The sequence below is a fragment of the Hypanus sabinus genome, chromosome 10, assembly GCF_030144855.1.
Source record: "Hypanus sabinus isolate sHypSab1 chromosome 10, sHypSab1.hap1, whole genome shotgun sequence".
Lineage (NCBI taxonomy): Eukaryota > Metazoa > Chordata > Chondrichthyes > Myliobatiformes > Dasyatidae > Hypanus > Hypanus sabinus.
In genome coordinates this window covers 140,932,835-141,004,923 of record NC_082715.1, presented here as the reverse complement: position 1 = coordinate 141,004,923, position 72,089 = coordinate 140,932,835, and the positions used below count along the sequence as shown (strand labels likewise).

Genomic DNA, 72,089 nt, shown 5'->3' with positions numbered 1-72,089 from the left:
AGGGAGAGGGTAGCTAGGAATGTCTGATTGAAGCCAGCTGATTCAATGAGCGAACAGGGACTGCAGATGAGAACTGGGGTTAGACAGTTGATAAATCTGGACTAAGTGGCAGGTGACTGCCATTAGCTGGGGGAGACTGGGAAATACCTGAGGGAGCCCCTGCCAAGGCTGACTCCCATCGACCCAAGACCATTCGGATGGATCGGTGGAAGTTATCGATGAACGATGGATCCAAGATGGAACCCAAGACCCCTCCTCCAGGCCGTACGCTTCACTGTTGACCAGGTACTGCACGGCGATATGAATCCACCAACCGGTGAACCATGTGCACTGGATTACCTTCCACTATCCTAGGGTCCAGAGCCGCAGGCTCAGGTGGGTAGGGTGGTCCACGGACACTGGGCAGGACACGTGGAAGGTCGGTGTGATCCAGGGGGATGGTGGGAACTGGAGGAGGTACGTGTCTGGGTTTGTGCGATCGGTAATCGTGAAGGAACCAATGAACCAGTAGTCAGTATGCAGGGGCAGATCTCGGGTGGACAGCCAGACATGATCCCCAGGCTGCAGTAGTCTGGTTGGCCTGGCAGAAGTAGGCTCAAATGGCCCTCTTCCTAGCATTCCAGCAGTGGCAAACTAAGGCCCTGGCAGACAGGGCCTACATCATTGGCTCCTCTGTGGGAAATAAAGGTTGTTAGTAGCCATGAAACAAATAAAAGGGTGACATAACTGTGGCAGAGGTCCATTGATTGGGTAATAATCAATGATAAGCAGGGAGGAGTATTGTGTATTTAATATTTGAGTAATATTGTAAATATATTGTTTGATTAAGCATTCTTTAACAAGGTGCCACCCATGAAGTTCTTAACAAACTAGGAGCCCGTGGTATTACGGGAGAGATCCTATCATGGATATATCTGCAGCAGATTGGCAGGAGGCAAAGAGTGGGAATAAAAGGAGTGTTTTCTGACTGGCTGCTGGTGACTAGTGGTGTTCCACAGGGGTCTATGTCGGGACTGATTCTTTTTAGGTCAAATGTCAATGATCTGGATGACAGAATTGATGGCTTTGTTACAAAGAGTGCAAATGATATGAAGATAGGCGGAGGGGCAGGTAGTTTTGAGGAAGTAGAGAGGCTACAGAAGGATTTAGAAAGATTAGGAGAATGGGCAAAGAAGATGCAGAAGATGGACTACAGTGTCAGGAAGTGTGTGGTCATGGACTTTGGCAGAAGAAATGAAAGGGCTGACGATTTTCTAAACGGAGAGAAAGTACAAAAAACGGAGACACAAAGGGACTGGGGAGTCCATGTGCAGAATTCCCGAAGGGTTAGTTTGCAGGTTGAGTCTGAGGTAAGGAAGGCAAATGCAACAGAAGCATTCACTCAGTGACTCGAACCAGGAGCCCCTCTGAGGGAAGCGACTCAAACCAGAGGCCATTCCAAGGAGAGTGACGAGAACCATCGGCCTCTTCGAGGGCAGTGACTTGAACCATCAGCCTTTTCGAGGGCAGTGACTCGAACTATCGACCTCTTCAAGGTCAGCGACTCAAACCCATCTGCCCTCCGAGGCCTTCAATAAGGTGCCACACTAAGAGGTCATTAAACAAGATTGGAGCACATGAAATTAGTGGTTATAGGCAGTGAGGATTGGGAATTGCTTGGAGGACATGGAGTAGTCAGCTGATGGGATGGTCCAGGCATCAATGCAGGGTCCCAGCACCCACAATCTGATGAACCAAATGTGTCAACCAAAGCTGACTGTCGGTGAGGGATCTGAAAAGAATACAAAGGTACCTCAAGATTCGGGTTTATTTATCACATGCATTTTGAAATGTACAGTGAAATTCATCATTAGTGTTAACAACCAACACAACCTAAGGTTGTGATAGGGGAAGTCCTCAAGCGTCACCACATGTTACCATGCAAAAGTAGCATGTCTACAATGGAGTCTAAGTAATGAAGGTTTGAAGAAACATTTTCATGGTGATAAGGGAAGTGAAGAGGTGAATGAAGATGAAAATACTCGATGAGCTCCATAAATATACATTATATAGCATTCCAAAGGAATGAAAGGGATTGTCAAGTCCTCAGCCCAAATCAAAGTTTTGAAAACAGTTATAATTAACATAAAATTACAGTTAGGGTTAGAGTCCTGCTGAATGGCCTTGCCCCGGGACACATCGACTCCTTATTCCCCTCCATAGATGCTACCTGACCTGCAGAGTTCCTCCAGCATTTTGTGTGTGTGTGTTGCTCTGGATTTCCAGCATCTGCAGAATCTCTTGTTTCAGCAGAAGCAGAAACTCTTAAAATTTTTTCAGAGCCTCTATGACATTGTCTTCCTGCATAGGAGATGATATTTACCTGTGGTGAACTACATATACCTGTCTGGACACGTCCCCTGCTGACTGCTCCTGTGGCTCCTCCCACAGACCCCGGTATAAAGGTGATTGAGGCCTGAGCCCGGCCCTCAGTCTCCAGGATGTAGTATGGTGGTCAACTACTGCTTGTTCTTTCTTCCAGTCAAGAAAAGCCGATATCTCGCCTTCACATCTCAGAGAGTTATTGATGGTGCATCAATTTTATTGACTGGAAGTTTTAAAACATGGAAAGCGTTTTACTTCCTGAAAAATTGGATTTGGACCCCCAAGCCCCTGAAGCAGCTCTTGCCTTTGAACTCTGGCTTGCATGCTTCCAATCATACTTGGAGGAGGTTAGTGCAACGGAACCTGCTGTTATGCACCAAATTCTCCTCTTGAGGGTCACCCTGAAAGTTTACTCACTTATCAGGGGCCTGTTGCCTTCGTTACGGGGATCAGATCAGTGTACGTGCGCCAGCGGCTGCTGGGAAATGCCGATCTTACCTTTCGCTCGGCGATCAAGATGGCCGACATGCTGGAGGCTGCTCTGCACAACGCTGATGCTGTCCAGCCGCGCGATCCCCCGCTGGTTCCATGGACACATCAGACCCCGCCGCCTCCAGTTCCCATGAGTGAATTCGCCAACGCCACAGCCAGTCGCGATTCTACAAACTCCCTGAACCCGACCACAGCTGCTGCCAGTCGCAAGCCCGCGCAGTGTTACTTCTGCGGACTTGAAAAGCACCCCCGAAAACGCTGCCCGGCCTGAGAAGCCACCTGCTCCAGCTGCGGGAAGAAGAGCCATTTTGCCAAGGTCTGTAAGTCTAACCCACGAGCGGGGTCAGGCAGCGCTGCGTGTGAGGCATGGGGGCCCCCATCTTGTCTGCCCATCTCGTGCGAGACATGGGGGCCACCATCTTGCATGCCCAGACGGGGGCGGCCATCTTTGTCAGCGCCAAATGCCCTGCCCCCTACCCACCTGTGCTTACCGGGCACCAAGACAGCAGTTCAAATCTGGCCTCCGTCACCCTCGACCAAAGCGCGAAATCGGAGGCATCACTCTCTACTTGGAAGGGAATGGTCTCGTCCACCGCATGCATCGTAGCTTTGGCAATGTCCCCTCTAATGCGGCTGATGGCCGCGCAAGCCTCGGCAGAGAGGGGAAATGTGGTAGACTTGACCAGGGGGCGGGCCTTGTCTGCGTGCAGAGTTCCTCCAGCATTTTGTGTGTGTGTTGCTCTGGATTTCCAGCATCTGCAGAATATCTTGTTTCAGCAGAAGCAGAAACTCTTAATGCAAAAATTTTTCAGAGCCTCTATGACATTGTTTTCCTGCATAGGAGATGACATTTACCACTGTGGGTTTATAACTAACTTCTGCAGAGACTAAATTTTATACTGATCGCTCTCCCATGTAGCAGGTTATACCTGAGTACATTAATGCATTATGTAAAATCCTCTTGATTTGTGCCACTCATTGTTGAAGAGGGTTAAAAATTATTGAGCTGCTTTGAAGATCTATTTATGGACATGATATGCTGAAATTAGTGCTTTGTATCTGAGGTAGGATCTAACACATTTTAAAAATAAGTGCACTATCTGAAAACCTTTTAATGTCATCTTTGAACGGCTGTATTTTGTCTCACCATCATAGTGGATTTTCTGATGAAGGAACCACAACTGAATTGTCAACTCATTTTTCCCTCCTTATAGCTGGACTTGCTCTTTATTTTTATGTTTATTTTCTATTCTTTTATTTAAAACAAATTTATAGATCCCTCCCAGAGTGCTACTAGTCGTTGAGAATAATTTTTTTTTAGAATCAGGATCAGGTTTAAGATTACTGGCATATGTCCTTAAATTGTACAGCAGTACAATATGTAATAATAAAAGCCATAAATTACAATAAAAACATATTTTAAAGAAATAGATTAAAATTAAGTAGTACACAAACAGAGCAAAAAATATTGAGAATAGTGTTCATTGACTTGTTGTCCATTCAGAACAATCATGGCAGAGGGGAAGAAGCTGTTCCTGAAATGCAGAGTGTGCATCTTCTGGCTCCTCCTACCTCCCACTTGACGGTAGCAATGAGAAGAAGGCATGTCCTGGATGATAGGGGTCCTTAATGACATTTGTTGAAGTATTTTGCTTGGAAAGGTGATTAAAGTGGAAGTTGCGCGGACACAGGAGATTCTGCAGGTGCAGGAAATCCGGAGCAGCAACACGCGAAATACTGGAGGGAAATTTGGCTCTCTTGTTGTTAAAGGAAGACTCACAATTTATATCACCTCTCAGAAGGATTTCAAAGCACACCACGTAAAATGAATTGCTCTGGAGTGTACAAAGCAACACTCACACAATGCTGGAGGAACTCAGCAGGTTGGCAGTATCTACGGAAATGAATGAACAGTCAACATTTCAGGCTGAGGTCCTTTATCAGGACTAAGTTACACTGAAGTGAAATCGGCCAGTGAGGTAAGTTCAAATACAGTCACCCCGTTGTATTATATTGATCTTAATATAAAGCATTACAGTTACAGCGAAAGTGCACAGCAGGTAGACGATAAGCTATTGATATCCCAATAATCCCATTGAGGTAGATTGTGAGGTCAAGTCCACCAGGCCACAAGATATAGGAGCAGAATTTGGCCGTTAGGCCTATCGAGTCTTCTATCTTCTATTGAGTCTTCTCGATAGTCTTCTATCGAGCCATTAAATCCTGGTTCGTCCGATTTTCCTCTCAGCCCAATCTCCTGCCTTCTCCCCGTATCCCTTCATGCCCTGACCAGTCAAGAATCAACCCCTGCCTTAAATATTCATAAAGACTTGGCCCCCACAGCCGCCTGGGGCGAATCATTCCACAGATTCACCACCCTCTGGTGAAAGAAATACCTCTTCACCTCTTCTAAATGAGCATCCCTGTATTCTGAGGCTGTGTCCTCTGGTCTCAGACTCTCCCATCATAGGCGACATCCTCTCCACATCCAATCTTTTACCATTTGATAGGTTTTAATGAGGTCATCCCTCATTCTTCTGAATTCCAGCGAGTAGAGGACCAGAGACATCAGACACTCTTCATATGACGAACCATTCAATCCTGCAATTGTTTTTGTGACCCCCCCCCCTTTGAACCCTGAACAGTTTCAGGGCACCCTAAGGTAAGCGGCCCTAAACTGTTCACAATACTCCAAGTGAGGCCTCACCAGGGCTCTATAAAGCCTCAACATTACATCCTTGCTTTTATACCCTAGTCCTCTTGAAATGGGTGCTAGCGTCAGATTTGCCTTCCTTGTCACAGAGTCAACCTGAAAATTAACCTTCGGGGAATCCTCCACCTTACTGGACTCAGGAAATATTGAATAGAATAAGGAAGATTAGCTTCATTTGTCACACGTACATTGAAACGTACAGTAAAGTGCGTTGTTTGCCTCAAATCAAGTGCTGCACAGGGGTGGGGAGCAGCCAGCAGAGCTCCAGTGCCGACGTAGCATGCCCGCAAGTCACTAAACCCATCTTTGAAATGTAGGACAAAACCATAGCACTTGGAGGACCCCCTCCCCCCAGTATGGTCACTGGGAGAACGTACAAGCTCCTTACAGACAGTGGCAGGAATTGAATCCCGATCGAACAGCTGCGACTGTAAAGCGTGGCGCTAACCACTGGGACCCAAGAGAAATGAGGAAAAGTATGATATTTCTTCCAAATGAGTTTATGTCAGATTTTATTTAAGAATCTCTATTTGTCATGTCTTACTGGCAACAATTGCATTCATAGTTGTGTGATTTTTGATATTCATTTTCATGGAATGTTTTTTTAAAATGTTTTCCTTGATTTCAGCGTTGGTGATGTGCTAGGTCAAGTTAACCTGTCCTCATTCATCTGTACACGGTACTGTATGCGGCATTATCTCCCTCCTGATGGTAGGGGTCCGAGAGATTGTAGGACAGAAGGGGGCATTTCTTGACAGTGCTCAGGCCCCTGTGTATGCAGGGTTCCTGGTAGATAGCAGAGAGACCCTGATGACCCTCTCAGTAGCCCTCACAAATCTTTTGAAGGGTGATGCAAACAGTACTGTTACCATGTTATAGCTGCTGCAGCCAAATTCAGGCCTCCAAGGTTCGCGAGGAAGATTTATCTGTCTAAATGATCCAGTACTTCATGTTGTATTATGCTGTGCTTAATAGACAGGGCAGAAACATCTGAAGTCAGTAACCTTATCACCCTTAAGCAGGGATAGTCCTGCACCAATCAGCATCCAACGAATGCTTCATGATTTTCACTGAATTCCATGTTGAAAAGGTTGAATATTAAAATTCGTTAAACATTTATGATTTGACGTTATTCATAACTTTTTAAAAACCACTTTTGGTGAGCAGGAATCGAGAGTCTTTGTGAATAAAGGGATCAAGTGTCAGAATGCGTTCCGACACTTGCGGGCTGCCTCAGCATATCCTTGAGTGAGTTGGTTATTAACACATTTCACTGTATGTTTCGATGTACATGTGATAAATGTGATAAAACTTGTTTTTGCTGGGGGGGGAAGGGGGACCATTGCTTGCTGCCACGTACACATGGGAGGGGAAGCTGGGGGGGTCTTTGGGGTACTCATGTTTAACTGTCATTCATTCTTTGGGGCGCTTCTCTGTTTTTGTGGATGTGTGCGAAAAAAACACATTTCAGGATGTATATTGTATATATTTTTTTGACGTTAAATTGGACCTTTGACCTTTGAACCTTTAAATAAGTCTGAATCTGAATCAGAATCTCTTTGCAATTCACCCCTCCAAATTAACTTTGATTCATGCTGCTTCACCACGAGTGCAATCTAACATTTTTATAAAAGAAAGGGGATGTAACAGAGCCTGGCAGTGAAGTGAGTGAAGATCCCACTATTCCTTTGGCAAATCTCACTGTGTCAGTCGGTCCACTTGCCAACTTGAAGTTAGAGCGCCCTCTACTGGCTCAACCACAGAATTCATCCTGGGCTGATTAGTGCATCGTCATGGTGACGCCACAATCTTAAAAAACTCCAGTTTCCAAGTTGTCAGTGGGGTGCTGAACTCCTCGAGAACTTCAGCTGATCTCCTTGCTGCTTCACAGCTCTGATCTTCTTTTGTATAATGTACATTTTTTGAGTTGGCCAAAGCGATCAGTTTTGAGCAATCTTCAGTCATGGGGTTCACATGTCCCAGCTCTAGTACTGTCAGCATGGACAGTGGATCTCTTCAGTGCCTCATTGCTGGTTATTCATTGGCTCCATATAGCAAAGAACTTTTCTATGACAGCAAAGTTAGATACAGCTTGAAGACCCATCTTATTTTAGTACTCATGGTTTACAGATATTGAGCAGGATTCTGAGGAAAAACCTTTGTTTCAAATGAACAGTCAATGCTTCAGGCCATCTTGGTAAAGGGTCTTGGTCCAGAACATCAGCTGTTCATTTCCTTCTATAGATGCAGCCTGGCCTGCTGGGTTCCCCTAGAGTGTTGCTTAGGATTTCCAGCATCCACAGAGCCTCTTGTGTCTTCAAGTGAAGTGGAAATTCCATTTCCCTCACCACAAATGCTGCCTGACCAGTTAATGCTGATCTTTCCAGTTTTTCCATTTCCCACACCTGCAGGTTCCTGCTCTTTGGAGTCCACAAACCTGTTAGACAGAGATCTTTCTGTTCATGGTTATCAGATTCATGACACTAAAGCACATAACAGGCCCTTCAGCCCATGATGTTGTGCCAACTTTTCAACCCATGCTAAGACCAATCTAACCCCCTTCCCACCACATTGTCCTCCATTTTTCTGTCACCTATATGCCTGTCTAAGAATCTGTTAAATATCGCTAATGTATCTGCCTCTACCAGCAGCCATGGTGAGGACAGCAGATCGCTTCACCCGCACACCCACCACTCTTTGTAAAAGAGCAGGGAGGTTCTACTGCAGTTGTACAAGGCCTTGGTGAGACCGCACCTAGAGTATTGTGTGCAGTTTGGTCCCCTAATCTGAGGAAAAAGATTCTTGCCATAGAGGGAGTACAGAGAAGGTTCACCAGATTGATTCCTGGGATGGCAGGAATTTCATATGAAGAAAGACTGGATCGACTAGGCTTATACTCACTGGAATTTAGATGATTGAGGGGGGATCTTATTGAAACGTATAAAATTCTAAAGGGATTGGACAGGCTAGATGCAGGAAGATAGTTTCTGATGTTGGGGAAGTTCAGAACGAGGGGTCACAGTTTAAGGATAAAGGGGAAGCCTTTTAGGGCCGAGATGAGGAAGAACTTCTTCACACAGAGAGTGGTGAATCTGTGGAATTCTCTGCCACAGAAAACAGTTGAGGCTGGTTCATTGGCTATATTTAAGAGGAAGTTAGATATGGCCCTTGTGGCTAAAGGGATCAGGGGTTTGGAGAGAAAGCAGGTACAGGGTTCTGAGTTGGATGATTAGCCGTGATCATACTGAACAGCAGTGCAGGCTCAAAGGGCTGAATGGCCTACTCCTGCACCTATTTTCTATGTTTCTATGTTTAACCTACCTCTGCCATTGCTCCCCATACTTCCTCCAATCTCCTTAAAATTATGCCCCCTCATTTTAGCCATTTCTGTCCTGGGAAAAGTCTCTGGCTGTCCACTCTAGCTATGCCTCTTATCACCTTGTACACCTTTATCAAGTCACCTCTTATCCCCCTTCGCTCCAAAGGGAAAAGATGTAGCTTACTCAACCTATCCTCACAAGACATGCTCCTTAATCCAGGCAGCATCCTGGGAAATCTCCTCTGTACCCTCTCTGAAGCTTCCACATCCTTCCTAAAATGAAATTACCAGAACTATTCCAAGTGTGGTCCAACCAGGATTTTATTGAGTTGCAACATTACCTCGTGGCTCTTGAACTCAGTCCCCTGATTACTGAAGGCCAACGCACCATACGGCTTCCGAACAACCTGATCAACTTGTGTGGGCACTTTGTGAGGAGAAGTTTGCCAAATGTGACAGAGGCTTTGTTAATCTTTACATTCAATTGTCTGTTAGGACTACGTGAATCGGAGCTTCATTTTTGATTGATAGGCTTATTCTCTGTCTAACCGCCCCCCAGCAACCCACCTACTTGCGGAGCAGGTTTGATGGGCGGAATAACCTAAATCTCATCCAATTCTTATGGTCTTTAACACTAGCCTAGTCACAGGACAATTTACAACAGCCAATTAAGCTACTAACTGATAGACTGTGGGAGGAAACCCACACAGTTCAGAGAGAGAACAAGCAAATTCCTTACGGATAGCACCGGAATTGAACTCTGAACTCTGGAATGCAGGTTTTTCATGGAATTCTTGTACCTTGTGACATGACAACAGGTTGCTACGCTTGATACAGATGGGCTTGGTGATCTCAGTACATGCATCAGAGGCACTGCTCATCAGAAAGGCATTTCATTAGCAGAGTTAGAAATGCAACAGCATCTAAGTACAACTGAAACTGAATAATGAGCTGGGTAGAATTGCGTTTGCTGTGAAATCACGTAATTTTCAACATGTTGCTGTGCATCCTCAATTCAACTAGCTTGCCAGTAGCATTCTTCATTCTGATTGGTTGAGGGAGATGGCAGGTTGCCCTATTTCTATTGGGCCCAGAGATGCCATTCTCTCCCTGCATTGCCACCAACTCACAGATTCAGTTGCAATCTGTCTTGAAACTTAACCGGTTAGACAAAAATGCAAATGATACAGGGGCACTTGGACTGTCCTCCTTACATTGGAATCTGTCTTCTTTCAATTTAGTAAGTTAATTACATCAGATGCTCCTTATTTGATGTGGACTTAGTTCAGACCCATGAGTCAGGATGTGTATTTTTTAGGGTATTATCTGGTTAAGATCAAGGAGATAATTATTGACTTCAGCATGAGGAAACCAGAGGTCCATGAGCCATTTCTCATTGCAGTATCAGAGACGGAGAGGGTCAGCAACTTTAAATTACTCAGGTGGTAGTAGTCAAAGTCACGGAAGCTGTCAGCCAGCTATCCAGTGGCAAAGCCCCAGGGGCAGACGCCATACCTGCAGAGATCTACAAAGCCAGTGGTCCTGTACTTATAGAGATGCTCACCAAGCTGATCCAGTCTTTTTGGAAGAAAGGATCCATTCCTCAGGAACTTAAAGATGCATCCATCGTACACCTCTAGAAGAGGAAGGGTAATCGACAAGCATGCGACAACCACTGAGGAATCTCGCCGCTCCGCATCGCAGGAAAGATCCTTGCAAGAGTCCTGCTAATCGTCTGGTCACTCATCTGGAACTGGGCCTGCTGCCAAAGTCACAGTGAGGCTTTCACAAAGGTCGTGGGACTATTGACATGATGTTTGCCGCGCGCCAGCTTTGGTAGAAGTGTCAGGAGCAGAATCTTGAACTCTACACAACTTCTGTTGACCTCACGTAAACCTTCGACACTGTCTGACGACAAGGCCTGCGGAGGATCATGTCAAAGTCCGGCTGCCCCGCCATATTCATTCAGATGTTACGCCAGCTCCATGATGGCATGATGGCCAGAGTGATGGACGGCGGAGAATCCTCTGAGGCGTTCCCAGTCACCAATGGCGTCAAATGGCTGTGTATTCGCAACCACACTCTACAGCATGATATTTACTGCCATGCTGAATAATGTCTTCCAGGACAGTGATGCTGGAATCATCCCTAAGTAGAGAGTGAATGGGAAGATCTTCAACCGAATGAGACTTCAAGCTATTAACGAAGTGAAGGAGACTGTTCTGAGAGACTTCCTCTTTGCCGATGACTGCACCCTGTATGCTGGCTCGGAGACAGAGATGCAAGTCAATATGGTCAAATTCTCCACGGCTTGTGGTTCACCATCAACATCACAAAGACCGAAGTCATGCACCGGCCTGCTCCACATGCACCGTACACAGAACCCAAAATCACAATCAAAGGACAGAAACTACAGGCAGTGGCCCAGTTCACTTACCTTGGCAGCACCCTCTCCCGAGCAGTGACTATTGATACAGAAGTTAACTGCAGAATAGCAAAAGCAAGTTTTGCTTTTGGTAGACTGCGCTCCACTGTATGGGAATGTCAAGGAATCAGTTTAGCAACAAACCTGAAGGTCTACAGAGCCGGGCTACTCGCTACCCTCCTGTATGCATGGGAAACGTGGACTGTGTATCGAAGGCATGCAAGACAGCTCAATCATTTCCACATGACTTGTCTTCGTAGAATATTAGGCATCAGATGGCAAGACAAAGTACCATACACTGAAGTTCGCTCTAGAGTAAGTCTGACATCAGTCCACACACTGTTGATGAGAGCACAGACCCGGTTGGCAGGTCATGTCATCCGCATGCTGAACGAGCGCAATACACAAGCAGCTCCTTTTTGGGGAACTCTCTGCTGGAAGATGCTCGCATGGAGGGCAGAAGAAATGTTACAAAGACACATTAAAGGCCTCCCTGAAGTCGCTTGACATAGACACGGCCTCCTGGGAAACGCTGGCACAAAACCGCCCTACCTAGCGCGGCCTCATCCACAAAGGCTGTCAAGCTCATGAAACAAGGCACACTGCTGAAGCACAACATAAACACGAGCTATGCAAGTCCAGAGCCACCAGCGCAACAACTGCAGTGCCTACACATGTCTGCCCAACATGTGCCAGGACATTCCGTGCCCAAATTGGCCTGACCAGTCATCTTCAGACACACCACATCCAGTCTCAAAGTGACTAATGGTGACAAAGTCTTCATCGACGATGATGGATGAACCACATATATATCCTGTGCCTTCCGAATTGCTTCCAGAAAATCCAGTTATTGCTGCTCTGCCATCATCCCTGCCAGTGTTCTTTTCCATTCAATTATAGTCAGCTCCTCTCTCATGTCTGTGTAATTCCCTTTACTCCACTGTAATACCGATACATCTGATTTTAACTTCTTCTCAAATTTCAGGGTGAATTCGATCACATTATGATCACTTTCCACTAAGGAATCTTTTATCTTAAACTCTCTAATCAACTCTGATTCTGAGAAAGTCAATGATTGACAACCCAAACTGGCACTTAGCAGGGTTAATATTCAACCCATGAAGGCTTAAGCACTTGAAAAGCATGTGGAGATGAGATACGTGTTCAGATTTGGACACACTGGCGACAAGTATGTCATCCAGGTAAACAAAAAGAAAATCCAAGTCCTTTAATATAGAGGTCATTTTTAACTTAGAGTGATTTTTTTAGCCCTAAGAACATGTGCAGAAACTCAGAGACCAAATAGGGCTATCACAACCTTTTTGGGAATGTCCTCCAAGCACACAGGAACCTGATGGTAGCTCCGAAGCCAACTTTGGAAAAGAGTAATTTTCCGGCTAAACGTGCTGAAAAGTCTTAGATGTGTAGGACTAGGTAGCAATCAAGGATGGTGACCTTGTTAAGGTGTTGGCAATCGCCATATGGGTGGCACCTATCATTGGACTTATGGACCATATGGAGGGGTGAACTCCAGGGCTATCAATGCCGAGTCTTTACTTGTTGGCAAACTCAGCTTTCACATTACCAGTCTATGCATGTGTGCATGGACTGGCAGGCAATTTGTGGAAATCTGGTGCTTGACCCCATGTTTTATGACTATAATGGAAAATGTGGCCATGGTGAGGTTTAGGAATTTGCCCAGCAGTCGAGTAAATTCACATGCAGTGGTGCATGCGCTTGACAGAGTTATTGTGGTCAACTTACTGGGGGGGGGGGCAAGGTAACAACCCAAAGTCCTTGACCATCCACAAGCTGGCATAAGAATGACCAACAGTCCTTGGGCACACAGGAAACATGCATGAAGCAGAGGTCTAGCCACTTCAGTCAGGATGAACTCCCATGTGTAACACTGCCCACTGAAGCAGTGCATCACCTATCATGCTCTTTAAGTCTGCATCCTGCTGCCATTGGTGGCCTCCAGTGAGGCTTCGTCACTCTTTGCCTTCTCATCAACAGGCGATGCTGGCAGCACACTCACTTGAGCACCTGTATCACACAAGAAACTTCACCTTGAAAGAGTGTCCATAATAAACAGTAGATGACCCTGGCAGCTGGAACCCACAGTGTTCACAGAACTCTGATGTCCCAAAGCACTGGCACTGTCAAAGCTGCAAGGTGGTCGGCATTTCCTGGCGTTTGAACCAAAGCAAGAGTGGTAAAAGCACAGACACAGTGTAGTCTGTTTGGAGGCCTCGCTGTCCAGGCTTAATGAAGCAGGGAAAGCAGGTGGCATTACTCATCTCTGCTTTGCTGAGTGTAGAATGTCAGCCATTTTAGCAAGCTCCCTATAGTCCTTCAAATGTGCATTAGCAAAGGCTATGTGAACTTGATCAGGCATTTGCTGCATGAAGAGTTTTAAAAATAAAACAAGGATAGTGATTTCCTGGGAAAGACAGCATGTGGTCCATTAGCTCTGACGGCTTAGTATCGCTGAGGCCAGGCAAGGAGAGCAACTGTTTGGCGTGCTCAGACTCCGATAGTCCAAAAGTCTGTAAAAGGTGAGTTTTCAGCGATCAGAATTTATCCTGTTCGGGCAGGTCTTCAAGCAGACCCACCACCCGCACAGCTGTGTTGCTGAGGGGTGCTACCACGTAGAAATACTTGGAGTTATCAGTGGAGATTTCTTGCAGCGCAAATTGGGCCTCAGCTTTGATTATTCAAGGAGTGGCATTTTGCTTCCAAAACTCTGGCAGATCCAAAGCAACTGCATTTGGCCGACACATTCAATAACTCTGGAATGGTCCGAGAGCATTGTTGTCACCAATGTAGGATTTTGCAGACAAAATGACGTGAGGCAATTTATGTTTAAGAAAAACCGTAACAACTCATTTATTGTACTTCTAAACCAGAATACAAAGTGTGGTGATGGAACTTTGTGTAATTTCACCATCACATCAGACCATGCTCTTACAGAGAGCCCCAACTCAATTTCAGTGGTTTTGAATTATGTACGATTCCATCAATTACATTACCCAACACTAGCACATAAGTGCCATTACAAAGAAAGCATGCCAGCAACTCTACTTCCTTGGAAGTTTGCGAAAATTCGGCATGTCATATAAAACTTTGACAAACTTGGATAGATGTGTGGTAGAGAGCATGTTGACTGGTTGCATCATGTCTGGTATGGAAACACCAACGTCCTTGAACAGAAAATCATACAAAATCATACAGCCCAGTCCATCACAGATAAAGCCCTCCCTACCATCGAGCTCATCCACATGGAGCACTGGTGCAGGAAAGCAGCTTCCATCATCAAGGGCCCCCACTATCCAGGCTATGCTTGATTCTTGCTGCTGCCATCAGGAAGAAGGCACAGGAGCCTCAGGACCCACACCACCAGGTTCAAGAACAGTTACTACCCCTCAACCATCAGGCTCTTGAACCAGTGGGGATAACTTCACTTGACTTCACTCAGCCCATCACCGAACTGTTTCCATAACTTATCAGCTCACTTTCAAGGATTCTTCATCTCATGTTCTCAATGTATATTGCTCATTTATTATTATTGTTATTATTATTATTATTATTATCATCATCATCAATATTTCTTTCTTTTTGATTTTACACAGCTTGTTTTTTGCACACTGCTTGTTTGTCGGTTATGTTTGGTGTGGTCTTTCATCGATTCTATTGTGTTTCTCGTATTTACTGTGAATACCATAAGACCATAAGATAGGAGCAGAAGTAGGCCATTTGGCCCATCGAGTCTGCTCCGCCATTCAATCATGGGCTGATCCAATTCTTCCAGTCATCCCCATTCCCCTGCCTTCTCCCATACCCTTTGATGCTCTGGCTAATCAAGAACCTTTCTATCTCCGCCTTAAATACACCCAATGACTTGGCCTCCACAGCCGCTTGTGGCAGCAAGTTCCACAGATTTACCACCCTCTGACGAAAGTAATTTTTCCAAATCTGTGTTCTAAATGGACGTCCTTCAATCCTGAGGTCGTGCCCTCTTGTCCTAGACTCCCCTACCATGGGAAATAACTTTACCATATTTAATCTATTCAGGCCTTTTAAGATTCAGAAATTCTATGAGATTCCCCCTCGTCCTCCTGAACTCCAAGGGAATACAGCCCAAGAGTTGCCAGATGTCTCTTGAAAGAAAGGTAATCTTTTCATTCCTGGAATCATTCTCGTAAGGAAATGAATCTCAGGACTCCCCGGGTTGCAGGAGGCTGGTGAATGCATGATTGTAAGGAGAGGGAAGCAAAATAGACAGCTGGTACAGAGGACCTCTGAGGCCGTCCCCTCAATAACTAGTATAATGTTTTGAATACTGTTGAGGGGGACTACTTACCAGGGGGAGCAGCCTCTGGCACTTTAGCGCATAAGGAAAGGAGGCAGAAAAGGAATGCAGTGATGATAGGGGTTTTCACCGTTAGAAGAGTCTGTGGAAGCGATAGAGAGACCCAGATGAAATGTTGCCTCCCAGGTACCAGGGTCAGGAATGTCTCGGATTGTGTCCACAAGATTCTAAAGAGGGAGTGTGAGCAGCCAGACATCTTGTTACATATTGGTACCAATGACTAAGAGAGGAAGTCCTAAGTAGAGAATTCAGAGAGTTAGGTATGAAGCTGAAAAGCAGGGCCTCCAGGGTAATAATCTCTGGGTTGCTGCCTGTGCCTCCGACAGTGAGGGTAAGAATTTGGCAGGTGAATGTGTGGCTGAGGAAGTGGTGCAGAGGGCAGGGTTTCAGATTTATGGATCACTGGGATCTCCACTGGGGAAGGTAAGACCTGTACTAAAGGGACAGGCTGCATCTGATCCCTGAGGGGCACCAATACCTTTGCGGGTAGGTTTTCTAGAGCTGTTGGGGAGAGTTAAGCTAATTTGTCAGGGGGATAGGAACTGGAGTTACAGGGCTGAGGAAGGGACTGTTGGTTTACATGCAGAGGAAGTATATAGTGAGACTGTCAGAAAGGACAGGTAGATGATAGAAGGCAAAATCGCATGTCAGTGGGATGGGTTGAAGTGTGAAAGGAGGAAGGCAGACAAATATAGGTACAAAGGTGTTTTATGTGAATGCATGCGGAGCTTTCAAAATAAGGTAGATGATTTGCAGTTAGAGATTGACAGGGATGACGTTGTGGGTGTCACAGAGTCATGGCTGAAAGAGAATTGTAGTTGGGAGTTTAATATTCAAGGATACACAATCTATTGAAAGGATAGGTGGGTAGGTAGAGGAGGAGGAGTGTCTCTGCTTGTAAAAAATGAAATCAAATCTTTAGAAAGATGTGACATCGGATTGGAATCCTTGTGGGTAAAATTAAGAAAATACAAGGGTAAGAAGACCCTGATGGGAGTTATATGCAGGTCTCCAAACAGTGGCCAAGATCTGGTCTACAAATTACAGCAGGAGATAGAAAAAACATGTCAAAAGGCAATGATAAAATGGGCCAAAGTCAGCATAGCTTCCTTAAGGGAAAAACAACAGAAAGGAAATTATAGATCAGTTAGCCTGACCTCAGTGGTTGAGACAATGTTGGAGTCAGTTGTTAAGGATGAGGTTATGGAGTACTTGGTGACACAGGACAGGATAGGACAAAGTCAGCGTGGTTTTGTTAAGGGAATGTTTTGCCTAACAAACCTTTTGGAATTCTTTGAGGAGATTACAAGTAGGATAGATAAAGGGGTTGTGGTGGATGTTGTATATTTGGATTTTCAGAAGGTCGTTGACAAGGTTCCACACGCAAGGTTGCTTACCAAGTTAAGAGCCCGTAGTATCACAGGAAAGTTATTAGCATGGGTGATCAGTAGGAGGTAGCGAGTGGGAATAAAAGGATCCTTTTCTGTTTGGCTGCCAGTAACTAGTGATGCTCCCAAGGAGAAAGTGTTGGTACCAGCTCTTTTTATGCTGTATATCAATGATTCAGATGATGGACTAGATGGCTTTGTTGCCATGTTTGCAGATGATATGAAGATTGATGGAGGGCCAGATAGTGCTGAGGAAACAGGATTGCTGTAGAAGGACTTAGACAGATTAGGAGAATGGGCAAGAAAGTGGCAAATGAAATACAAAGTCAGAAAATGCATGGTCATGCTCCTTGGTAGAAGAAATAAATGTGCAGGCTATTTTCTAAATGGGGAGAAAATCCTAAAATCTGAGTTCCAAAGGGACTTGGGAGTCCATGTGCTGAACACCCTAAAGGTTAACTTGCAGGTTGAGTCAGTGGTGAGGAAGGTAAGTGCAATGTTTGCATTCATTTCAAGAGGTCTAGAGTATAAGAGTAGGGATGTGATGCTGAGGCTTTATAAGGTACTGGTGAGCCATCAACCTTGAGTACTGTGAAGAGTTTTGGGATCCTCATCTAAGAAAAGACGTGCTGGCATTGGAGAGTGTCCAGAGGAGGTTCTCAAGGATGATTCCAAGAATGAAAGGGTTATCATACGAGGAACATTTGATGACTCGGGATCTGTACTCGCAGGAATTTAGGATGGGCGGGGGGTTGGGGGGGGGAATCTCATTGAAACCTTTCAAATGTTGAAAGAAAGGCCTAGATATAGATGTGGAAAACATGATTCCCATGATGGAGGAGTCTATGAAGAGAGCGCTCGGGATAGAGGGATGTCCATTTAAAACAGAGAGCGGAGAAAATTTCTTTAGCCCGAGGGTGGTGAATTTGTTACCACAGACAGCTGTGGAGGCCAGGTTGTTGGGAGTATTTAAGGCAGAAATTGGTAGGTTCCTGATTTGACACTGCATCAAAGGTTATGGGGGAGAAGGCCAAGGGATGGTGTTGAGGAGGGGAGAGAAGAATCATCCATGATTGAATGGTGGAGCAGACTCAATGAGTCAAAGGACCTAATTCTGCTCCTATATCTTATGGTCTTATGATGTTGAGGAAGCAGAGAAACTGCAGGCAGATTAGGAGAATGGGCAAAGAAGTGGCAGATGGAATATAATGTTAGGAAGTATGCTTCGGCAGATGGAATAAAAGCATAGACTATTTTCTAAATGGGAAAAGTACTAAATCTGAGCTGCAAGGATATTCGGGAGTCCTTGTGCAGCATTCCCGAAAGATTAATTTGCAGATTGAACTGGTGGTGAGGAAGGTGAATGCAATGTTGTCAAGATGACTGGAATATAAAAGCAAGGATGTAAAGTTGAACCTTTATAAAGCCCCTGGTGAAGTCTCCCTTGAAGAGTTGTGAGCAGCTTTGGGCTCCTTATTTAAGAAAGGATGCACTGATATTGGAGAGGGTACGGGGAAGACTCAGGAGAATGAAATGGCTATCATATGAGCAGCATTTGATGGCTCTGGACCTGTACTTGCTGGAATTTAGAGGAATGGCAGGGGGGGGGGTGAAGGATCTCATTGAAGCCATTTGAATGCTGAAAAGCCTAGATAGAGTGGATATAAAGAGGATACTGCCTTTGGCGGGGGAGTCTAGGACCAGACGGTGCAGCCTCAAAGTAGAAGGATGTCCACTTAGAACAGAGAAGAGGAGGATTTTCCTTAGCCAAAGAGTGGTGAATCTATGGTATTCCTTGCCACAGGTGGCTGTGAAGACCAGGTCACTGGGCATTTAAAACAGAGATTGATAAGTTTTTGATTAGTCAGGGTGTATGGGGAGAAGGCAGGAGAATGGAATTGAGAGGGAAATGGATCAGCCATGATCAAACAGTGGGGCAGACTTGATGGGCCAAATGGCCTATCACGCTCCAGTGCCTTGTGGTCTTATATCATGACTTCATATGTACTTGTTAAGAAATTTACTTTGAACTTCAAACTTTGGTTCATGGAACATAGAACGTAATACACGAAAAGCACATCTGTGATAAGAGGTATAGATCGAGTGATTAGGTGGAGACTTTATTCCAGAGTGGAAATGACTAATATGAGGAAGCATGGAGGAAATATAGGGAGATGTCAGAGGTAAGTTCCTACCACAGGGAGTAGTGAATGAGTGGAAGGAGCTGCCAGGATGATGGTAGAGGCAGATACATTAGGGACATTTAAGAAACTCATAGATAGGTACATGGATGATAGAGAACTGATGGACTATGTAGGAAGGAAGTATTAGACTGGTTTTAGAATAGGTTAAATGATCGACACACCATCGTGGTCCGAAAGGCCTGTACTGAACTGTAGTGCTCCATGTTGTATGTTCTTAATTTTAATTGGAGTGATCTTCATTTGAAGCAAGCACATATAAACCAAATTGGGTAATCCTCACTAACATAATAAAGAACAGGAAAGAAAATTAGATATCTTTGCTAATGGCTCTAGATCAAAATTAATGAAATTTGCAGATCTATTTCTGAGAGTTTCCTTGGACTTCTTTTTCAGTTACACAAGTGCAACAGAAACTTTGTTCTCAGGCTTAGAGGGTCTTTTGGCAATCCTCTGCTGAAGATCCAGCGGTGGTGTGAGAAATCTACAAAAAGTTAACTTCCCCTGCAATGAAAATCCAAAAAGTGAAAAATACAAGTAGTGATTGATAAGTGCATGGCCTAAGGTAGAAGGAGTCAATTTTAGAAAACCTAGCACATTTGTTCAACTGAGTCCCCTCCTACATTTACACACTTAGTCCAGCGGTCGTGGAACATACGGGTCTTGGACCTCCAGAAAGTGTCCACAGATGGGTGATTGATGTTCATGGCCTAAGGCAGAAGGAGATGAGTTACACAGCTCTCGTTACATGCACATGCAGGTCAACTCTTTTGAGTGATTATGCAGAAAGTTTTAAGCTAAGAACTCATCAGGGGTGATTGATAAGTTTGTGGCCTAAGGTAGAAGGAGATGAGTTATTAATTTCAGACTTTCTGCATAATCACTCAAAGAGTTGAATGTGCATGTGCATGTAAAGAGAGTTGTATAACTCATTTCCTACCTCAGGCCACGAACTTATCAATCACCCCTGCTGTAGACACTTTCTGGAGGTCCAAGATCCATATGCTCCACAACCGCTGGACTAAGTGTGTAAATGTAGGAGGGGACTATGTTGACAAATAAATGTGCTAGGTTTTCTGAAATTGACTCCTTCTACCTTGGGCCACGAACTTATCAATCACCCCTCGTATGCATATTTCAAGTTCTTTGATCTGTGGTTCTGTACTGCTGCTACAAAACAATAAATTACACAACATGTCAGTGATAATAAACCTGATCCTGATTCTGAAAGTTTCTGGATTAAATTCTGAGATGATCTTGTTTACCCAAAACTAAATTCATACAAGTACCTAGTTTCTCAAACCCCAGCACTTTAAAGTCTCACAACTTTGGACTTTGATCATTGACAGCTAGCATCCTATCATCCATTGCATTACCACTGACCACCTGAGATTACAGGATCTAGAGATAGTTATAGTCAAATAACACTCTCCAACCATTTAAATTAGAACAATAGCTCATAATGGTCACCGTGAAACTACATTACAACTTATCTGGGTCACTAGTGTACCTCAGGGAGGGAACAATACCACACTTCCTCAGTTTGTCTTATGTGTGGCGCCAAAGAAAAAGTCTAAAAGGAAAATTACATATATGTCACCATATACTATCCTAGGATTCATTTTCTTATGGGCATTTACAGTAACTAGAAAGAAACACAATAGAATAATTGAAAGACTGCACACAACAAGGTGCCCTGACCAATCAGGAAATGACCAACTTATGCCTTAAATATATGCACGGACTTGGCCTCCACTGTGGTCTGTGGCAGAGCATTCCACAGATTTACTACTCTCTGGCTAAAAAAAATCCTCCTTACCTCTTTTGTAAAGGGTTGACCCTCAATTTTGAGGCTGTGCCCTCTAGATCTGGACACCACCAACCAGAGGAAACATCCTCTCTACTCATCCAGAGTAACACACACAAGATACTGAGGAGCCCAACAGGTCAAGGAGCACCTAGGGAGAGGAATAAACAGTCGAAGTTTCAGCCTGAGACGCTTCATGAGTCCTGAATCAAACTATCAGGGCTGCACAGTACCGTAATAGTTAACAGCACCAGTGACCCGGGCTCAATTCCCACCGCTATCTGTAAGGAGTTTGTACATTCTCCCCATGGCCACACAGTTTTCTTCTGGGTGCTCCAGTTTTCACCCACAATCCAAAGATGCACAAGATAGCAGGTTATTTGTTCATTGTAAATCCTGTGACTAGGCTAGGGGTTAGACAGGTGGGTTGCTGGGCGGTGCAGTATGTTGGACTGGAAGTGCCTGTTTCATGCTGAATCGCTAAATAAATTTAAAAAAGAACTAAATGACAGCCAGTCTTACAGTTTATTTCTGCGTCGTTAAGTGTGGGGCTCTTCAATCTGATTAAATAAACATTCAGACAAGCACAAAAGAATGCATTAATATTTCATGCATCTTTCTAATTCTCCTTCACAGTTTGCAGATCAATGGTTCTACTTTACCCTGCACGGTTTTGCAAATGCACCTAAGTGCATCTCAGGAGTGCTAATTTCTCATCAGCACGATGTCTGGAAACAGCTGATGGTACACTTCCTCAGAGCCCTCAAGCAGGTAAGGAGATAAAACACACTAGGCACTTACGTGCCACAAGTGAAACAGAGAAAGAAGCCACCGTGCAGAAAGCCACGAGATGAAAGCAGGTTTGTCTATTAACTGAAGTAAAGTGCACTACACACTGCATTTCCATCTCAGACCGACTGCAGACAGGCCCATGCAAGCATTTCTGCGCTGCATTTTCCCGCTAATGTTAGCTCCTCTTTCCCAAACAATCTCTATTCATTGGCTCAGTTTTCAAATGTAAGATGCATTATGCATATTAATTTGCCAGGTTTTGTTTTTTAAAACTGCCTTTGATGTTCAGAATAATCCCAGAAGCATTGTGTCTGAAAATCATGAACAAATACTAGCTTAAAATTAATGAGGGTACATATGCCATAAAAAAAAAGATTGCATTGTTTAAATAAATTCATGTTAATGCTTGTGCTTTGATTAACTTAAAAGACATTTAAAATACGAGCAGGATAATGTAAATGATTGAAATAGTTTCTTAATTTTCCTACCCATTTAGCGAATGCTGGTGGGGTTAAACAAATACAGCCTCACATCTCTTGGGGTCAACTTTCCTCATCCTTTCTATTGAGGTAGTGAGAATACGGAATGTGTCTAAAGTACCTGTCCTCTGGGGGCATCAGGGCACCACAGCGGTAAGCATATCGCTATTACGGCTCAGGGTGTCAGAGTACAGAGTTCAATCCCAGCATCCATTGTAAGGAGTCTCTGTACGTCCTCCCCACGGAATCCGCAGGCCTTCTTCAGGCCCCCTGGTTTCCTCCCACTGTCAAAGACTTAGCGGGTAGGTTAATTAATCATTGTAAATTTTCCTGTGATTAGGTTGGGATGATATATCCTAATCCCATGCTGCATCTTCAAATAAAATTAAGAATAAATAGAATAAGTAACTTAGAACATAGAGCAGTACAGCAAAGTACAGGCCCTTCGGCCCACAATGTTGTATCAACCTTTTAACCTACTCTAAGATCAATCTGACCCTTCCCATCCACATAATCCATATTGTTCTATTATCCATGTGCCTATCTAAGAGTCTCTTAAATGTCTCTAATGTACCTGCCTCTACCACCACTCCTGCAGTGCGTTCTGTGCACTCACCACTCTCTGAGTAAAAAAAACTACCTTTGACATCCATCCTTTCTTCAGTTACCTTAAAATCATGAGCGAGTCTTCATGGGTTCATGGGACGTTCAGAAATCTGATGACAGAGGGGAAGAAACTGTTCCTAAAACATTCAGTGTGTGTGTCTTCAGGTTCCTGTACTTCCTCCCCGATGGTAGTGATGAGCAGAGATTGAGTACCAGTAGAATACACAAGGTGTAAAAAACTGAGGATGGATTGTGAAGATCTCCATATTCTAGGACCCTGTGAGGGAGTTACTTAATATATCAAAACGCTAACCATCTGAACTTCAGCTGATTGCAGATGTGGGCCAGAAGAGAATGTTGGATGACACATTGGACACTTAGAACAAGAGTAGAAAGTTCAAAGGAGAAAGGAGTAATACAAGTGAGAAAGTCAAAAAAGATTGGAATAATACAGAACATGAGAGAGAGAGAGAGAGAGAGAGAGAGAGAGAGAGATCATCTATCATGTATTATTAGAAAAGGGTTAGTAATTACGGGAAACAAATTTCAAGCCTTGGGAATTTTAGGAAGTTTGGTGTTTTTAATTAGAAAAGAAACATTTGGAACGAAAAACCTTGCGGGAGCATAGTAGTGATCCTCCAGAATTATGCCTGAGATTACAGATTTAGGTTGTATGGTTAAGTTAACCAAAGCTGTCTTGTTGCCCTTGAATTGAAGTTGACTGTTGATTTGAACAATACATTAAAAGTGTTCAAAATAGTAGACTTTTTTTCTCACAAAACCATCTCTATTTCCACTGACAGAAAAATCTAGATGAAAACACTCGATCCAGGCTTTTCAGAGGTAGAAGTTTTTATATTCCCTTTATACTCTTGACACTTAAACATTGATGTATTTGAGGGAAATGTACAATTTCACCATTTATTGCCAATCTCACTACTAACATCTGGAAGGAGGCCTTAGGTCCAACGCCACCAGGTTCAGGAACAGTTGTTACCCTCAACCATCAGGTCCAACGCCACCAGGTTCAGGAACAGTTGTTACCCTCAACCATCAGGTCCAACGCCACCAGGTTCAGGAACAGTTGTTACCCTCAACCATCAGGTCCCACACCACCAGGTTTAGGAACAGTTGTTACCCCTCAACCATCAGGTCCAACGCCACCAGGTTCAGGAACAGTTGTTACCCCTCAACCATCAGGCTCCTGAACCGATGTGGACAACTTCACTCACCTCCACCCTGAACTGATTCCACACCTTACAGACCCACTTTCAAGGACTCTACATCTCATGTTCTCAGTATTATTTATTTTATTTGCATAATTCATCTTCTTTTGCACATTAGTTGTTTGTCAGTCTTTACTAATGTATAGTTCAGAATCAGATTTTGTATCACTGACATATGTAATAAAATTTGTTTTGTGGAAGCAACGCAGTTCAAGACATCAAAAATGCAATTATAATAATTATATAACATGCTGTAAGGATTCACTGCTAACGTAATGGCTTCTTTGTAATGTTTCATTGCTAAGGCTAATGTAATAGCTTCTTTGTAATGTTCACTGCTGACGTAATGGTTTCTCTGTAGCAGCAACGTTTGGGTTATTGCTGGAGATAACAGAATTGTGGTATGCATCTTGACCAATCGGAGATTGTTGCTCTGGCTTGTGAATCTGGAAGGATGTTTTCTCACGGTCTTTTGTCGAGGAGGGATGAAGAGGGAAGATGCATGTGGAGAGAGCTGATAGACCACCGGACGGAGTGGACTGGGTTCTGAGGGTCCGAAGGTTAGCGACGTTAGCGATGGTGGAAGAGTGACTATTGAGTGAGCTGAAACATGAACTGTTGACCTTTCCTGGAACTGGGCCTTTTTAAAATTTTCATTACTAACCCTATATTCAGATTAAGACTCATAAAGCTCAATCACTTAATTGCATATGATGAAGTGTCTGATATTTTGCGTTGTGGGCTTGTAACTGGGTGGTACATTACACAGCATCCACACGAATGTGATTTCCCAGTTTGGTGGGGCCAAAGGCTGTTTCCTCCTGGTCGAACACAAGCTGGGCGAGTCTGAGGGTTACAATTATATGTAATAAGTCAACATAAGAATATAAACAGACACAGCAAAAAAAGAGCAAAGCAGTGAGGTGGTGTTCATGAGTTCATGGATGGTTCAGAACTCTGATGGCCGAGTGGAAGAAGCTGTTCCTGAAACACTGAATGTGCATCTTCAGGTTTAGAACACAGTTGAACACTACAGCACAGTTCAGGCCCTTTGGCCCACAATGTTGTGGCAACACAACCTACTGTAAAATCAGTCTAACCCTTCTCTCCTCCAGAGCCCTCCATATCTCTATCATTTATCCCTATCTAAAAATTTCTTAAGTGTATCTTAATTAAGCATCCCTCATCATTTAGGAATATTCCTTCAAGTTCCGGGTTAATTATCATTCAACCATACTATACACAAGTACCCATGAATAAAGCCAAATGAAACAGCATTCCTCTAGGCTCAAGGTGTAAAGCACAATATCAACAGTCATTCATAGCATAAGGCACATATAGCAGTAAACATACAGTCATGCAAAAATAATATAACGTAGTGACATGTCCTGTCGATTGATGGACCACAAACATTGTCAGCAAGAACAAGTCCTCAGCCGTCCGCAGACAAACACACGCATGCATGTCTTCCTCCCACTGCAGCACTGATGGGAGGGGCCAACCCAGCACAGAGGCCAGGCCACATCGCCTCCTCTCTTGGGCAGCTGCAACAGGAATCACTGTAGCATGAGGCCTAGTCTTCACTACAACCAAGGCCACACAGCTCCCCTGCCATTGGTCTCCCCAATAAACCAGTGCAGTATTCTACATCACCAATGTCCACCAGTAAACGTTCAAACAGTCCAATAAATGCTTTATTGAAACGTTTTATAAACAAGTAAATGAATATTTTTGTATATTTTTGTTCAACTGGATTAACAGGAATTAAATGCATTGATAATTTTCAGATTGAGATGCTTCCTCATGTAAAGACTGGAAATACTGAGAGTGAACTGAAGCTTGTCAGAGCTGGCCTACCATCCAGAAGCCCTGCATTCCCACACTTACCCGAGCTGGAGGAAGAGGGACAACCTCACTGGCACTCCACACCTTCAAGACAGAGAGAGAGGCCCAGACCAAGGTACCATTCAGGATGCGGTGAAGGACTTTAAAGACATTAAAAAGGCCTAATTTGGAGTACAGTGGATTCCAGTTGGTTGATCGAGGCAGCCACATACTTAGGACGACTCTTAAAGAAGAAAAACTAATTGAGAAAATAGCAGAAATTTCCTTCATTTAATTGCCTCTTAATTGAGACAGGAGGCTATTGCTGAACGGTTTCTAGCTGGTGCCAGTTCTGTGCAATTGTGTGGATATTAGATACAACACCATGCTTAGAGCAATCAGTTGTGTGTGTTTTTGCTCAAAAATTAGTGAAGAAGTGATTTTTGTCACTGATGTCGAGAAATAAGCAGTAAGACAATTCAGAACTGTTTTGGTCACTGCAGTTTCAATCACTCAGGCTTAGATGTGCCAGAAACAGCAGGGAGTGAAAATGGAATGATTTCACTACTTCATCAAGTTAGGAACTACGGAGAATTTGAAAGTTATCAACAATCAGTTTGATTGTTAAAATGAAAATGAAGATTTGGAGGATGCAATCATCGATAACATTGGACGAAGGCAGTCTGCTATCTACACTAGGAGTCTGCACTGGTTTTGTTCACTTACAATCAATCAAAAAAACATGGCAGTGTACACTGGATCAATCCCTCTGTCTATTCAGAACTAGTACACTGTTTTATATTACTCTGGTAGTTTTGGTAGTGTTTTAATTTATCTTGTATTTCGTTTAAATACCTAATTCATTACTCATTTAAAAAGTAGTTTGTCTTTTTATACCTTTTTAAGTATTTCCATGAAACTTCAACTAATTGGGCCAAAATGTACCCCAATGTGTCCCAATTAACTGGAATTCAATGTACTGTGTGCAGTTCTGGTCACCAACCTATAGGGAAGATATTAATAAGATTGAAAGAGTTCTGAGAAAATTCACAAGGATGTTGCACAGACTGGAGGAGCTGAGTTATAGGGAAAGGTTGAATAGGCAAGGGCTTAATTCCCTGGAGGAGCAGGAGAAGGAGGGGAGATTTGGCAGAGATATACAAAATCATGAGGGGTATAGATAGGGTAAATGCAAGCAGATTTTTTACACTGAAGTTCGGTGAGACTAGAACTAAGGGTGAAAGGTAAAATGTTTAAGGGGAGCATGAGGGGCAACTCAGAGGGAGGTGAGAGTGTAAACGAGCCTCCAGCTGAGGTGACGGATTTCAACATTTAAGAGAAGTTTGGATGGGTACATGAAGGAGAGCTATGGTCCAGGTGTAGGTGAATGGGACGAGACACAATAATTGGTCACGTGGGTGTGATTGGACAGCAAGGGCACTTTGGTCCTGAGGGACCTGTTACTGTGTTTATCTCTAAATAAATGAGGCATTGACCTTTACATTTTGGCTCCAGAGCACTGTAACTTGGGAGTTAAACACGCAATATGTTGTCCGTAACCGATACTCTTGTGCCTTTGGTTAATTGTAAGATTTACTTCTCAGAAACGCAATATTATTGGCCAACCTGCTGTTTAAAGTTAGAAGTTCAAAGTAAAACTTATTGTACAAAGTCCTGTGTATGTTACTCAAAATGGCTTCTCTGGTTTGTTAAGAGTATGAATGCTTCTTTGTCTGATAAGTGTTTCTCTCGCAGTTGTTTAGCTTTAGACTTGCTGATATGGGGATTGTATTCATTTGTTAACCAATGGGGAATGTTATTTCGTCTTGTGAGGCTGGGAGGCTGTGAGGCTTTGCAGTCTTTTCAGGAGAGTCGGGAAGAAGACGCCGAGGAAGGTGGACGAGCGCTGCACTGCTTGGTTGACCACCGGGGGTGGTCCCAGGTGCGAAGACGTGGAGGTTGGAGGAAAGTGACGAGGGGTCAAATCTTTCGATGGTTGAGCTCCAACAATGTGCACTAAACTGACAACTTTGATAAGTTGGCGCCTTTCGCTTTTTCTTTTCTTTCATATATATTGTATTGCCTAGTACTCTTTTAGTTTTAGTAAAATCTTTAAAGTGTATTTCATAACGGTATCTAGTGTGAATTTGACATTGTGTGCGTGCGCGAGGCATAAACTTGATTTCCACAGCACCTGTGCGTACAGGAGGTGGGGTTGGTGTGTGGCTGGATCTCATTTTCCCCTAGACATATACCAGCCTGTTGGGTGAGTGTTACATTATTATCAGAGTGCATACATGTCACTACATACAATTCTGAGATTCTTTTTCTTCAGGCATGCTTAGCCATGTAACTGTAAAGTGTAAACATCAGGAACTGTTAACTGTAAACAAACTGTGCAAATGCAGATATAAATAAATAGCAATAAATAATAAGCATGAAATAACAAGATAACAGAGTCCTGAAATGGATCCTTAAATGAGTGTAGTTATCCTTTTTGTTCAAAAGCCTGATGGCCATGGGTGGTAACTGTTCCTGAACCTGGTGGTGCAAGTCCTGGGGCACTTGTACCTTTTACCTGTTGGCAGCAGTGAGAAAAGAGCATGGCCTGAGTGGGTGAGGATCTTTGAAGATGGATGCTGCTTTTCTATGGCAACGTTGCATGTAGATGTGCTCAATGGTTGGGAGGGTTTTACCCGTGATGTACTGGGCTGAATCCACTACCTTTTCCACTCAAAGGCATTGGAGTTCCCGTAACCAAGTCGTACCACTCAGCACACTTCCCACCACACATCTATAGACATTTGCCAAGGTTTTCGATGCTATACCGAATCTCCGCAGACTCCAGTAATATTTATATGATGGTTCCAAGACAGGTCCTCTGAAATAGTGACATCCAGGAATTTAAAGTGAATTATTTAGCCACTCTGAGTCCACTTTATTCAGTACCTTATGTACCTAATAAAGTGGCCACTGAGTGTATGTTCGTGGTCTTCTGCTGCTGTAGCCCGTCCACTCCAAGGTTCCATGTGTTGTGTGTTCAGAGATGATCCTCTGCACTCCACTGTTGTAACGCATGGCTATCTGAGTTATGTCACCCTCCTCTGACCTCTCTCATTAACAAGCTGTTTTCACTTACAGAACTGCTGCTCATTGGAAGTTTTTTTTCTTGTTTTTCTGCACGCCCTAGAAACTGTTGTGTGCAAAAATCCCAGGAGATACTTAAACCACCCCATCTGGCATCAGCACTCACTCCACAGTCAAAGTCGCTTGAGTCACATTTCTTCCCCATTCTGATGTTGGTCTGAACAACAACGGAACCTCCTGACCATTGTTTTGCTGCCACGTGATTGGTTGATTAGATATTTGCATTAGTCAGGTGTACCTAATAAAGTGGCCACTGAGTTTATACTTGCTGTCCCATAGCACCATCTGCTGTGATCTCCTGGTATAATCCATCACCACCAAAATACAACAGTGTTCCTGTGGAATTTGTGTTTAAAGAACTCCAAATGTATTTGATTTTAATGTCACCCACATTACCCTAACCGCCACATTTGTCCTTTCAATTGGAGAACTTCAGGTATATCTAGGGAAAATAGTGGGCACAGGTCAGTCCATCACAGGCAAAGCCCTCCCCACCATTGAGCACATTTACACAGAGCGCTGCCAAAAGAAAGCAGCACCCATTATCAAGGACCCTCCCCACCCAGGCTACCACCGTCAGACAGGACCCACACCACCACAAACCCATAACCACCCGGCTCCTGAAGCAGTGTGGTTAACTTCAAACTGATTCCACAACCTATGGACACACTTTCAAGGACCCTACAACTCAGATTCTCAGTTATTTATTTACTTTTTATTTGCAAAATTTGTCTTTGTTGCACATTGGTTGTTTGTCAGCCTTCATTTATGGGTAGTTTTTCACAAATTCTATTGTATTCCTTTATTTTCCTGTAAAAGCTAGCAAGAAGATGGATCTCAAGGTAGTCTCATGGTGATTAGCATGACAGTACTGCAGCTCGGGGTGTTGGAGTTTGGACCAGAAATGCCTGTTCCATGTTGTATCTCTAAGTTAATTAAATAAACAAATAGAGTGTTTGATAACATAAATGTACTTTGGTAATAAATTTACTTTGACCTGACTTGGTTTCCAGTTTGATGTTGAGGATGACTTATGAACATTTCCAAAGAAAGTTGCCTGTAAATGTGCATAGTTCCCAAAAAATGCTGAATTGTTCAGCCCTCACTATTTTCAATGTAGAACATAGAATCAGTCTACATCAGTACATCACAGCACAGCAACCGGCCCTTCAGCCCACAATATCATGCCCAACCAATTAAATCAGTAACCAATTGTGGAAAAGACTAATTAACATAATAATTAATTCTACTGGGTTGGTTCAATTAGTAACCATTCCCATTCCCCTTTTCCTTATTTCCCTGTTTTCCTATAACTTATTCCCCCCATACCCCAAACTCGACCTCATCAATGTCTTCTACAACTTCAACATAACATCCCAATTCCTGCATTCATTGACTTGATTCTAGTGCTAAAAGCTTTCCTCACAATCCTATCTACCTTTAAGGCCACTTTCAATAAATCTGTATTCCCGGGGCCCTTTGTTCTACTGCACTCCTCAGTGCCCTACCACTCAGTGTGTAAGTCCTACCTGGTTTGCCCTCACAATGAGCAAAACACACAAAATACTGGAGGAACTCAGCGGGTCAGTGGAGGATTGGTTGCTGATCTTTTAATCTAATCCAAAATCAATCTAATCCTTCCCCTCCCACATAGCCCTTTATTTTTCTTTCATCCATGTGCCTACCTAAGAGTTTCTTAAACGTCCCCAATGTATCTACCTCTCCCACCATCCCTGGCAGTGCATTCCATGCACCCACCATTCTGTTTAAAAAAATCCACCTTTGACATCCCCCCTATACTTTCCTCCAATCAATTTAAAATTATTACCCCTTGTACAAGCTACTTCTGCCCTGAGAAAAAATGCCTGGCTGTCCTCTCTATCAGTGTCTCTTATCATCTTCTGCACCCTTATCAAATCACCCCTCATCCTCCTTTGCTCCAGAGAGAAAAGTCCTATCTCCCTCAATCTAGTATCTGAGCACATTCTCAAGTCCAGATAATATCCTGGAAAATTTCCTCTGCACCCTCTCTAAAGCTTTTACATCTTTTCTCTAAGTTGACCCCAGCGAAACAACACTTCAACTTTCTCCAGCATTTTGAGTGTGCTGATCAAGCATCTGCAGTTTCTTTTTATATTCACTGACAAGAACAATTCTTCACTTCATGATTAAAATTATTAGTCCTCACGAATATTTCTAACTGGAGGGTAGTGTAATTGGTGGAAACGAACATAATTCAAAATCACTGACATTGAGTTAAGGTTCACCTTAAGAGGCTGGTCTGATATGATGACGTAATTATGAGAAGGATTTTTTACTAAGCTTTGTGTTCAGTTTTTTGGAGTGTAATAAATGAATTGTTCCAGTTTTTCCTTAAACATAAAACACCTCATGCCCTATTATTTGTGAAAACCCACATTGTTAACCCCAATGCTCTTGGACGATTCCAGAGTTATAGAATATGTTGGCCAGTGCAGTCGCTTTGAAACTGCCGGAGTTTTGGGAGCAAAATGCCGTCGCTTGGTCTGTACAAGCCAAGGCCCAATTCATGCTGTCAACACCAAATTCTACTATGTGGTAGCATTGCTCAGAAACTCCACGGGAGGGGAAAGTGCTGAGTCTGCTTGGACACCCACCTGAACACAACAAATACTGATCATTCAAAACTCACCTTCTACAGACTTCAGGACTCTCGAAGTCTGAGCATACCAAACATTTGCCCTCTTTGCCTGACTTTAGCAACGCTAAGCCTTCAGAGCTAAAGGGCCACATGCTGTCTCTCCCGGGAAATCATCATCCTTGTTTTATTTTTAAAGAACTCTTCATGCAGCAAATGCCAGATCAAGTTTGCATAGCCCTCGCTAATGCACCCAATAAGGATTATAGGGAGCTTGCTAAAATGGCTGATAGTCTACACTCAGCTAGCCAGTGGTGCATCATTCCTCCTTTTTCCACCTCAATAAACCCAATCAGCAAGGCCCCCGACAGAAGTCTGCAAAACAGACTACTAACTAATGCTGCAAAACAGACTAGGCCGGGTCTGTGTTTTTACCGCACGCACTTTGGTAGTAATGCGAGGAAGCGCCGACTGCCTTGGAGCTCTGACAGTGCCAGTGCATTGGGACATAAGTGGTCTGTGAACACCGTGTTCCAGCTGCCAGGGACGTCTACTGTTCATCTTGGACATCCTTTCAGGGTGACATTTCCTGTGTGACATGGGTGCTCGAGTGAGCGTGCTGCCAGCTTCGCATGAGAAGGTAAATAGCGACGTAATCTCACCAGGGGCCACTGACAGCAGCAGTATCCAGACTTACGGGACACAACCAGTGATGTTTTGTTTCAATGGGTGACATTACAGGTGGTGATTCCCTGTGTGCCCAAGGACTTAAAAACAGATGGCTTGTGGATGTCAAGGACTTTGAGTCATTACCCTACTCCCCCAGTAAGTTCCTCACAATGACTCTGACAAGCGAGTTTACTCAATTGCTGGGCAAATTCCCAAACCTCACCAAGCCCACATTCTCCACTATAGTCACAAAACATGGGGTTGAACACCACATTTCTACAACTGGCCCACTAGTCCATGTGCGTACACACACACGCACATGCACACGCACCGCACACACACACGCACACACACACGCACACACACACACGCACACACACACCTTGGCATTGTATGTCAAGTCCCGAAGTCTCCTCAATACCCGAAGCCTGGACTGATACCTGGCCCTACTGTCCTGTTTATTATTTATTGTAATGCCTGCACTGTTTTTGTGCACTTTATGCAGTCCTGGGTAGGTCTGTAGTCTAGTGTAGCTTTCTCTGTGTTTTTTTTTATGTAGTTCAGTCTAGTTTTTTGTACTATGTCATGTAACACCATGGTCCTGAAAAACGTTGTCTCATTTTTACTATGTACTGTACCAGCAGTTATGGTCGAAATGACAATAAAAGTTGACTTGACTTGACTTAACAGTTGAATAGCCCCTGGGCTTTACCCCTCCATAGGTTTATGGAGGAATTTAAGGTGGGGGGGGGTTATATGGGAGGCAGGGTTTAACATAGTGCAACATAGTGGGCCAAAGGGCCTGTACTGTACTATTCTATGTTCTATATGATCCCTAAGTCCGATGGTAGTTGCCACCCACATGGTGATTACCGACGCCTTAATGAGGCCACCACCCCCAATCGTTACCCAGTCCCCCACACCCAGGACTTTTCAGCACATTTAGCTGGAAAGTACATTTTTTCCAAAGCTGGTTCAGTTAGGAGCTACCATCAGGTGCCTGTGTGCTCAGAGAACGTTCCCAAGATGTCTGTGATAACCCCATTCAGCCTCTTCAAGCTTTTGCACATGCTGCTTGGGCTGAAAGATGCAGCACAAACTTTCCAATGGCTGATGGAGTCTGTATTAAAAGAGTTAGATTTTCTTTTTGTTTACCTGGATGACATACTTGTGCCAATGCATCCACTTCCGAATATGTATCTCATCTCTGCACACAATTTGGCGCTTAAGCCAAAATGGGTTGATTATTAACCCTGCTAAACGCCATTTTGGGTTGTCAATCACTGACTTTCTCAGCCATCACATCTCCGCAGAAGGTGTGAAACCCCTCCCATGAAAGGTAGCTGCTATTATGGATTTCCCACCGCCCTGCACTACTAAAACACTACAGGAGTTTTTAGGGATGGTGAATTTCTATCACCACTTCATTTCAGGAACTGCTGAACATGCCCCCCCCTGTCTAGTGCGCTTAAAGGCGATATTCCTAATTGAGTGCTTGACAGGTCAGTGGATATGACAGGGCATTTGATGATACCAAACGAGCTCTTTCCAACTCGATCCTACTGCCTCACTCACTCCCCAATGCTCCCATAGTTCCAGACAGGCTCACAATCCTGGTTTTAGTGAATTCTGTGGGAGCCTGTGTAGGTAATTGGTGGAAATGTAAATGATTCACAATCACTGACGCTTCGCATTAGGATTCACTTTAGGAAGCTGGTTTGATGTGATGACATTATTACGTGAAGGGCTTCTACTGCACTTTGTGTTCAGTTTTTTTTAACGAGTTCAATAAATGAGTTGTTTTATTTGGGAAAACCTACAGAGGTAGACAAAATTATGAGGGTTATAGATAGGGTAAGTGCAAGCTGGCTTTTTCCACTGAGGTTGGGAGAAACTGGAACTAGACATCATGGATTAAGAGTGAAAAGAGAAATGTTTATGGGGAACATGAGGGGGAACTTCTTCACTTGAAGGCTGATGAGAGTATGGAATGAGCTCCCAGTGCAAGTCATGGATGTGGAGTCGATTTCAAAATTTAAGAGAAGTTTTGGTAGATACATGGATGGGAGAGGCATGGAAGGCTATGGTCCAGGTGCAGGTTGATGGGACAAGGCAGATTAATGGTTTGGCACAGATTAGATGAGCCAAAGGGCCTGTTTCTTTGCTGTAGTGATCTATGAGAAGGTAATAAACCTTTGAAGTCATGGGATGTCACAGATGCCAGAACTGGAAACAAACAAAAAACAAACTGCTGGAGGTAACCACATTTACCAGGATGTTGCCTGGATTGGAGAACAAGTCATATGAAGCAAGGATAGCAGAACTGGGACTTTGGAGCGTAGAAGAATGAGAGGGGACTTGATAGAGGTCTACAAGATTATGAGAAGCATAGATAGGGTGGATAGTCAGTACCTGTTTCCCAGGGCACCAATAGCAAACACCAGAAGGCATAGGTACAAAATTAAGGGAGGGAAGTTTAGGGGAGACATCAGGGGTAAGTTTTCTATACAGAGGGTTGTGGGTGCCTGGAATGTCTTGCCAGGGATGGTGATGGAGACTAAAACATTAGAGGTATTTAAGAGCCTCTTGGACAGGCACATGGATGAAAGAAAAATGGAGGGTTATGGGGTAGTGTGGGTTTAGTACTTTTTTTTAAGGATTATATGGGTCGGCACAACATGGGAGGGCTGAAGGGCCTGTACTGTGCCGTAGTGTTCTATGGTTCTACGGCAATCAGTATCTATGGGGGAAGATGGATGACCAGTGCTCCACATGCTGATGCAGGATCTCAATCTAGAACATTGACTGCCCCTTTACGCCTTTGAAATTATCAATGTACAGTACCGATTTAAGCTGCAGTCAGCAAAAGTCCAGCTTTAACTGGCCCTTTAAGGAAGAGGATTGTTAAATCACTTTGCTCTGAAAATGGTTGGTTTTCTCCCTGCTGAGTTCTTCACTGCTTTTTAAATCTTGCAAAAGGTTAAAGCCAACACAGAGCCCGGTACTTCAAATAGAAGTCAAATCTGAATCGTTCAGCTATTATCAGTATGATGCCTTCAAAGGTTAGTGTCGTGAAGTGCAGAGAAAATAATCACATTGACTGCTATTGGCCAGCTAGAGGTGACCTTAAGAAGCATTTTGAGAGCAGTCACACTATTATTTCCTGAAAAAATGGTAAAGAAAAGCCTTTAAAATGCCTACTTGAGAACTAATTGTTAAAAAATCCATTGGAGTTTCACCAAGTCACTGAAGGCAGAAGCTCGACTTTAGTCAGTGTGATTGTTCAGTACAAGCTTAGTGTATCTAGTATTCTCCCCTCCCAGTATCTTGTTTTACAATGGCCACACCAAGACTGGGGATGCAGTGGACAGCGAGGAAGACTATCAGGGCTTGCAGAGGGATCTGGACCAGCTGGAAAAATGGGCTAAATCATGGCAGGTGGAATTTAATGCAGACAAGTGTGAGATATTGCATTTTGGGAAGGCCAGCCAGGATAAGATTCACACAGGGAATGGTAGGGCACTGAGGAGGGCAGAAGAACAGAGGGATCCAGGAATGCAGATCCGTAATTCCTTGGAAGTGGTGTCGCAGGTAGATAGGGTTGTAAAGAGAGTTTTGGCATAATTGGTATTCATAAACCAAAGTACTGAGTTCAGGAGTTAAGATGTTATGGTGAACTTGCATAAGATACTGGTGAGGTCAAATTTGGAGTATTGTATGCATTCATGGTTGGAGGGTTAGGATACAGGTGTGGACTAGGCAGAATAACAGTTTGGTATGAACTAGATAGGCCAAAGGGCTTGTGTCTGTGCTGTGGTATTCTATGTCTCCATCAGGCTATGAGTTCAGTAAGAAAATATTATGGCAGTCATTCATAATTAGCAAAGGTTAATTTCTACCCATTAAGGATTTGTGAACTCTCACCAAAATGTTCAATTTTGGCTAAGCCAAAATGAGACAAAATTACAGTATTGCTATATAATCAGTGCTTTGCTTTAATCTTGTGGTTTAGTTTCTTAATTCCATTCTCTGACATTGGCAAGTTCGTTCAGTGTAACACACACAAAATGCTGGGAGAACTCAGCAGGTCAACGTCATGTATGGGAAGGAGAAAATGGTTGACGTTTCGGGATGAGCCCCTCCAAAAGCATAAAAGAGCACTCCAGGTTGACCAAATACAAAGCATGAAAATTTCAAACCCTACGCATAAAATTGAATTCTCCCTGCACCCTCACACCAGCCTTCTGCCCCTGGTTTCCCATGCCCTTTACCATCACTACCACCTGACTAGTGGTATCAGGATAAATAATCGGAGGAACTCAGGAGGTCAGGCAGCATGTATGGGGGGAAATGGGCAATTGATGTATGGTTCCCTTGCTTTCTAAAAGGCTACCAATCTCATGCTTGATTACGTTGTGTGACTGATCCACCAAATCATGAGTGCCCATGCAAGATGGCATTGGTGATCGTCGGTGACTCTCCGTGGGCTGCAGAAAATTCTTCCAAAATTCCTCCTAAATCTACTTTGTTTGAATTACTTCCACTGCAGTCTGCAGCATGTAACTTTCCTCCAAACAATGCACTTTTCAATCACCTCAACGTTCTTCAGATCTCATGATTGACTGAAGAACCCAGACGAGTCAGATGCGGCTCCTTTAAGGCTCATCGCTGTGGCCAAAGGCGAGGCAGGAGAGGGGGAATCCAAGCCAGGCTGAAACGCAGAGGGATGAGGCCTTCTCCGCCCAGCATCTTGTTGGTGAATGTGCAGTCAATGGAGAACAAAACTGAGGGTCTGATGGCAAGGCTGCTGTAACAGAGGCAGATGAAAGTCCACTCAGTTGTTTGCTGTTTCGGAACTTGGCTTCCTCTGGACGCGCCGGATGCAGCAGGCAAACCAGAAGGATCCACAATTCACAGAATGGACCGAACTGTGGGCTCGGGTAAGGCGAAGGGAAGAGGTGTTTATGGTTAGCTCTCAATGGTGCTCTGATGTGGCAGTTCTGTTGAACTCATGTTCCCCTAACTTGGAACACCTAACGGTTGAATGTTGTCTATTCTATTTACATCAGGAGTTCCCATTTGTGGTCCTGACCATAGCTTATATAATCAAGGACTCGTGACACTGCAGGATGCAACCTGCAAACAAGAAACAGCCCATCCCAATGCATTTCAAATTATAATCCGAGAATTCAACCAGGCCTGTTTGAAGAAAACCCTGGCTAATTATCACCAGCGCATAACCTGTAGCGCCAGAGGTCCCAACACACTAGACGACTGCTGTACTAAGATAAAGAATGCCTACCGTTCCTTGCCCAGACCCCATTTTGGTAAACCACATCACCTGGCTGTCCACCTCCTACCTGCATGCAGGCAGAGCTTGCAAGACTCCTGAGACTTGGACAGCTAAGGGGTGGTTGTGGGAGGCAGAGGAAAGATTATGGGATTGCTTTGAGTCAGTGGACTAGGCTGTGTTCTAGCACTCAATCTAGAGATGTGAATATACACAGACTTCATTGAAACAGTTGGTGATGAGTGTGTCCCCACTAAATCATTGAGTCTTCCCCAAACAGAAGGTCTAAATGAAACACGAGATCTGAAATTTGCTGAGGGCCAGATAAGAATCACTGGAGACCAAGAAAGCTACAAGAGGTGCAGGTGTGATCTCTGGATTGCCACCTCATGGGCGAAGTGGAGATTCCAGAATAAGCTTGAATCAATGAGGGATGTTTGACAGCTGTGACAGTGCTTGAACGCTATCACCTCCAACAAAGTGAAATCAGGTGACACGGGAGACAACAGGGCCTCATTCCCAGATGAACTCGATGTCTTCTAAGCTTGTTTTGACTGTCAGAACGTGGAGGAACCGTCGCGAACAGCCACATCTCCCGATGATCCTCTGATCACAATCTCTGAAGCTGACGAGCAGGCTGCCTTCAGGAGTGTGGGTCCTCGGAAAGCATCCAGACAGGATGGAGTACCTGGCCACACACTAAAGACCTGTGCTGACCAATCGGCTGCTGTGTTCACTGAGGTCTTTAATTTCTCCTAGTCAAAGGCACAAAACTACTGACTTTTGGGACCGCCTGGTAAAGGAAGCTATTGAAATAAAACTAGAGGAAAAGAATTTTAACAAAGGTGAAGGTCTCACTCTAAGTAAAGACTGGAATTCGTTTGTAAACAAGGTTGAAGAGTGGAAACCTGATCAAGTGAGGACTAACTAATTAGGAAGGATGGACTGTGGGGATATAAATATCACCGGACTGGACATGCTCAGGAATCACCCCCGATGAAGATGATAGAGTTTGTCATCGAAATGTCAGTAATAATCCAGTGGTGATCCCTAAGAGTTTATTCATCATACACACCAAGAAAGCACCACATCCTTTTTCTATCTGTAGGTTTCAATGAGATCCTCGTCAATATTCTAAATACCAGTGAATACAGACCTAGAGCCCTCAAATGCTCCACATACCTTTTCATTCCTGGAATCATTCTCGTGAACCTCCTCTGGACCATCTCCGATGCCAGCACATCTTTTTTTTAGATCTTAGCTATCTGTAACAGTAGCAGACGTGAGAAGGACTCTGCAGAGAGCAGGGTGGCTGGGCCAGACAATATCCCAAGCCGAGTACTCAGGGAGTGTACACACCAGCTGACTGACGTCGTCACAGACATCTTGAAAACTTCAGTTTCCCAGGCTGCTGTCCCCCACGTGCTTCAAATCAGCCTCCATCATCCCTGTGGCAAAAAACTCCACACCTTCAGAACTAAATAACTACTGCCCAGAGCCACCATCATAAAATGCTTTGAACATATATGGGACATATCAAAATCTCCATTCCTGCCATATTGGACACTCAACAACATGTTAACTGACAAAATCTCTCTATGACTGTGGGCTCATCACCAACAATGATGAGATGGCCTACAGAGAGGAGTTAGGGAAGCTCAAGACCTTGTGCTAGGCAAATAACCTTTTCCTCAACAACAAACACAAAATGCTGGAGGAACCCTGCATGTCAGGTAGCATCTATGGGAATGAATAAACAGTTGATATTTCAGACCAAGATCTTTCATCGGGACTAGAAAGGAAGGGGGAAGAGTCTAGAAAAAGAAGATGGACGGACGGGAAGGAGGACAAGCTAGAAAATGATAGGTGAAGCCAGGTATGTGGCGGGGAAGGGGGAATGAAGCAAGAAGCTGGGAGTTGTTAGGTCAAAAAGGTAAAGGACTGGAAATGAAGGAATCTTATAGGAGAGGAGAGTGGACTATTGGGAGAAAGAGAAGGAGGATAGGCACCAGGCGGAGTTGATAGGCAGATGAGGAAAAGGAGTAAGATGCTAGAGTTGGAAATTGAAGAAGAGAGAAGGGAGAGGGGAAATAAATACCAGAAATTGGAAAAATCAATGTTCATACCATCAGTTGAAGGCTACCTAGACAGAATATGAGGTGTTGTTCTCCAACCTGAGTGGTCTCATTATGGCAGAAGAGGAGGCAATGGACCGACATGCTGGAATCGGAATGGGGATAGGAATTGAAATGGTTGGCCACCAGGAAATTCCACTTTTTGTGATGGACCAGAGGTGCTTGACAAAGCAGTCTCTCAATCTACACTGGGTCTCACCAGTATAGAGCAGGCCATATTGGGAGCATTGGATACAGTAGATGACCCCACTAGATACACAGATGAAGTGTTACCTCAACTGTTTAGAGTCCCGAATGCAGGTAAGAGAGGAGATGAATGGGCAGGTGTAGCATTTCTGTTGCTTGCAGGGATATGGGCCAGCTGGGAAATTGGTGGGGAGGGACAAATGAACAAGGAAATCGTGGAGGGAGTGACTCCTGTGGAAAGTGGAGAGTGGGGGTGGGGGGCAAGTAAAGATGTGTTTGGAAGTAGGATCCTGTTGAAGATGGTAGCAGTTGCAGAGGCTCAAGGGTTGGGAGGTGAGGACAAGAGGAACTCTATCCCTGTTAAGATGGTAGGAAGCTGGGGAGAGTGTGGATGTCCTGGGAATGGAGGAGTTGCGAGTAAGGCCAGCATCAGTGGCAGAGGAAGGGAAACCTCACTTTTTGAACAAGGACATTTCTGATGTCCCGGAAAAGAAAGTCTCACCCTGGGAACTGATGCTGTGGAGATGAAGGAACTGAGTAAAGGGAATGGCATTTTTACAGAAGACAGGGTGGGAAGAGGTGTAGTCATGGGAATTAGTGGGTTTACAAAAGATCAGTAAATGGAGACAGAGAGATCGAGAAAGGGGAGGGAGGTGTCAGAAATAGACCAAATGAATTTAAGGGCAGGGTGGAACTCGGAGGCAAAGTTGATAAAATTGATGAGCTCGGTATGGATGCATGAAGCAGCACTAATGCAGTTATCAATGCAGCAGTCAATGCAGCACAGGGAGAGTTGTGAAGCATTAAGACAAAAAGGCAGGCGCAGCTGGAGCCAATGAGGGTGCCCTTGACTTTGTAGAAAGTGGGAGCTGAAAGTGAAATCGTCAGGGTGAGGAGCAGTTCTGCCAGACAGAGGAGAGCGATGGTGCTGGGGAACTGCTTGGATCTGTTGTCCTGAAAGAAGTGAAGAACTTTAAGGCCTTCGTGATGGGATCTTGGAGTGTAAAGACACTGGACATCCATGGTGAAAAAGAAGCAATCAGGCCCAAGGAATTGAAAGTTGTTCAGGAGATTCGGAACATGTGAAGTGTCACAGATGCAGGTGGTAAGTGTGGTGAACTACATATACCTGTCTGGACATGCACCCCGCCCCCACTGACTGCTCCTGTGGCTCTTCCCACAGACCCCGGTATAAAGGCGATTGGAGGCACAGCCCCTTCCTCAGTCTCCAGGATGTTGTGTGGTGGTCACTTGCTACTTGTTCTTTCTTCCAGCCAATAAAGGCCTTTATCTCGCCTCACGTCTCCAAGAGTTATTGATGGTGCATCAGTAAGGGACTGAACCAAGAGCCGAGGTATGTGAGCACGAGTTCAGTGGGGCAGGAGCAGGCAGAAACAATGGGCCTACACAAACAGTCAGGTTTGTAGATCCTGGATAGGAGAGAGAAAAACGAGCAGTGTGGGGTGAGGGAACTATGAGTTTGGTGGCAGTGGATTGGAGATCTCTTTCTCAATGACAAAGGAGATGGTTATCAGCTTCAAGAGAGCATGCACCACTCATATCCTACTTTACATTGGTGGCACAGCAGTGGAAACTGTGAACAGTTTCAAATTCCTGGGAGTGCAGACCTCACACAACCTCTCATGGACCCAGAACACATTCTACACAGCCAGAAAAGTTCACCAATGCCTCTGTTTTCAGAGGGGGATGAACAGAGCTGGTCTATGCACATCTATGCTTATACCATTCCACAGATGCTCAGTGGAGAGCATCCTAGCACGCTGCATCACTGCATGGTACAATGGATAATGAAAACCACCCAATGCATTATCGGCACCCACTTCCCTGCCATCAAGGACATACTGTATATAACAGAAATGTGCCAAATCTCACCTACCCTGCCACGGGCTGTTTGTCCCACGCCTATCAGAGAGGAGGCTACGTAGCATCCACGCCAGGACCACCAGACTCAAAAACAGTTACTTTTCCAAAGCAATAAGCCTGATCAAAATCTCCACCCGCTAACCCACCCATCACTACTTTATCATTTCCTGTTAGTCACTCCTGTGCCTAGCATCTCCTTATGGACATACAATCATTCTATATGTATGTAAGCTATCTTAAGTATTTATGTATTTTTTATTATTGTGTTCTTTAGCTTTCTATGTTTTTTTGTGTTTTATCTTGTGCTGCATTGGATCTGAGGTAACTATTTTGTTCTCCTTTACACTTGTTCACTGGAAGTGACATTGGACAATCTTGAAACTTAAATTAGGGGCCCAAAACTGCTCACAATTCTCCAGGTGTGGTCTGACCAATGTCATCTCAGCATTACATCCTTGTTTTTATGTTCTAGCACTCTTGAAATGAATACTAACATCGCATTTTTTTTTAATGCTTCACAGGCAAGGGCAATTGGAGTGGCCATTGTGTGAGTGGGCCAGTGTTAGAGTTCGGAGGCTTTGGCTCATCAGGCTTAGGCGAGATCAGGCTTGGGTTACATGAGTCTCTGGTAAGTTTCTTCTTCTGTCCTCTTCATTCCTCATCTGTTAGGACGTAGAGCAGTGAGAATGTCTCCAGAGCAGTGTTACGTTCTTTGTGTAATGTGTGGGAATTCTGGGAGGATTCTAACATTCAATGTCCATTTTTTTCTCCATGAAGTAAGAGTGGACAATCCGGGCAAAGGAGGCTGGTGACTGGAGGCTGGAGGTTTGTAAAATCATGAGGGGCAAAAAGAAGATTGGCTGTCACAGCCTTTCCCCCTAGGTAAGGGAATCTAAAACTAGAGGGAATACTGCAGGTTTAGGGTGAGAGGGGAAAGATTTAAAGGTCATGAGGAACAAGTTTTTCACAGACAGGGTGCTAGGTATTTAGAATACCCTGCCAGACAATGCTTGTTCCACATACCCACTTAAAGGATATCTGAAGGGTCTATGGATAGGAAAGGTTTAGAGGGATATGGGCCAAATGCAGAGAAATAAGACCAGATCAGATAGGCACCTTGGTCAGAATGACATATTTGGGCCGAAGAGCCTGTTTTAAAATAGTAAGCATATTAGCTGTCAGGATGTTTATTAGATACTGTCCATCTTCAGCTTGAAATGTTGACTTTTCTTCCTGCAGCTGTGGTGGGGGGTCTCTGATGATGGATGCTGCTTTCCTACGACAGCACTCCATGTAGATGTGCTCAAGGTGGGGAGGGATTTTTACCCACGATGGATTGGGCTGTATCCACTACTTTCTGTAGAATTTTAGGTTCCAGAATGTTGACACCCAGGAACTTGTTAACCCTTTCCACAGCTGACCCTTCGTTGAGGTCTCGTACGTGTTCTATGATCTATGATGGTCCCAGCTTTATTCAGCCAGACACAGGGGCTTTTATATAAGGGACAGTAAAGTAGTGTAAAACTTCAGCCTGTTATCCTGCAATTCTGTAAAATTATCCCTTTGGATGTAGGCATATTAAACCTTGGATTTGGGTGAAGTGTTTCAATCAAATTCTCCTGTTCCAACAACTGTGTTTCACTTCAGACTTTCCTATAAGAGAGTCAGCAGGGTATGGAGTGAGAAAGCAGCAAAGAGATACACAGGGTGAAAGCAATTAAACTTCAAGGTAAGTGGCTTAAAAAATAATTAGCTTTGCTGAACGCCTTGACAGAATCAAAGATGATTCCAGGAATAATCATACTGTTATATTTAGCAGGAGTCAAAACCAGAATATTTTAGTTCTCTTTTGATGAATTTTGACACGATTTTCAAAGTAGTCAAATGTGGTCACTTGCGGTCTTTGGGCAGCTCCGAGGTCAGTACTGAAGCTTGAGGCTCAACGGTCAATTGTAAGTCAGGGATCTGAGGCCCAAAGGCCGGAACCTGGCACCTCCAAGTCTGAGAGTCCATTGGGAAAGTCGAAGGCCTGGGGTCAGCAAGTCTGCGAGTCCACTGGACGCTGGAGGCCAAAGGCAGCCTGTCCAGGGATTTGAGGACCGTCTGTGTACCTGAGGGGTGGGCAAGAATGAGCAACAGGGCTTGTATTTATTTTATTTATTGAGGTACGGTGAGGAACAGGCCCTTCAGGACCTCTGAGACACGCCGCCCAGCAACCCTTGATTTAACCCTAGCCTAATCACAGGACAATTTACAGTGACCAATTAACCTACTAATCAGTGTACCTTTGGACTGTGGGACCACTCGGAGGAAACCCAAGCGGTCCCAAGGAGAACATACAAGCTCCTTACAGGCAGCAGCAGAAATTGAACCCTGGTTGCTGGGACTGTAAAGCATTGCGCTAATTACTACGTACTGTTGTTGCTGCCGCTGTTTGTGTTGTTTTGCCGAACATAGAGGGCATGCTACGTTGGCATTGGAAAATGTGGCGACACTTATGGTCTGCCCCCAGCACTCTTAGTTTGAGTTGGTTGTTAATGCATTTCTCTGTATGTTTCGATGTACACATGATAAATAAATCTGAGTCTGAAGAAAATAAAATGGGGTTTGATAACTGGTGATTAACACCACCTCCAGAAGAAGACTGATTCAAGCCTCTGTACAATTATTACTGTCTAGCTCAGACATTGCTTTCTAATTACAAGATGCTGCAGTGTAGGAGTAAATCCCCTCTCCATAAAACAAATCTGACACCAGCAATGAACCCTCTGCAAAATTAAACGTGGCATTTTCCGCTCTCATTTCCCGACCTGATGCTCTGCTGTTCAATGGGCTGACAAGCAGGTGGGCTGTTATTGAAGGATTATCCGGACTGCCAGTTCAGTTTGCTCTTCACTTGCACTGCGTATCAAAGCAGCTTCAGCTAAATCCACGGGAAGAAACAACATTCTCATTTTCTGTAGTTCAACATTCATGGGATATTGAGATTGCTGTATGAGGAGAAATCCAGCAGACTGGTCTCTTGAACTCTGCCATGGACAGTCCCAAGCCCAGCTGCAAAAGGAGGAGGGTCTAGAAACCCAGCAGTACAGAAATGCCAACAGAAGCTCCAAAGGCCTCGTCGCTGGCAGAGGAAAGATCTTCTTTTGAAAGACGCATGAAGTTGTGTGGTGAAAGCCGAAAGTCCGTGGAAGCCACAGGGTCAACTAAGCTTCTATCAACCAGGACCACCACCGGACTGACCCGGGAGAGAGAACCCTGGAGAACTCTGTGGCAGCCTATGCCCCAGTAGGGGTGATGACACTTAGGAAGAAGACAAAGAATAAGCTGTTTAGAAGAATGAGAAATAATATTATTGAAACATGCAGAAACTCAGCAGGATAAGTCAGGACAGATGAGTCCCTTAGCTGGGGGTCACAACTTAGAATCAGAATCAGGTTTAATATCACTGGCATGTCATGAAATATGTTGTTTTGCAACCAAAGAACATTGCAATAACAAAAAAAAACATAAATTACTATAAGAAACACATATATATATAAAAAAAAGTTGGTTAATAACTCATCGGGTGATTGATAAGTTCATGGCCTAAGGTAGAAGGAGATGAGTTATTAACTTCAAACTTTCTGCATAATCACTCAAAGAGGTGACCTGCATGTCCATGTAATGAGAGCTGTATAACTCATTTCCTTCTACCTTAGGCCACAAACTTATCAATCACCCATCTGTGGACACTTTCTGAAGGTCCAAGATCCATATGCTCCACGACCTCTGGACTAAGTGTGTAATTGTAGGAGGGGACTATGTTGAATCTACAATTGACTCCGTCTACCTTAGGCCACGAACTTATCAATTGCCCCTCGTAAGTAGTGCATAAAGAGAGCCTAAAAATAGTGAGGTGCTGTACATGGGTTCATAGTCCATTCAGAAATCTGATGGTGGTGGGGAAGATGCTTCTGAAACATTGAGTGTGTGTATCTTCAGGCTCCTGTCCCTCCTCCTCGACAGTAGCAATGAGAAGGGGGCTTGCCCTCTGAACAAGGGGTAGGTCAGACAGGACAGAGATGAGGAGAAATGCCTTCACCCCTAAGGTAGTGCGTCTTTGGTATTCACCCTCCAAGCTGCTCAGTGGTGTAAGGTGGCATGGTAGTGCAGCGGCTAATGTAATGCTTCAGAGCGCTAGTGATCAGGGTTCAATTCCCGCTGCTGTCTGTAAGGAGTTTGTACATTCTCCCTCCCTGTGACCTGCTGTGTTTTCTCCCAATGGGAACACTTCCCAATGGAAATGATTGGATAATAATTATAGTCAGGTTTATTATCGCTGGCTTGTAAGTCATAAAGTTTGTTGTTTTGCAGCAGCACAGTGAAAAGACAAATTCACCATAAATTACAAAATAAGTAAATAGTGCAAAGAAAGAATAATGTATTCATGGACCATTCAGAAATGTGATGGCAGAGGGGAAGAAGCTGTTGCTGAATCATTGAGTGAGAGTTTCTGTACCTCTTCCACAATGGTGGCAATTCCTGAGGGACTGCCTCTTGAAAATGTGGGGAAGGTTGTGCCGTGAGGGATCAGGCTGAGTTTTCAACCCTCTGCAGCCTCTTGCGATCCTGTGCATTGGAGCCTCCATGCTAGACAGTAATGCAGCCATGGTACATCCTCACAAGTGTTGGAACACTTTACAGCACCAGTGACTGGGGTTCAATTCCCTCGGCTGGGTGCGCGGGTACGTGCTGTGCAGGCGCATTTGTGTTGGGAAAGGTATGTTCAGTTGCCAGGAGAATGCAGGTAGGGATGGGAGAAGTGATGGGCATGCGCAAGAGGGACCTAGGCACCACAGTAGCATAGTAGTTAGCTCAGGGCAGAGCTCAGAGTTCAAATCCAGCATCCTCTGCAATAAAGTTTGTACGTTCTCTCCGTCTGCATGCGAGTTTCCTCCAGATGCTCTGATTTCCTCCCACAGTCCAAAGACGTATGGGTTAGTGGGTTATTTGGTCATTGTAAATTGTCCTGCAATTAGGGTAGGGTTAAATCTGTAGGTTGCTGGGCTGTACGGCTCATTGGGCTGGAATTGACTATTCTGCGCTGTATCTCTAAATTTAAAAAAATGAAGTGGAAATTACGCTGTGTGTGATGCTCTGTGAGGTGGCAAAGCCTCTATATAAAGTCACTATTCTATAGCTTTGCTGAGTATGCCCACAAGGAAATGAATCTCATACGGTTTGATAATAAAATTTACTTTGAACTTTGAACATTTGATGGGTCATGAACATATTAAAAATGAGAAATATCTTAAAGTAAAACAGCTTTCCCTTCACCGCCACCTAAGGATATCTGCATCACTATTTCCCGAACGGTTCATGAACCCATGAACATTACAGATCTATTCTGGCTCTATTTTGGTACTACTTCCTTATTTACATATTTCTTATTGCAGTTTATAGATTTTTTATGCATCACACTGGACTGCTGCAAAACAACATATTTCATATGTCTGTGGACTGTGGAAGGAAACCTTTTGTTATGTGGTTCAAGAGGATGGTGTTGAGGTCAGGAATCAATCAGGATTAAAATGTTCTCTCCATGGGCAGTCCAATCATTCCTGTGGCTTCCCAGTAACGGGGCAACATGCAAAACCACTTTGCCGTTCGAGCCAACAAAGCCACTGCACCTTCAGCTTGGAGTGTGCAATCAGGGTCCAAGACATGAAGCCTGAATATAGCTTCCTTCACAATATGATGGCAAACCAGTGCAATGTCTTGACATCTTCGGTGACTGTAATTAAAATGCGCAAGTATGTGAGGCAGATGAAGGGAAGACCAAACTATTCGCTGCACTTTGTAACCGTCTACAAACTGCTTGAGCGCAAGAGGCTTATCCCTCAACTGTTGTGGTAGGTTTTTAAAAAATACTTAGAGATACAACAAGCTACAGACATTTCTGGCCTAACAAGTCCAGAAATCTCTGTATTTAACTCTAGCCTAATCAGGGGACAATTTACAATGACTAATTGGCCTACTCTTTGGAACGTGGGAGGAATCCAGAGCACCTGGAGGAAACCCACATGCTAACAGGAAGAATGTACAAATTCCTTTCAGATAGCATTGATGTCCCAAGCTGTGTCAGCATTGTGCTACCATGGGGTAGTGTACCACCCCAGGGGGGCACATGAGTGCCAACAGTCCTATTGATTTTAATGAACATAATAAAACACTTTTTAATGCATTTTCTGTGAATGAAAGAATAAAAAGGCACTGCAGTTTATTCTTGTAAATAATTTTAAAATTATGACTAGTGATGTTCCACGGGGGTCAGTGTTGGGACCGCTTCTTTTTATATGTCAGTGGCTTAGATGAATTGATGGCTTTGTTGCAGATGATTTGCAGATAGATGGAGGGTCAGGTACTTTTGAGGAAGTAAAGAAGCTTTAGAAGGACTGAGACAGATTAGGAGAATGGGCAAGAAGTGGCAGATGGAATACAGGATTGGGAAGTGTATGATCATGGACTTCGGTAAAAGAAACAAAAGGGTTGACTATTTTATAAATGGAGAGAAAATTCAAAAATCTGAGATGCAAAGAGAGCTGAGAATCCATGTGCAGGATTCTCTAAAGGTTAATTTGTAGGTTGAGTCTGTGGCCAGGAAGGTAAATGCAATATTAACATTCATTTCAAGAGGACTAGAATATAAAAGCAAGGATGGAATGTTGAGGCTTTATAAATCACTGGTAAGTCCTCACTTGGAAGATTGTCAACAGTTTTGGGCACCTTATCTTAGAAAGGATGTGTTGACACTGGCAAAGGTTCAAAGGAGGTTCACAAAAATGATTTCAGGATTGAAAAGTCATATGAAGAGTGTTTGATGGCTCTGGGTCTGTACTCACTAGAATTCAGAAGAATGAGAGGTGACCTCACTGAAACCTGTCGAATGTCGAAAGGCCTCAATAGAGTGGATGTGGAAAGGATGTTTCCTATGGTGGAAGAGTCTAAGACCAGAGGACACAGTCTCAGAAGAGAGGGTATCCTTTTAGAACAGAGATGAGGAGGAATTTCTTTAGCTAGAGAGTGGTGAGTCTGTGGAATTCATTGCCACAGGTGTCTGTGGAGGCTAAGTTATTGGATATATTTAAGGCCGAGGCTGTTAGATTCTTGGTTAGTCAGGGCATGAATGGTTATGGAAGAAGGCAAGAGATTGAGGCTGACAGGGAAATGATGAAATGGCAGAGTAGACTCACTTGGCCAAATGACCTCATTCTGCTCCTACATCTTACGGTCTTATAATAATTAGTTTATAGAGCACTTTTCATACACACAACATAGTTCTGCATCTTACAATGAGATAAAGTACAAACATGGAAATAAAAGGCAAAAAGATGTTAGTTAAAAACAAGGTTAAATAAATAGGTTTTGAGCTGGCATTTAGAAGTGTCAACTGAGTCTGCTTGCCTTATAATTTTAGGTATTGAATTCCATGGTTTAGGAGGCAGTTCAACAAAGCTGACCTACCAATTATGTTTTGAAGGAGATAGTTTAAATTGAAGAGACCGGTGGAAGAAGATCTGCGATCCGGAGCTCTCAGATGAAATGAAGCTCAGCTTTATGAAATGAAAATGATTCTGTGACCCACTTCGGTCCCAGGTTATGGAGGGCATTGAAAACAAATTTAAAATCCATCCTAGAAGATAAAAGAAGCCAATCCAGAGTCGCTAGGACGGAAAAAGTTATGTTCCCTCGTCGTGGTTTTAGTTAAAAGTTTAGCAGCGGTGTTCCGAACAGATTGCTTTAAAGGGATAGCGAAAAGTGCATTGTAATGCACTAGAGTCTATTTAACGTACAGGCACAAATTAGTTTTTCAACATCATTAGAATCAGATTTAGTAAATGAGGGATTTAAAATTCAAAAATGAGTCAAGCGCAACATTCAGATTTGTTCCTTCTGTCTTTACAAGCGGAGGGAAGTTTTTGTCTTTGGGACCACCCAGAAGTATTTCAGTTTCTATCTTCATATATTTTTAGGAAATTGTATTTTCTGAAACCGAACTTTATTCATTTTTAGAATAAAGTTTATTTTGAAAACAAGAGGGGAGTCGCCAGTTGACTCCCCCATCCCCGCCCCCGCAAGAAGCGCCCGGGGTCGATCCAATGAGCCCTCGCTCTTCTTCAGGCGACGCGAGAAGAGAAGGTATGAATACCCTAATCACACACGGAGCACAGAGCTCTGCAATAGTGTCAGCTTCCTGCTGGAAACTACTTCTCTCCTCGATAAAAAAAAACAGACGACTATACCCAAGCCAATTGAAGGCAGAGAGAACTTTTATAAATCCTCGTTGGCGTCAAACAGGTAAGAAGAGGATTACTAAACACGAGGTTATGCAGATACTGGAAAATTTCAACAACACATGCAAAGTGCTAGAGGGAACTCAGCAAGCCGTCTTCCTTTCCAGTTCTGATGAATGGTCACGGCCCGAAACGCGGACTGTTTATTCCTCTCCGGAGATGCTCTCTGACCTGCTGAGTTATTTAGCATTTTGCGTGTCTTGTTTTAAATTTTGTAACTAGGGTCTATTCAGAGATCTTTCAATGAGATAAAACTATTGGTGGAAATGTAACTGTTTCTGTTTGAACTTTTTAAAATGACTTTTTAAAAATTCATTCAAATATTTTACATGCACCGAGTATTTGGTTATGATTGATCGGTAAACCTGAAATGATAGTGCCGCACAGTCTATCCCGTGCTAACAAATGACGCTTTCCATCCGCTCCCTGGCCAACAGGTTGCACGGGTGTAACGGTTATTTAAACTGAGAGTGGCCACAAGCACTTCGGCGCTGAAACGGGCGCTTCGGCCCATCCAGTCCGTACCGAACTGTTATTCTGCCTAGTCCCATCGACCTGCACCCGGAACTTAGCCCTCCATACCCCTCCCCTCCACGCACTTACCAAACTTCTCTCAAATCATCTTCCACTTTCGTTGGCAGCATTGGGTAATGCTTTAATGTGTAAAGAGTCGCAACCCTCCGCGGAATGTCAACAAACCAGTCACATTAAAACACGTGCCATAATCCTCCATCAGGGAACATAAAGCACCACAAGCCCTTCGGCCCATGATGATATACCGAATTTTAACTTTCTCTAACCCTTCAACATAGCCCTCCATTTTTCTGTCATCCCTAAGAGTTTCTTAAATGATCCTAATGTATTTGCCTCCACCATTACCCCGGTAGGGCGTTCCACCCACCACCCTTCTGTGTAAGAATAAAACTTAACCCTGACATTCCCCTATACTTTCATCCAACCATTTAAAATCGCGCTCCCCCCACCCCCGGAATTAGCTTTAACTGCCCTGGGAAAAAGCCACTGACTATCCACTCGATCTGTGCCTCTTATAATCTCTATCAAGCCGCGTCTCATCCTCCCTCGCGTCAAAGAGAAAAGCGAATAACTCAACCCATCCTCGTAAATTCATGAACTCGAGTCTCTCTTTTTTAAAGAATGATTACAGGTCTCAGATCTACGCCGCTGTAATGACACACAGGATTTCAGGAATTCGTAGACGTCCACAGCCTACCTTGCCAGGGTTGGTTAATGTTCACTGTTCCGTTATTCCTCCCTTTTGCACTACTGTATTGTGATTGGTGTCGCTGGGCGCTGCTGCTGTCGCAAAACAACATTTTTCACATAAGAGTGACACATACAAAACTCTGGGAGGAACTCAACGCGTCAGGCAGCATTTATGGCGGGGATAAACCGTCGACATTTGTGGCCGAGACCCTTCATCCATAAGTTTCATACAAGACAGTGATAATAAAGCAGCTTCCGATTCTGTTTATGAACCGCACTCCCATCAGAATATTCTTGTCCTTAAATATACACTATGCCAGAAAAAAATAATCAAGGAACTTAGTTGAGTAGACGTTTTTGAGTATTAAACGGAACTTTTGCAACAGAAAGCAGGTTCCTTTGTTGTAGGCCCGACAAATATCACCAAAGTGCAGTGTCGTTTGCACTGAAATTATAATCCGCCTGCCACCTCCGCCCACCGTTCCTCCTCGGTCGCCGGGCAACCGGAGCCAATGAGCACAAAATGGCCGTGCTGTTGGAAAGAGCCTGCTCCTCAAACTGGGCCTTTTGGTGAGAGCCACACAGCCAGGTGCCCACACACCCTCCCCAGTTTGTACAAGCTTGTTGGAGACACCAAATGAGGGCAGTTTTTCCAATTCACTTCCAAGCCAGAACCGATGACCTGTGATAAACCAGAGTGACACGCACAAAATGCTGGAGGAACTCGGCAGGTCAAGGCAGTGTCTGTGGAGAGGAGTAAACAGACGGACGTTTCGGGCCGAGACCCTTCATCAGATCCTGACGGTTTTCTGCCTCTCCACAGATGCTGCCTGACCTGCTGAGTTCCTCCAGCAGTTTGTGTGTGTGTGTGTGTTACTGATGTCTAAGTGTTTACTTGTAATGAGGGACGGGAGCGATTGGGATTAATTCCAATGTAACAGAAGTGGTGGAAATGATTCAGATGTAACACAGTGTTAATTTTGGCATTGGGATGTTAATGGCAAACTGCAAACTCGGTTGAACGATTCCTCCCACACTCCCAGAGTTTCACATTCGACTTCAATTTCTCTGCACAGACACGGCCCAGAATTCGTCTGATCTGTGAGACGGGCGAGGGAAGTCCGGCACATCGTGCACTCCCACGATCCCTTCGTCTCAGGTTTATTGTCTCGGTTCTCCTGCCTGCAGTGTTATGTATAACAAACTGCGCCAGGTAAATGCTTGGAAAGTCAGAGAAAGTGCAGCCGGTACTCAAAACACTGTCAATTACCCGAGCTCGACGCTAGGTGTTTATGGATCATTTCAAATTTTCATGAAAGTGAATTGGCCGGACGAGTTTATAAACCCATGAGACACGCGAGCCGGATTAAGTTATTCGGCGCATCGAGTCTGCTCCGCCATTCCATCATGGCTGATGTATTACCCTCTCAACCCCATTCTCCCGCTTCCTTCCCATAACCTTAAACGGGCCTTAATCTGGATTTTATTAACTGTTTCCCTTTTAATCTCCATCAAATCCGTTAGCTGTCAAGGTAGCAAGCAATCTTACGTACAACAGTAGACTAGGAATGTAATTCTCAGGATGAGTCTGACAAGGTGTATTTGGCGCAGTATCCGTGAGCAATACCACCTTTCCTCCCAATACAATCTAAATCGACGCGTCAAAGTTGTTTTCTTATTATTAACAAAATGTAGCTATTTCAAGTCCTATTAAATGATTACTCACAGTTCTCATAGAGCTTCATTATTTGCTGTGAAGGACAATGTAGAAGAGGCTTGACCCAAACGCGGAGCAGCGGAGGCAATTTAGAGGTGAGCAAGAACTTTAATAATAAGCATGCAAAATAACATGCGGGGGGGGGGGCATAGAACAAGAGGGGACGGATGCTCAGCTCGACAAAGCAACTGAAGCCTAGGAGTAACTGGTTGAGGATGGAGGAACAAGGACTGTGGATGGGAACTGCATTTAAATAGGCTGCAGGTAAAGAGTTGGAAAGGAATGGTAGGTGACTCCTGTTAGCTGGGTGTTGATTGGGAACTGCCTGCCCATGCAGGCTCTGAAGCCTCAGCCTGAACAGCTGACTCTTTAGCCAGTTATCTGCAAAATCTCCTGTTTATATTTGCTGAATAATTTAGCCTGATTATGCTTGCCAAGTTAGACTTAAAGTTTCAGAGATCTTATATTTGGCAAATTAATATAGTTTTAAAAATTTAAGTATGCTGTTAGTTTTATTTTACTCTTATAATCAGGCAGTTTATTCCTAAACAGAAAGTATTTAAAAGCAGAGCTTTATGCCAGCTTTGCCTTGAACAATCCACATTAGGGCTGTGTAAAAAGTGCTACCTTTAATCATCAGACAATAACATATGGGAGCAGTTTGGCCTATCGAATCTGCTCTGCCATTTCATCATGGCTGATCCAATTTTCCTCTCAGCCCCAATCTCCTGCCTTCTCTCCCTGCTCATTGAAGAATTTATCAACTTCTGCCTTAAAAATACATACAGACTTGACCTCCACAGTTGCCTGTGGCAAAGAATTCCACAGATTTACCACACCCTGGCTAAAGAAATTCTTCCTTCTTTCTGTTCTGAAAGGACGCCCCTCTATTCCAAGGCTGTGTCCTTTGGTCTTAGACTCTCCTTCCATAGGGAACATCCTCCCCACATCCACTCTATCGAGGCCTTCCAGCATTCGATAGGTTTCAATGAGGTCACCCCTCATTCTTCTGAATTCTAGTGAATATAGGCCTAGAACCATCAGATGATCCTCTTATGACAAGTTGTTAAATCCTGGAATCATTTTCATGAGCCTCCTTTGAACCCTCTCCAGTTTCAGCACATCCTTTCTACGATGAGAGGCCCAAACCTGCTCACGATAGTCCAAATGAGGCCTCACCAGTGCGTTATAGAGTTTCAACATTACATCCTTGCTTTTATATTCTTGTCCTCTTGCGATGAGTGCTGACATTGCATTCACTTTCCTCAGCACCAATTCAATCTGCAAATTAACCTTTAGCGAATCCTGCACAAGCAGCCCCAAATACCTTTGCACCTCAGATTTTGAATATTTTCCCTGGTTAGAAAATAATCTATGCTTCTACTCCATCTACCAAGGTGCATTACCGTGCACTTCCCAACACTATATTCCATTTGCCACTTCTTTGCCCATTCTCCTAATCTGTCTAAAGTTCTTCTGTAGCCTGTGTACTTCATCTAAATTAAATATCTCCTCCACCTACCTTCAGGATGGCGACCAAGATTTCAAAGGCAGAGTTTTGCAGCAGTTTCTCTGAGATGAGGAGCAACCAATCAGCAAGAGGGATTCATTAGAAAGGGCTGTTCAAACCAATTCAGATGCAGACGGAGCAGCTGTTCTGTGAGCGGCGATTCTTTTGGGGTGCGACAGGGTTTAGAGTGGCTTTGGCGAGATCAGTCTTGGGTGAGGTAAATTCTCTTGTGAGTTATTCTCTCTCAGTTTTTATTTGTTCATTCCTTAGGTTTCAAGGGACAGGTGACTGTCAGGAGAAGGAGGGGAATGCACAGCCCATGCTGTGTACCCCTGTGGCCATTCCCCACAGTAATGAGTTATTAACTTTTGATCCGCTTGAGGGGTACAACCTGTCGGGGGGAGCCACAGTGACAGGGTGTCTGGCACAGGGTCTGGTGCTGAGGCTCAGAGGAGCAGAGAGGTGAAGGGGACAGCAGTGCTGATGGATTCCTTCATCAGAGGAACAGAGACAGGGTTTTGTGGGTGTGATAGAGACACCTGGTTGGTATATTGCCTCCCTGGTTCCATGATTAGGGATGACTCAGATCAGATACATCCCATTCTCGAAGGAGAGGGTGAGCAGCCAGAAGTCCTGGTACATTTTGGCACCAATAACGTCAGTGAAAAGGTGAGGAGGATGAAGAGAGATTTTAGAGAGCTGGGTAGAAAACTGAGAAATAGGACCTCCAGGGTAGTAATCTCTTTGCCATATGCCAATGAGGGTAAGAATAGGATGATTTGGCAGGTGAATGTGTGGCAGAGGAATTGATGCAGGGGGCAGTGGTTCAGATTTATGAATCATTAGGATCTCTTCTGGGGGAAATATGACCTGTCCAAAAGGGGCAGGTTACACCTGAGCCCAAGGGGGTCCGATATCCTTGTGGGCAGGTTGGCTAAAGTTGTTTGGCTGGGTTTAAACTAATTTAGCAGAGGGATGGGAACCAGAGTGATTGTGTGGAAGATGAGGTAGTTGGTTTGCAAATAGAGGCAATGTGTAGTGAGACTCCTAGCAAGGAGAGGCTGATGACAGGGCAAAATTACAGTCAACAGGATGAGTTTGGGAAAATATAGACACATTTGAAGAGAGTGAATACAGGACTGAAGGTATTATATTTGAATGTGTGCAGTATACAGAATAAGGTAGATGAACTTGCAGCATAGTTACAGTTGAGTGTGTGTGATGTTGTAGGTATCACTGAATCATGGCTGAAAGAAAATTATAGCTGGCAGCTTAACGTCCAAAGATACAGGTTGTATCAAAAGGACAGGCAGGAAGGCTGAGGGGGTGGTGTTGCTCTGTTTGTAAAAAATCAAATCATTATAAAAAGGTGACATAGAGTCTGAAGGTTTTGATTTATTTTCAATAGTGCTAAGGAACTGCAAGGGTAAAAAGACCCTGATAGGTGTTATCATTATTACAGTAAAGGGAATTAGAGGCATGAGCAAGGAGTTGGCCATAACTGATTGGAAAAGACCTCTGGCGAGGATGACCGTAGAGCAGCAATGGCTGGATTTTCTGGAGGCAATTTGTAAGATTCAGGAAATATACATCCCAAAGAGGAAGAAGTATTGTATTCCAAAGGCAAAATGACACAACTGTGTCGAACAAGAGAAGTCAAAGCCAACATAAAATCCAAAGAGAGGCCATATAATAGAGCAAAAAATAGTGAGAATTTGAAGGATTGGGAACCTTTTAAATACCAATAGAAGGTAACTAAAAAAAAGCCATTAAGAAGATCAAGATGGAATACGAAATAAGCTAGCTAATAATATTAAGAAGGATACTAAAAGTTCCTTCAGATGCATTAAGTGTAAAGGGACATCCATTTAGAACAGAGATGAGGAGGAATTTCTTCAGCCAGAGAGTGGTGAATCTGTGGAATTCTTTGCCACAGGTGTCTGTGGAGGTCAAGTCTTTATGAATATTTGAGGCAGAGGTTGATAGATTTTTAGTTGATCAGTGCATGAAGGGATATGAGTGGAAGGCAGGGGATTGGGGCTGAAAGGAAAAATGGATCAGCGGTAATGAAATTGCAGAGCAGACTCGATGGAGCAAGTGGCCTAATTCTGCTCTTATATCTTATGGTCTTAAAAAAGATTTTGCAGATGATGGAAAACCAAAGCAACGGGCACAAAATGCTGGAGGAACTCAACTGATCAGACGGCATCTATGGAAGTGAATACACTGTCGACGTTTCAGGCTGACATTGTTCATCAGGACTGGAAAAGAAGGGGGAAAATGTTGAATAAGAAGGGGGCAGAGGGAAAGGAGTACAAGCTAGAAGGTGATAGCTGAAGCTAAGTGAGTGGGGGAGGGTGGTGAAGTAAGAAGCTAGGAGGTGATAGATGGAAAAGGTAAAGGGCTGAAGAAGAAGGGATCTGATAGGAGAGGGGAGTGGTCCATGGAAAGAAGCGAAGGAGGAGGGTAAAAATATTTGGTGTTCATGTCATCTGTTGAAAGCTATCTACTTTTATTCATTAATTGAGCTGTTTGTTCTTCATTGGCTCGAACTAATGCTATTTATTACTTATTACAGAACTAAGAATCTAAACTATAAAAGCTATGAATGGGTCCCAAACATTGCGCTGGGCTTGGAATAATGGATCTGAATGGATAAACACGTCTGAGAGCATTCTATATGACTATCAACTGATCAATGTATTTGAAACCATTCTCCTTCCTTCATTCATTAGCATTCTCTGTTCAACAGGATTCTTCGGAAATATTTTCATCTTATTTACAATCATCAGGTAGAATATCAAAATTAAAAGCATTTGGAAAGTCAATTGAGTTGTTTTGAAAATTTGTAAAATAATTAATGAACATTGAGCTCAGTAGTAATTTACTTTTACACTTAAGCGAGAGGTTAATACAGAATTCTGTTGTTGCTGTTATTGTTAACTTTACTAACTTGTACATTGTTCTGTTGTAAGTGAGTAAAAAAGCATAAATAGGTGGTTTAACAAAAAGATTTATCATAAAGATGGATGAAGTGAAAAAGCCTGTTTTGAGCTCCAAAGAGCCTAGAGCACAGAACATATGGCTCTGGGCCTGTATTCACTGGAACTCAGAAGAATGAGGAATAATCTCATTGAAACCTATTGAATGGTGAAAGGCCTCGAGAGAGTGGATGTGGAGTGGATGCTTCCTATGGTGGGGTAGTCTCAGGATATAGCCTCAGAATAGAGGGGTGTCCTTTTAGGACGGAGATGAGGAGGAATTTCTTTAGCCAGAGAGTGGTGAGTCTGTGGAATTCATTGCCACAGGTCTCTGCGGAGGCCAAGTCGGTGAGTAGATTTAAGGCAGAAGTTGATAAGTTCTTGATTAGTCAGGGTATGAAGGGTTAAGTGGAGAAGGCAGGAGATTGGAGCTGAGAGGGAAAATGGATCAGCCATAATGAAATGGTGGAGCAGACTTGACGGGTCCAATGGCCTAATTCTCCTCTTATATTTTATAGAATAGTACAGCATAGGCACAGGACTTTTAGCCTGCAATGTACCAATCCAATTAAAGTATTAATCAAATGTTGCAGAATTTTGTGTTTTTATTTCAGCATAAAGTTTATGTTTGGCCTTGCAAGGAAATGGAACACAACACAAAAGAAATCACGTACAGGAGAAGGTCATTTGACCCTTGAGACCTCCTCCTCCATTCAACAAGACCGTGGCTGGTCCATCTACCTGGTGTTGGTTCGTTAGTGTCACGCGATTCATAAGCACATCAAGGTAGTTAAAAGAGTACAGAATGCAGAATATAGGCACGAGAGATTCTGCAGATGATGGAAATGTTGAGCAACACACACACACAAAATGTTGGAGGAAATCAGCGGGTCAGGAAGAAGAATCTGTAGAATCTCTTGTGTTTAGGAATAAACAGTCGGATTATAAACTGCTGCATTGAGTTAGACCTGAATCTGGGTGCACAATCACGAGTGTACAGAAAGTGGGGGAGCGGAGGATGAGCGGACAGCCTTGTAGGGCACCAGGGTTGAGGATAAACACTTTGCAATTCCTCACATCCGTCCGTGCTAAACTGCATCTGCTGGGCACTGGTCCATTTGCATGACTTGATTAGTCACATTGGAGTCTCATTGCATTCTCCTCGCTGCTCAACCTTTCACTTGCCTTCCGTGTGTTCCCTGAATATGTGCTGTTGTAAAAAGGAATTCTGTGTGGCATTTCGCTGCCATTATCCTATCTAAACAAAGCTGTGCTGAGAAAAAGCCCTGAAGCAGGTATAATGGCATAGTGATTAGTACGACACTATTCCAGCCCAGCGCATCGAAGTTCAGAGTTTAATTCCAGTATTCTATGTAAGAAAGTTTGTACGTATTCCCATTTGCACATGGATTTCCTCCGGGTGCTCTGGTTTCCTCCCACAGTTCAAAGATGTATTGGTTAGTAGGTTAAGTTGCTTATTATAAATTGTCCTGTGATTAGTCCAGGGTTAAATTGGAATGTTGCAGAGTGACACTGCTTCTTGGGCCAGATGGGCCAGTTCTGAAATGTATCACTAAATAAATAAAATAATCCAGTGCTGATCATATGTGGGTCTATTTCAGGTCTGCGAGGAGGACCATCCCAGATATTTATATTTGTAACTTGGCAGTGGCAGATTTGGTCCATGTGATTGGAATGCCATTCCTCATCCATCAGTGGGCACGAGGAGGAGAGTGGGTGCTCGGCAGTACTGCCTGCACCGTTATCTCCTCGCTGGACAGTTGCAACCAAGTTGCATCTTGTGCAATTATGACAGCCATGAGCCTGGACAGGTAAGCACGAGCACACCGTGTTAATTGAACAAATGTTAAAAATGATTCAAAGAAACAACTCCGTATTTAGCTATATAATGTTCAACAAACATGCACTGAAAACTAGGTTATTCTGGGTTCCTGGAGAATTTTCAAGATGGAATGTGCATTACTTGGAAGAGTTTTTTAAAAAAAACATTTTTCATCCTGGAAAAATATCTCCAGTGTTCCTCTGATTAACTTACCATCAGCACAGATGCACAGGGTGTGTGCTTAGTCCCTGCTCTAATCACTTAATGGCAGTGAGGCTAAGTACAGCTCCAATGCCAACAAAAAATTTTGCTAGCCAAATCAAAGATGGTAACAAATTAGCATATAGGAGACAAATTGAAAATCTGAACTGACTTCACCACCCCTGGACTCTACAGCACATGTTCTCAATATTCGATCGATCTATCAGTTGTAGTACAGAACAAGCATCAGAATTGGGAAGAAATGCAATCTAACTGAGTTTGACTGTGATGCACCATCAATAACTCTCGAAGATGTGAGGCGAGATATAGGGTTTTATTGGCTGGAAGAAAGAACAAGCAGCAATTGTCCACCACACTACATCCTGGAGACTGAGACTGGGGTTGTGTCTCCAATCGCCTTTATACCGGGGACCGTGGGAGGAGCCACAGGAACAGTCAGCAGGTGGGGCGTGTCCAGATAGGTATATGTAGTTCACCACAGACTGTTACTACCAGGCCTGGGATTTTCATGCACAACGGGGTCTTGAGAGTTTACAGAAAATGGTGCAAAACCTGTAAATAAGGTGAGAGAGTGAAAAACCTGATTGGATGAGGTCAAAAAACAAAAGCATCCAGTGTGTGGCAGTTCAGTGGGGAAAAAAGACTTGTTAATGAGGGAGGTCAGAGGAGAATGACCAGACTGGTTCAAACTGACAGGAAAGCGACAGTAACTTAAATAACCATAACCATGTGTTATAATAGTGGTGTGTAGAAGAGCATCTCTGTGCACACAACACATTGAACCTTGAAGTGGATGGGCTACAGCAGCAGAAGACCATGAACATACACTCAGTGGCCACTTTATCAGGTCAGGAAGTACCGAATAAAGTGGTCACTCAGTATATATTAAATACTGAGAACTCGGTCACTTTGGATTCCTGGGGACTTTTCAACATGGGATGTGCAGTACATGAAAGGGTAAAAAAAAAACCACCATTCATCCTGGAAATACCTCCAGTGTTCAATCAATTGATTAATAAGATGGACATATACAACAGGTCAGGCAGTGTATGTAAATTCAGAAACAGAATTAACATTTCAAGTCCATAAGCTGAAAATTGGTGATTTGAAAATGTTAGTTCTTTTCACCTTTGCAGTTTTCACTTGACCTGATAGGTATTTTTGAGTATTTTATATTTTAGTTTAGATATCCAGCATCATTGGTATTCTGAATTTTAGCAGTTAGGATAGCAACCCTCAGGATGTAAATACAATACCAGTTCCTTCAGCAGTTTGTTTCTCTGTTATGACATAGAGTAATTTAAATCCTTTGAAATGTATTGCTTTGCACTGATTGATTAGTCCTCACCAAATCAGGTTTATTGCTCTCCCACCTTGTTTACAATCAAATTCCAGTTCTTACTTAGAGCAAGACCTTCGTCTTTGTTAAAGTTCTTTTCTTCTAGTTTTATTTCAATGTTTTCTTCACCAGGCGGTCCCAGAACGGTAGTGTTGTGCTGTTGAAGTCAATCCTATGACCGTTGTGTATGTGGTGTTCTGGTACTATCAATTTCTCTGGGTAACCTAAACGGATGCATGCCTGTGCTCCTTGATGTGGGTGTCCATTGTTTGTCCTGTCTGGCCGATATACAGTGTTCCATATTCACAGGGAATCCTGTAAACACCAGCCAGGTCATCTTTGACCCATGTAGGCTGTGATTTGAGCTTCCTTATGGGTTTGTAGATGATATTAATCCAGTATTGCTTCAGGATCCCGGCAACCCTTCCAAAAACTTGGGGAAGACAGGCAGTAGCGATGGGTTCCTCATTATTGTTAGGCTTCCTGGTTCAGTCCTTTTGAGGGCCCGATTAATTTCCTTCACCTTGTAGCCATTCTGTAGGAAAGTTGTGCGTAATCGTCTTATTTCTTCATGAAGACTCTCTGGGTCTGAAATAGTTTTTGCACGGTTAAGCAAAGTAGAAAGAACCACTCTATGTTGGGGGGTGTGATGATGGCTGATATAGCTGAGATATAAGTCCACGTGAGTGGGTTCCCGATAGACACTATACCTGAGTCTACCATCTGGTTTCCGTCATATTAGGATGCTAAGGAATGGGAGGCAACTATTCTTCTCCATCCCATTGCCACAGGCGGCTGTGGAGGCCGGGTCTTCACAGCATTTAAGGCAGAAGCTGATGGGTTCTTGGTTGGTCTGGGCATGAAGGGAGGAAGTTGGGGCTGAGAGGAGAAAATGGATTGGCCAGGATGAAATGGTGGAGCAGACTCGATGGGCCAACCAGTATCTAATGTTTTTAAGAGGGAGCTGTGGCATATGAGAGCAACCTCCACTGTGTAGCAGAGATGAAGTGGCAGCTGCGAAAGGAGGAACTGAGCAGCCGCTGACCACAGCCACCACTTACTCATGCCCACACCGCAGCAGATCCTGGATCTCCCTGTGCAGTCTCCTGAGGACCCACCAATGGACAACCCCTCAGGAGAACATCATGGTTGTCTCCAGTTATCAGTGCTACTGCTTGCCTTTATTCTATCTACACTCCTCATAACTGTTACGGAGTTTTTACCAACTCCATATCTTCAACAGAGGCAGCAGGCTATCGCTAAACCATGTCTTACATAGTTTACAAATGCAGACTGAGTTCATCAGTTATGATGGCTGTGCTTCTGAAAGTCTACTCAATATCTCATTCTTAGGTACCTGGCTCTTGTTCATCCATTCAGTTTGGCAAGTTTCAGAACCAGGTCAAAAAGCATTAAAATCAACGTGAGCCTTTGGGCAGTTTCCCTCGTACTGGTTCTTCCATCCTGGATGCACACAAAAGTCATTCAATTTCAGGATGGCCTGGAAAGCTGTGCTTTTGATCTAACTTCACCCCAGGACATACTTTGGTAAGTGTTTTTGAAAATAGGGTGCCTAAGTGAATCTGCAGCATCCATTGCCACTGGCAGCCACAGAGGCCAAATCATTGGCTATATTTACAGTGGAGGTTGATAGGTTCTTCATTAGTAAGGATTTCCGAGGTTATGGGCAGAAGGCAGGAGAACGGGGTTGAGGTGGAAGATAAATGAGCCGTGATGAAATGGTGCAGACTTGATGAGTCGAATCCCCTTCTGTTCCTCTGTCTTATGGTCTAAGCACTTTGCTGAAAATGTTTGACGTGCATCTTTTTAATCAATTTAGGGTTTACACTTAAACATTGCATCCAGAAGCATCCATGATCAATTTTGAATTGAACTCTCTGCTGGTAAGGTTAGTGGAAGTCAGAGCTTTAAAAAAAAAGAATTGGACAGATACATGGGGGTGAAAATCATTTGCAAACCACAAGGAAAAGTTGGGAGTGTTGTCCCTGATTATTTATTTAGAGATACTGCGTGGAATAGGCCCTTCTGGTTCTACGAGCCATGCTGCCCAGCAACCCCTGATTTAACTCTACTCTAATCATGGGACAATGTATAATGATCAATTCACCTACTAACCAGTACATCTTTGGACTACAGAAGGGAACTGGAGCACCCAAAGTAAACTCGTGTATTCCATGAGGAGAGTGTTGAAATTGCTCATAGGTGACAATAGACAATAGGTGCAGAAGTAGACCATTCGGCCCTTCGAGCCTGCACTGCCATTTTGAGATCATGGCTGATCAACCACTATCAATACCCAGTTCCTGCCTTGTCCCCATATCCCTTGATTCCCCTATCCATTAGATACCTATCTAGCTCCTTCTTGAAAGCATCCAGAGAATTGGCCTCCACTACCTTCCGAGGCAGTGCATTCCAGACCCCCACAACTCTCTGAGAGAAGAAGTTTTTCCTTAACTCTGTCCTAAATGACCTACCCCTTATTCTCAAACCATGCCCTCTGGTACTCTGAACTCTGAATTGAACTCTGAACTCTGACACTGGAGCTATAATAGCATCGCACTAACTGCAATGCTACCGTGGTGATTAATTAGATTCCGACAACTCGTAGCATCACATTATTACTGCTCAGGGCCTTTGAATTCAGAGTTCTATTCAGATGCTGTCTGTAGGAAGCTTGTACCCATGAGTGCAGAGGTTTCCTCCCACAGTCCAGAGAAGTACTGGTCGGTAGATTAATTGTTCCTGTGATTAGGCTAACAGTAAATAAGGTGGGTTGCTGGGTGGTGTAGGTCACTGGGCTGGAAGGTCCTGCTCTGCGCTATCTCTTAATAAATAAAATAAAAAATAAATGACCTCACGCTCATTCCTCAATCACGTTCATTTACTTGTGCATTAGGAGACCAGCATGGCCCCTGTCATCAGACTGCTCAGAGGCCTGAACAGAGTTGTGCCATTTTTAAACAAAAATGGACTCACTGCATACAGATATTCGCCAATTGGTAATCTTGTGGATATTCATGTTCCTTATTTGCACAATTAATCACCAATTATATTATGATAATAAGATAATACCCAATAAAATGTGCTCATTAAATGCTGATAATAATGCAGAACTGGTAAAATAACTGACCAATAGTAAGTGTCACTTTAAAATGCTTCATTTGCATCCTCATCTTGTCTCGGATAGCTCTGGTGCCCTGCTGTGCTCAGGGGGAGATATGTTCTTCAAAAAGCTTTCTTACTTGGGCTGACTGCAGGCTGTCTGTAAAGACAGACAGACATACTTTATTGATTCCAAGGGAAATTGGGTTTTGTTACAGTCGCACCAACCAAGAATAGTGTAGAAATATAGCAATATAAAACCATAACTAATTAAATAATAACAAGTAAATAATGCCAAGTGGAAATTAGTCCAGGACCAGCCTATTGGCTCAGGGTGTCTGACACTCCAAGGGAGGAGTTGTAAAGTTTAATGGCCACAGGCAGGAATGACTTCCTATGATGCTCAGTGTTACATCTCAGTGGAATGAGTCTCTGGCTGAATGTACTCCTGTGCCTAACCAGTACATTATGGAGTGGATGGGAGACGTTGTCCAAGATGGCATGCAATTTGGACAGCATCCTGTTTTCAGACACCACCATCGGAGAGTCCAGTTCCACCCCCACAACATCACTGGCCTTACGAAAGAGTTTGTTAATTCTGTTGGTGTCTGCTACCCTCAGCCTGCTGCCCCAGCACACAACAGCATACATGATAGCACTGGCCACCACAGCCTCATAGAACATCCTCAGCATCGTCCGGCAGATGTTAAAGGACCTCAGTCTCCTCAGGAAGTAGAGACGGCTCTGACCCTTCTTGTAGACAGCCTCAGTGTTCTTTGACCAGTCCAGTTTATTGTCAATTTGTAAACTATCTTTGCCTGGACATTACCTTAACCCTTGCCTTGTTACAACTTTGAGATCCCACCCGCTTTCCTTCCCCTCACCTGTCACCTTGTACTCCTTTGCCTCTCCACACCTTCTTATTCTGGAATCTTCCCACTTCCTTTCCAGTCCTGACTAAGGATCTCGTCCCAAAATGCTGACCGCTTAAAGTGGATTAAAGATTACAGATGAGCTTTATTTGTCTCATGTACATCGAAACATACAGTGGAATGTTGTCATTTGCATCAATGGCCAAAACAGAATTGAGCTGGGGTGGTCTGCAACTGTTGCCACACTTCCAGTGCCAACGTAGCACGGCCACAAAGTACTAACCCTAACCTGTATGTCTTTGGACTGAGAGAGGAAACCACGTGGCCACAGGGAGAACGTACAAGCTCCTTACCGACAGGGGCGGGAATCGAACCCTGATTGGCAGCCACTAGCGTGCTAAAGTGATTGCCCTCACCGCCACACTTCATTGTTTATTCCTCTCCATAGACACTGCCTGACCTGCTGAGTTCCAACTGCGTTTGGTGTGTTTTGAATGTGTATTGTTCTGTGATGAGATAGAGGATGGGTCAGATTGAATTTACAGTAGAGAGGAAAAGCATTGAGCTGAGCCCTCTAATCTGCTGTTCGTGTTCCTGATGAATTTCATCCCCTCTGCTTCATCTAACCTCGACTCCACATTACCTTGCAACTTTCTACTTTTTGTGATTACTCAGCTTCTCACTAAATATGTCTGTCCTGAACTACACCTTGATTTTAAAACCTATAGTGTAGTAGAACTTAGAGCGTTACAGCATAATACAGGCCCTTCAGCCCACGATGTTTAACCTAACCCATTTTGGTCATTAGCTATCAAATGCAAAAGTACAATTAAGGAAACCATTTAAAACAGAGAGATTGTGGTTCTTTTCTCCCTCTCTTTTAGAATATTATGTTTCCTTTCCTCTGCAATAGCAGAGTCTTTGTATATTTTTGAAGCAGAAGTAGATGTAATTGATAAACCAGGGGGCGTGAAAAGTTGCAGAGTTAGTCAGGATCCGAGGTTCCAGTTCTATTCACCCTGATCTTACTGGGTGACAGGATAGGGTTGCAGGCAGAATGGCCCATACCTGCTTCTAACTCGTATCTTCATGTAACCTATTTTGTCAAATACATCTTGGACATTGTTTATTCAAAAAACTTTGCTCCATCTTAAGTTTCTCTACCCCACAATCTATTACCCTTGTCACTGCACTGAACTGTAAACACTTTAAACCACATTTTAAGGTGCAGTTTACATCGTAAATACCTGCTGCTATTTACATATTCCTGCACGTTTTATCCTATAACTGTACTTTAACCTGTAGATTTATTTTTGTAAAATTCTTTATAACTGTTGAATGTTGTTTTTGTTGCATGTTGCACAGCAAATTCCTAATACATGGAAATGTACATGGGGAATAAAGTTGATCCTTGGTCAGTCTTTGTTTTTGTACAGATTTTCAAAAATTCCTTTGTCTTTCTTTATTTTTCCTGTAAAAGCCTGAAAGAAAGTGAATTCCAAGGTAGTATACCTTGATAATAAATTCACTTGGAACTTTGATATACATTTACATGTATTAGAAACTTATGGTGGCGGACACAACATACAACAAAAAACACCAAAGCATCTTCAAAACTTTGGGCAAGCGCTGATTAAAATAGTGGTCAAAACTAATATGTTTCTCTCTGGTCCTATCACAGGTATACGTTGTATCACACCTTAACTTCCTTCTTTGTTCCTTTACCACTGATACTCATTTGTTACATCTTGATTCTGTGTTACACATGGGACATTTATCAGGAAAACAAGAGGAATGGAAGGTAAATTACATGTTTAATACATAGAACGAGAAAATGAGCAATGGAAGATTGTTTTCCCCAACATGTTTTGTATCTTTGTTGTTGATTAGTTAAGGATTTTTTAACTCAAAGAAGGAGCGCATTGCTGGCATTTACTGCTAATTGATCTTAAACACCTTGTTGATAGGTTTGATGGCCTGTCAATGCATCACTGGCACCAGCCTACCCGCCGTCAAGGACATATATACAGAAAGGTGCCAGAAAAGGATCCTATTCACCCAGCTCATGGACTGTTGTTCCCACTCTCATCAGGGAGGAGGCTGTGCAGCATCCATACCAGGACCACCAGATTTGAAAGTAGTTACTTCACCCAAGCAATAAGGCTGATCAACACCTCCTTCCACTAACCTTCCCCTCCTCACCCCCACCACTCACTACTTTATCATTTCCTGTCAGAGTCACCTTCTGTACAGATACACCTGTGCCAAGTGTCACTTGATGGGCATACAATCAATCAGTGTACTGTATAGAAGCTATCTTAAAGATTTACTGTGTATCTGCTGTGTTTTTTATTATTCTTTATTTGATTGTGCTTTCTTGTGTCGCATTGGATCTGGAATGATAATTATTGTGATCTCCTTTATACTTGTGTACTGGGAATGACATTAAACACACTTCAATGCTGGGAGGGGTTCCTAGTGAGCAGAACACTGCAAGTTAGTTTAGAATGAGAGAGGACAGGGGAAAAGTAGAACAAAGCTTTCTTGACTGGCACGTTGTTTTGATCTTGAATGAACAGCTGAAAAGAAAATATTACATGGGTGAAGTGGACAGCCAGAGACTTTTCCCCGGGGCAGAAATGGCTAATTTAAGGGGGCATAATAATAAGGAGATTGCAGGAAAGTATGGGGAGTGGGTGCGATGTCAGGGGTAAATTTTTTTATACAGAGTGTAGTGGGTGCATGGAACGTGCTGCCAAATGCAGTGGGGGAGTCGCACACAGTACCTTCAGGGGCATTTAAGAAACTCTTAGACAGGCACATAGATGAAAGAAAAATGGAGGGTTATGTAGGAGGGAAGTGTGAGATTGATCTTAGAGTAAGGGTGTAGGGTTGACGCAGCATTGTGGGCCAAAGGGCCTGTACTATGCAGTAAAGTTCAATGTAAAAATGAAAGGTTCCTCATATTTCCATTTTCAAGGAATAAACAACAGATGATAATATCATTTTAAAAATATATTTATTTATTTAGTGATAGAGCAATGAACACAGCTCTTCCGGCCCACTGCCACTCCTTCCAGCAACCCACCTCTGTAACACTAGCCAAATCACGGGTCAATTTACCATGACCAATTACCTACTAACTGGTACACATTTGGACTGTGGGAGGAAACCAGAGCACCTAGAGGAAACCCATACAGTCATAGGGTGAACCTACAAACCCTTACAGGCAGTGTCGGAATTGAACTCCGAACTTCATAACGCCCTGAGCTGTAATAGTGTCGCGCTAACTGCTACGCCACTCTGGCACCCAGAACAGCTAGCTGTCATGCTGAGAAAATGCTTCAGAGAGAGGTGGGGCCCTGACTTTGAAAGGAGTGCAGAAATTGCTTTTGCCTGCTGTTTGAGATTTATCTGTGCCTCTGAACCCCACAGGTTCACACTCACTCAAGTGAGAATAGGACACCAGAACTATTGTGTTCCGGTCTGTGGGGAAACTGCAGGTCATCAGTCCAGTTATGGAGACACTACCAGTAAGGGCTCATCAGTCCAAGTTCAAGTTTCTTGTCATCTGACTGTACATAAACACAACCAAACAAAAAAATGTTTCTCCGGACTACGGTGCATCCACAGGATATGTATCACACACAGCACATAAAACAAAATATTACCATAAATAAGTTACCTGTGCGGCACAGGTAATCAGTGAATAGTTCACTGTCCCAGTGACGAGACCTCGGTGCTGGCAGCATATTCATTAGACTCGCAGCCTGAGGGAAGAAGCTGTTACCCAGTCTGACAGTCCTCGCCCTGATGCTCCTGTACCTCCTTCCTGATGGTAGAAGGTCAAGAAGATTTTGGGGTGGGGGGAGTGTGGGTGGGTAGTAGGGAGCCTCAACCATGCTTTGGGCCTTTTGTCTACAAGTAGTGGGGAGGGAGACCCCCGTGATCCTCTCAGTGATTTTTTACTTCCCTTAAAGTAGAACAGCTTGGTCCTGACACAGTTCAAGTTCACTTTATTGTCGTTCAACCGTACACATGTATACCAACAAATGAAACAATGTTCCTCCAGACCGAGATACATCTAACTCATACACAACACATAAAGTAATATTACCCCCCCAAAAAAAATTAACAAATAATAAGGTGTGTATACAATACTAGTTACAAAGTAAACAGAATAATGCTACTGGTACTTTATACATGATGAGATCTGGGTGGTGGCAGGGAGGCAGTAGTCTTCTGGCCTGGGAGAAGAAGCTACTTCCCATCCTAACACTTATTGTCCTCGTGCCATGGTACCTCTTGCTGATGGTAGAGGGCACCATAGCATTAGGGCAAGAACTATTAGGATGAGAAACAGCTTTCTCCCCCCCAGGCTGAACACAGATGAAGGAAGTGAGTTGGGCTGCATTTATATAAATCATTTCATTTGTTTATTGTCTAGATATGACGTAACTATACCCAGAGCACGGCTGAAGCGACTAACCAAAATGGTCCTGGTTCTGGTGGGCGTGTTTGTGGTGAGTTCAGCACCGTACCATGTGTTACAGCTGGTTAATCTCAAAATCGCTCAGCCGACCACCATGTACTTCATCATCTATTATACCTCCATCTGTCTCAGCTATGCCAGCAGCAGCCTTAACCCACTTCTCTATGTGCTGCTCAGTGGTAACTTCCAGCGGAGGCTGACACACTGCACCAAGGCCCGAATGAGGGTAACTGAGCGTGAAATTATTAACATAGAAAGCATAATAAAGTCAAATTACTAAGTATAAATGCTGTTAAATGTAATCCACACAAAATACTGGAGGAACTCAGCAGGTTGGGCTGCATTTACGGTAGTGCTACCTGACTTGCGACGTTCCATCAGCATTTTGTGTGTGATGGATTCAGATGTTTTTGATCCAATGTTCATTCATAAGCTAAGAGAGACACATAAAACTGTTGCTTCGCAATCATTTTATTAAGTGTTAATGGAATAAAGAGGATTGTAAACAGTGAAGCAGAGGCTAGTAGCCAAGAGCAAAGAACAGGGAAAGAATAAAGATGGCAGAGCAACATGTTGAGCAAACAGCCATTCCATTCAAATCTGTAGATAAGAGCTAACCGATCAGATAGGCCCCATTCAAATAATGCAATACCAAGAAGCTTCCAGAAAGAGACAGAAGAACTGTAATCACTCGGGGACACATTGGATAATTTGCTTATACATACTGTGACCACTGGGAAACATACTAAACAATTACATGCATACAAGCAGTTATATAAAATACAAGCAAGCATAACAGTTAAAACTACAAAGAAAATAACAATTACACAGTCTAATCCAATGTGTGTTGCTCAATATTTCCAGCATCTGTAGAACCTCTTGTGTTAATGAAGAGCTATTAAATTGAATCGTTAAATATATTTAGGGCTGAGAGAAAAAAATCTGTGCATGTGGTATTTGAGGATTATAAGAACTGGGCAGTGGCATATGTCGTGAAATTTACTGTTCTCTGGCAGCAGCACATTGCAATATATAATAGAAACTATAAATTACAATATGTATATATAACATTAAATTAAATCAGTATTACAAAAAGAGAGGGGAAAATAGTGAAGTAGTGTTCATGGATTTGTTGTCCATTCAGAAATCTGATGGTGAAGGAGCTATCCCTGAAGTGTTGAGTGTGTATCTTCAGGATCTTGTACCATCATGTTTGAATCATCTTACGGAAAGGTATTTTTGGATTATAAATTTATAATAACTGCATTTAACTTAGATGCTGCCAAGATAAATTTGTGTAGAGCAGAATAAATTAATCAGGTATAAAGAGCATTCTGAAACAATGGGATTGAAATGCACAGTGTGTGTGAACGCTGTAATCTCTGCCTTGTCAGTCTGAAGTCAACTGAGAGAGCATCATAGACACGAGATGCAGCAGATGCTGGAAATTCAGAGTTATACATACAAAATACTGTACTGGAATAACTCAGCAGGTCCAGCAGCATCGCTGAAAAGGAATAAACAGTCAACATTTCGTACCTGATGAAGGGTCTTGGCCTGAAGCATTGAGTCTTTATTCCGCTCCATAGATGATGCCTGACCTGTTGAGTTCCTCCAGCATTTCGTGTACGAGTGGATTATCTTTACACCAAAATATCAGCAAAGATTTCAAGGAAAACAGATTCTAAAATTTAATTTCGTTCTCGTTCCAAAAAGCAACAAACAGAAACTTTTTACAACAGAAACTTCTAAGGCAAAGGTCAATATCCATTGTCAGAACAACCACACTCCAAGACCTGATGTGCAGCTCCTCTACACTATTACAGAGCACAAGGAGGCCCATTTGTCCTTTGGCTCTTTGTAAGACAAACCAGACAGCATGAAGGCCAGCACTTCCCCCATATTTCTACATCTTTTCACTTTTAAATGTTAATCAATCTCCCTTCATAGAGTTATAGATGAACCTGAATCCACCTTAATCCCCCTTAATCTCCATCATCTTTGTCATCCTACTATTTTGTAAAAATAGCATTCATTGAAAATAATGTACATTGTGGCCTCAAAACAGAAATAATTCTGAAGAGCTGTTGCTACATATTTCATTATGTTTTAGCCCTTCCCAACATAAATTGCAACAGATTCCTATAACTAATCATTTTGGCACATATATCTGTACTGGTATTAACATGTATTAAGTGCAGTAACATTTATTCGTGTCTACAATTAGAGCTTCCAATGTAACAGTTGGTCTTAAAAATATGACACCCATTTCCACAATAGTGAACTTTCTTGACCTTTCTTGCACCTGATTGAAATGTTAGTTAAATAGATTAAATGAATTAATTTAAATAATTAAGGAGCAATATTAAGAAATGTTTTGGTAAAAATCAGACGTGAACTGTTAGGTTAACTTGTCTGGTGCTTTAAAATGATGTGAAAATGTTTAAAACTGCATGTCTTAATTCCCTGTGTTATGAAATGAGTCCATGTACGT

At 43.5% G+C, this 72,089-nt stretch overlaps 1 protein-coding gene across 1 annotated transcript; it reads left to right on the top strand.

The window, feature by feature from the left end:
- The first annotated feature begins 50,113 nt into the window (after nt 1–50,113).
- On the top strand, nt 50,114–71,153 carry mchr2a (melanin concentrating hormone receptor 2a). Its single transcript, XM_059983154.1, has 9 exons — nt 50,114–50,276; nt 51,427–51,512; nt 52,573–52,709; nt 53,225–53,308; nt 57,302–57,515; nt 59,327–59,536; nt 62,462–62,656; nt 66,785–66,904; nt 69,551–71,153. Exons 5-9 carry the CDS (start codon nt 57,328–57,330, stop codon nt 69,873–69,875), a joined length of 1,038 nt encoding a protein of 345 aa, XP_059839137.1. The 5' UTR covers nt 50,114–50,276; nt 51,427–51,512; nt 52,573–52,709; nt 53,225–53,308; nt 57,302–57,327; the 3' UTR covers nt 69,876–71,153.
- Nucleotides 71,154–72,089: the final 936 nt, after the last annotated feature.

Coding starts and splice junctions, on each gene's coding strand:
- mchr2a (XM_059983154.1), top strand. CDS start 57,328: ATGAATGGGTCCCAAACATTGCGCTGGGCTTGGAATAATGGATCTGAA. Junction 57,516..59,326: donor ATCTTATTTACAATCATCAG/GTAGAATATCAA, acceptor GGTCTATTTCAG/GTCTGCGAGGAGGACCATCC. Junction 59,537..62,461: donor ACAGCCATGAGCCTGGACAG/GTAAGCACGAGC, acceptor TCTCATTCTTAG/GTACCTGGCTCTTGTTCATC.